The sequence below is a fragment of the Lathyrus oleraceus genome, chromosome 7 (genome assembly GCF_024323335.1).
Source record: "Lathyrus oleraceus cultivar Zhongwan6 chromosome 7, CAAS_Psat_ZW6_1.0, whole genome shotgun sequence".
Lineage (NCBI taxonomy): Eukaryota > Viridiplantae > Streptophyta > Magnoliopsida > Fabales > Fabaceae > Lathyrus > Lathyrus oleraceus.
The window spans coordinates 288290147-288362235 of NC_066585.1; the positions used below are offsets into that span (position 1 = coordinate 288290147).

General features: G+C 40.0%; 2 protein-coding genes across 2 annotated transcripts; both read left to right on the forward strand.

Moving 5' to 3' along the window:
* The first annotated feature begins 29291 nt into the window (after positions 1–29291).
* LOC127103479 (uncharacterized) lies at positions 29292–30984 on the forward strand. Its single transcript, XM_051040731.1, has 2 exons — positions 29292–30008; positions 30946–30984. The coding sequence occupies exons 1-2, from the start codon at positions 29292–29294 to the stop codon at positions 30982–30984; spliced, it is 756 nt and encodes a 251-aa protein (XP_050896688.1).
* Positions 30985–50072: 19088 nt separating this feature from the next.
* Positions 50073–51044, forward strand: LOC127103480 (uncharacterized). The gene has a single exon (XM_051040732.1). It carries the CDS (start codon positions 50091–50093, stop codon positions 51042–51044), a length of 954 nt encoding a protein of 317 aa, XP_050896689.1. The 5' UTR covers positions 50073–50090.
* Positions 51045–72089: the final 21045 nt, after the last annotated feature.

A 72089-nucleotide genomic window follows, 5' to 3' on the forward strand; every position in this document is an offset into this window, starting at 1 on the left:
GTCTAGTATTTTATGAGATTTTTCCCAGAAATTGTGCACGGTTGAAATTTAATTTTGCCTAGGGTTTGTGTATGCATGTGCTATCTTGTACCTTGCTTGCCATTTGCTTTGTGAAATGATGAATTATAATCCAATGCCTTTGAAACTTTGCATTCTGAAACTAGACATCTTTAGGGACCTTTTGGTGTTGACTTTGCACTTTTAGCATTTCTGGTTGTTGAGATATGGTCTGGTTAATGTAGGTGTGGCAATGTGTGTCACACCTTTGCTTGCTCAATTTGATGATTTTCTTTGCCATGCCAAATAAATGCCAATTGATGTGATGTTTTGCATGATGCTACTTCGGGATGTTAGGATTGATCATCAATTTTTGTGGAATTTTTGGATTCATTTCTGATTTGTTTGGTATTTGTCTTGCTGGTTGACCATTTGTGGACTTTTGGATAGTCATGAACTTCAATGATTTGGGAAATGATGGTTGTGTATCATATGAATTTGAAATTTTGCACATTGTTTCTAGGCATATTGAAGTTTATTGTGGCTTTGGTTTGAGGTCTTTATCATGTACCAATTGTGTTTTAGGATTGTGCTAAGTTGATGTACCAAATTGTGTCTCAATTGAGCTTGTTTGTGCTTACCTTGCCTTATGGAATTTGATTACCATGCTTATGCTTGTCCAAATGCCTTGATTTTTGGTGTGTTGATCATGTTATGTGTTCTGTTTAGCCATGATTTTTCTTGGGATTTATTGAACCATTTTTGAATTAATGAGGATTTGTTCATTCTGTTGTCTCAATGTGCTTCCAACTTGCATGCCTTGCCTTATTTGATTTGTGAAATGAATTTGGTTGATGCTATTGACATGAGACATTTTTGATTGTGTTCTCATTTGATTGGAGTTGATTCATGTCAATTTTCATGTTCTGTTTTGGATTATTTCTCCATCTTTGACCCTAGGCCTTGTCCTAGTGGTTTGTGCTTATGTTTGAGCTTTGTTTTCAGGATATGAAGCATATGGCCATGAGGGGATTGATTCACATTGCTTGAGTTGGATTATTTGGTTGATATTGACTAACCTTGACTTGTTTTGTAGGTTGGTGTTAGCTCATTTGAGTTGAGCTTGTGCATTGCACACTGTTGCATTGCTTGTTTGACAATGTCTATTGACTGTTAACCATTTAACTGTCTGTTTGACTTTTTAAGTTGTGTACTGACTGAGTTAGATTGTTTTCAGGTGCATTAGTTGCTTAAGTTCATTTTGAACTTGCTTTTGGTGTTGCTTGGTTGCTTAACCATTTGAGGTATAACTCACTGACTTCATGTAGTCTGGAAGACCTGTCCTGTTACTTGGGCAGGCACCTGTCTGAAGTCCTCCTTAAGAGGCAATGCTTGTGTTTGTTTATCTTTGTGCCAAGCAGGAAAAGACCTCTATGAGGCAATTGGCAGATAAAAGAGATGTGCAATCCATCTCCTGCTATTCAGTGTGTTATCCCTTTGCTCACACACCTTGTGTTGATGCATTGTGGATATTAACCCAAAATCCATGTTGAGTCAGTCACATGTGGAGAAGAGTTCCAGATTTCTGAACTCCCACACTTTCATTTGTCTGAAGCTCTCCCAGGCCAGGGACAAGAGCTGTGAAGTCTTATCTTCACTTCCCATTTCATCTGCTTCACCCTAACTCTCAATGTTAGGGTTAAGAGCTAACATCACCCTGTTACAGTGGCTTGTTTGTCGAGGTTGACATGACCCCTTGACTAAAGCTTAACCTTGTGTGAGCCCACTTTGCTTGTATATAGTGTGCGCTATTTGTGTGAATGATTGCTTTGCCTGTGCTGTTTAGGATAGCTTGCTCCCTGTACAAGTTAGATAGAAACTTCAACCTAGGACCATGGTGAATTTACATGATAACTATTAGGCTCGAGTTAGTCTCCCTTCTAGTTTGTCATTTCCCAGTCTCTGGTTAGGTTAGAAGTTCTTTCCCTACGTAGGGGAACTACGTCGCCCTGATCCTCATACCAGATGAGGTACGTAGGCAGGAGATGAGCTGATCTCTCCGGGCGCCCTTTTGCTTTTTATCTCTTTGTGTTGAGCTGGAGTCTGACATAAGTCCAGCGATTGGCAGTCGGTTTCCTGTGTTGTGTTTGTTCGTCGTGTGCTTGGAGTCCGATGTAAGCCCAGCGATTGGCATTTGGTTTCCAGTGTGTGTGTGTTTGGTTCGGAGTCTGATGTAAGTCCAGCGATTGGCATTCGGTTTCCATGTTTGCCTGTTTTGTGTGGAGTCTGACATAAGTCCAGCGATTGGCAGTCAGTTTCCTGTGTGGTTTTGTTTGGCGTGCGTTAGCCGGGCTACGAGTGCTCTGATTCTTCTTTAGTCCGAGAAGGTACGTATGCATAGGATGCGATACCCTAGCGAGCACGTTTTCCCCTGTCCCGAACTACGTCGACTCTGATGTCTGTGCCTGACAGACTACGTAGGCCCAGGATGCGATATCCTGCCGAGTTAGTTTCTTTTGTCGTTAGTTTCTTTTGTTTTCTGTGTCTCCTTTCAGCCAGTGTTTGATGTTTGTTTGAGCAGTTTTTAGCAACCTTTTTCCTTCCTTTTGTGCGTGGATCCCGTCGAGTACGACGGATGCGTAGGGGTGCTAATACCTTCCCTTCGCATAACCGACTCCCGATCCCATCTCTCTCTGGTCGCGAGACCATGTCTTTTCCAGGTTTACTTCGAGCGTTTCCTTTCCCTCTTTTTGGATAAATAACACACGGTGGCGCCTCTGTTGTTTCGTTTTCCCGCCGGTTTTTCGCGTAATGTGACACTCGCTAGGCGAACCATTCTGCTCGCCTAGCGATCATGACAACTCAGGAACAAACTTTTGCTTCTTCAAGATTAACATTTTGAATGATGAATAGACCCCATTTGAACATGTTGGAAGTATCTCAAGTCATTCCCTAGCCATTTGACCTTCAGTTGACCGACAATTGACTTTTGACTTCACAGTTGAATTTTGAACTGTACTGAGCCCATTAAGCTTGATCCTTTAAAGAAAACCTCTGAAAACGAAACCCTAACTCCCGATAGCTCTACACAACATCCATAAGACCTTCAAACCAAATAATGCGTCTCAATCCTTGAGGAATCCTACTTTGATTTTGATACCCAGATGAATACAAGCTTCTTGGAAGACAAACTCTTGGAGCTAATTCTGATTGGCATGATGAAATGCAATATGAAATGTTAAATGACCTAAAATGAATGCATGAAGGAGGAGGGAAAATTTGAGGTACTACAAGGTCAAGTGGTCCTGAGGCAATAGCAATTTCAAGGATATTCATATGAAATTCATGAATATTTTCATCTTCTTTCATCCTTAAATTTTCAAACTTGGTAGTGAACAACTGCAGTCTAGACATCTTTACTCTAGAGGTGCCTTCATGAGTGGTTTTGAGAATGTTCCAAGCATCTTTAGCCACCTCACAGTTGTTTACCAATCTGAAGATATTCTTATCTACTCCATTGAATATAGCATTCAATGCTTTAGAGTACCCAATGGCTAGATCATCCTCCTCCTTAGTCCATTGTTCCTCAGCCTTCTTATCAGTTGTAGCTTCTTCATCCTTAGTAATAACTGGATGTACCCAGCCTGTTAAAACAACCTTCCAAGCCTTATTATCCAAAGATTTTAGGAAGGCTACCATTCAAGGTTTCCAGTAGTCATAGTTCGATCCATCCAAAATAGGTGGTCTGTGAACAGATCCTCCATCTCTCTCCATAGTACCAGAAAGTAAAGTCCCTAGATCTCACCCAGTACCAGAGCAAGATGCCTGCTCTGATACCAAATGAAATTCTGGTATCTGATATGAGATGTCGAAGGTAATGTCACGACACTAATATCTGAACAATACAATCAGGATAAAAGATAAAGAATAATAATGCAAGAGACACAAGAAATTGTTAACCCAGTTCGGTGCAAACTCACCTACGTATGGGGGCTACCAAGCCAGGAAGGAAATCCACTAAACAGAATCAGTTCAAAGACTCTTAGTAAACAACTTCAAGTTACAGTCTTTTCACCTAACCTCTACCCGTGTGACTTCTATCTAAGAACTCTTAGATATGAGATCCTACTTGTCGCACCCCAAAATTTGACTTTGGCTTTGTTGACCACATCTTGATTAATCTCGTTCTTTCGTATTCATCTCAATTTCTTAAACTTCCCGTGACAACTGGTTTGATTAGGTTTTGTGTGTTTTCGTTGCTTACCGTGTTGTATTTCGTTGTTTTAGCAAAACCTGGCCGATATCGTTGCCTCGTATTTATCTCGCTTATCTCTGTTGTGCGTGGCATCGCTTCGATTAGGTTTTGTGCGTTTTTATCTATTTAATTGTTTGTTTGTCGGTATTTTGACTGTATTTCGAATATATTAGAGTTTTCGTATTGTCCGATTATTTGTGATTGTGTTTGTCAGCGTTTTCGTGATGTCGTGTTGTTTTTATTATTGCCTAGGGTTATTTATTTAATTACGTGTTGTGCCGTGTAATTTAATCGAGTCTGTTTGAGTCGTGTTGTTGATTTTACTGGTTTACCGGTTTACTGGTTTATTGGTTTTATCAATTTGTCTGTTTTGCTGTGCAAATTGTCATCGTTTTTATCGCGTTCGTGTCGCTCGATTTTATCGTATTTTAATCGTGTGCCGTTTAATATTATTTGTGCTTAATATTAATTGTGTTTAGTTGTTAATTAGTTTATTTAATTAGGATTAATATTATATTAGTTTATTATTATTATTATTATATAATATATAAATTATATTATTAATTTATGTTAGGTATTTTTTTAGGTTTCCTATTGTTTAAGTAATCTAAATATATATTATTAATTTATGTTAGATATTTTTTAGGTTTCCTATTGTTTAAGTAATCTAAATATATATTATTAATTTATGTTAGATATTTTTTAGGTTTCTTATTGTTTAAGTAATCTAAATATATATATATATATATAGATGTTGTTAGTAAGAAAAGGGGAGGGAGGTGGATCAGTAAAGAAAAAAACGTGTGGTGAGAGAAACAGAGAATTGAAAAGAAATATTTTTCCAAAAGCATTACCGTATTTCACTTGTTCTTCATTTTCGGTAACCCAAAATCGTCCCGATTATTCACCGAAACACAAAACCGATTTCATATCTTTGAAGTTCGTTGAGTCCAGATCACAAATATCCAAGGTTCATTTCATTCCGGCGTCGTTTCACCGATCAAAAGCGACGTTGAAGTCAGGTACTCACGAAGGCAGTCAGCACTGCGTCGGTGACGGTTTCCAGCTTTCGGTCGATCATTTGGACGATCAGAAGTTCATCCTCTTCACATAAGGTAATATTCTTCACTTATCTCTGAAATCGGCAAAGTTCCGGCTTGCCGACATGTGTTTTAATATATTATTTATCTAAATATATATATATATATATATATATATTATTTTTGTCTATTATATATTATTTGTCTAAATGTACATATATATTTTTTGTCTACTATATATTTATTGTCTAAAAATATATATATATATATATATATATATATATATATATATATATATATATATATATATATATATATATATATATATATATATATATATATATATATATATATATATATATATATATATATATATATATATATATATATATATTACTTTTGTTTACTAAATATTGTTTATCTTTTATTATTATTTTGCATATATGTTTTATTTAAATGTTAGTTAAATTAATTATTTGTTTAAATGTTTATTTTAATTAAATGTTTGTTTATATCAAATGTTTATTTTGTCTAAAGTAAATGTTTATATTGTTTTAAATGTTTGTTTATATCAAATGTTTATTTTGTCTAAAGTAAATGTTTATATTGTTTTTTATATTTGTTTATGTTGTTACTAACCGTTTCGTTTTAAGTTTCAGCTCGATTAACTCCACTAACTATTCGTAATACTAACTCTTCATAGCTAACTGTGTTGTAATAATTTACTTTCTCGCATTTTTTATGTTCTGTATTGTGTGTTTAATCGTATTGTTCACGTTTTATGTTAAAAAATCGAAAAATCCAAAAAAGAGAAACCCGATGCGATTCCAACGGTCGCCGTTTAAGAAACCCTTTTCACACACTCACAAGCTTACTCTTAGGCTTCCTTATAATGAGCCCATTTATTTATTGTTTCAGGGTTTAGGCTCATTCAAATCTTTTGTCAGCTTTGACTTTTCAGTTTAAAAACATTTTCAAAAGGACGTGTCAGTCTCGAAGCCTCCCGCCTAGGTCGAGCAAGAGATGGCAAGACACGCCAATCTAAAATCAACAAAACAGACTTTCCCCTTTTCTTTTGGGAGAACTACGTGGATTCTGATTTCTCCATTGCGCCTTGGAGATACGTAGGCATGAAATCTACGACTTTATCGAGTCCAAAAGCAATAAAATCAAGTTCTTTTCTCATCTCCCCAATCAAACGATCAAAGCGAAAAAAGCAAAACATTCACATAAACATAAGCAAAAAGGTTCCTGTGGAGTACCACAGATGTAGAGGGTGCTAATACCTTCCGTTTGCATAACCAACCCCCGAACCCGTAACTCTAAAGGGATTTATCGTTATTTTTCCCTTCCTCTTTTTGGATAAAATAAAAGACGGTGGCGACTCTTGCATTTAAAATATTTTTCAAACGGGTTAAGTTCAATCAATACTTAATCTCGTGAAAAATCCCGCCGCGACTGAATGGCGACTCTGCTGGGGACACAATGATTAAACTTATTTGAGGGTTTAGCCTATCTTTGCTTGTTTATATGTTTGCTTTGTGGATATTTGCTAAACTGTATTGTTTGTAATGTTTGTTATTTTGGGTTTTGGGGGATACTTGTGATAAATCCTATACCCGGATTTGTGGCACATTTGAGATAGGATGGATGATAATTCAGGTTGACTTGATAGGAGACAATCCTTACCGAGTTGACTTGAGCCTTTGTCCGCTTGGTGGAGGCCTCTTTGAGGGTGATAGTGCTAAACAAGTCATTTGTGAGGCATTGTTGTTTTCGACGGGCCCGTGAAGCCAAGGACCTTAGTTTACCTTTACCCCATCTTGGCCTTACTTAGGATGTGATGCGGTGACCACTTCGGACCAAAAGTCTGGTTTGGTTGATACGCGATATCACACTCAAGCGAGATTCTTTTGAGAATAATATTGGAAAGCGAGCAGTTGCTTAACCCGATATTATCCGAAGAAGGATCCATAACCTTGGGAACTTTTAGAACCCGTTTGGCAGGTGAACCTTAGAACTTATCTTGGGGCTGTCCTAAACTCCATGCTGGTGATGAACTTTGAGCCTTGTATTGTTTGACCATGTTTGTGTTTGTTGCATTCACGCATGACATGCATTCATTCCCATCATTTCAACCTTTTTCCAAGGAACTTAAAGTGAGGATTGCAAATATTGCAGGAAACATGGATTTTGGACGGAGAAGCGTGAAAAAGTACAATCTCATCAATCCAAAGATAGATGAACTAAAGAAACTGGTTTCTTCGATCGCAGATCCTATTGGTTTCAGAGACAGATATGGGGCACTTATATCTTTATTGACACTTAGGATGGAAGAAGGGTTATTGTAGACATTAGTACAGTTCTATGATCCAGTCTATCACTGTTTCACATTCCCAGACTATCAACTCATGCCTACATTGGAAGAGTATGCCCAATTGCTTCACATCCCAGTTGCTGATACAGTACCTTTCTCTGGTTCAGAAAAGTTACCCGAGCACAGTTCTCTTGCAAAAGTGTTGTACATGAAGAAGTCAGAATTCAAGAATAACTTCACCACCAAAGGAGGACTTCCAGGTTTCACTGCCATGTTCTTAATGGGGAAGGTTTCTTATTTTGCCAGTCAAGGCTGTGATATTATTGTGGAGCATCTGTTCGCCTTGTTGATCTACGGTTTGTTACTATTTCCTAATATTGAAGGTTTTGTGGATTCATATGCTATACGCATCTTCCTAAGTGGTAATCCTGTTCCAACTTTGCTCGGAGACACCTATCATTCCATCCATTACCGTACTTTGAAAGGAGGAGGAACCATAGTCTGCTGTATACCGTTACTCTACAAATGGTTTGTCTCTCATCTTCCTAAGTCAGCTACTTTTTGGGATCGCAAGTCAGGACTTCAGTGGTCACAGAGGATTATGTCTCTTACCCAGTCAGATATTGCATGGTATAGTAGAGTTTTAGACGATGTGAAGATCGTTGATAGTTGCGGGGAGTTCCCCAATGTGCCCCTCATGGGCACAAAGGGAATCATTTCTTATAATCCAGTACTTGCCAGGAGACAACTCGGTTACCCTATGAAGGACAAGCCTCCTAACATTCTTTTAGAAGGTATTTTCTTGAGGGATAACGAGGAGGACCCTACCATGAAAGAGAGAGTAGTAAGAGCTTGGCATCGTGTTTGTCGCAATGGGAGACTTGAATTGGGTAAGAAAGATTGTACCTCCTATGAGCCGTACCTCCAGTGGATCAGAGCCAGAGCTATACAGTTGAAAATGCCATACCCACATCATGATCCTATCAAACCCGCTCCGTTGAAGACCCCCTACCTTTCGCTAGATGACAAAGAAGAACTCCAAGCCACCTTGGAGAGGGTCGAGAAAGAGAGAGACGCTTGGAAGGATAAGGCCCAGGTGCTCGAAATGGAAAATGAAGAACTTCAGAGACAGTTAAAGGAGCAGAGTGGAGAAGATCGTGCAGGTAAACGTCCAAAAGTGCAAGAGGATTTATTTTCCTCAGGCACAACAGATTACTCCCAGATTCCACAGTCCTCAGGTGCATGGAAAGGTCTTGTAGACAGTTTGGTGAAGGAGAAAACTTTTATGCAGAAGGCCTATGAATAAAGAATTGAGAGACTTGAAGGACAACTCCTACTTGTTTATGCTCGTCCTGATGACACATGTCCTTAAAATGGTTTTATTGGTTGTATTTTGGGTTGATAACTTTGTATATTTTGATAAAAATGCTTTTTTGTTATCAAAACTGTTTGCAATTCTATCTTTTCCTTCACTTAGAGTTCTTGGAAAATCATTCATTTTGCATATCCATGCATCACGTGCATACAGGTTGTCTGTCTTGGTCCAGTCTTCTAACAGTTGCTTCCCGCCAGCAGATCCATTTCAAGCTGACGCATAAGTACAACACAAGAGCCAACTACAAAAGAAGAATGGAGATAACAGATAACGAGAACCGAGAATTGAAAGCTCAGGTTGACCGCCTTTCTGCTATGGTCGAGACATTGATAGCAAACCAAGCAGCCCAAGCTGCTCAACTTCAAACAGCACAAGCTCAGGTTGCCGAAGCACAAGATGCACAGATCCAGGCGCAAGCACAGGCAGCAGAGATGCGCAACCAAATGTTAACCGCCCGTCTACAAGCAGAGGAAGCCCAGGCTAGGGCTCAAGTTCATAATTCAGGACAGACTTCGGCACAGAATCAACCTCAAATTCAGAATCAGACAACAGCAGCACCCGTCACTACAGTCATCGCTTCAGAAATCAACGCTGTCCCAGTCACTTCTATTACCATCACAGCATCCCGTCCTTGGGAAATACCCAGGGATCTTAATCAAGATAGATATCAACAAGAGTTCGTTCCACCAAATGCTCCTGTCTTCACTAATGTGCCTCCCGTTGTTCACTATACTCCTCACCTAGGAGAACCTGTCTATCACGGCCCTACCCCAAGTGAGGATCCTGGTCTCAATGATAGAATGGATGAATTCCAGGATCAGTTTGCGGAATTACAAAAAGAGATAAAAGCTCTTCGTGGGAAAGAACTGTTTGGCAGAGATGTAAATGATATGTGTTTGGTTCCAGACGTAAGGATGCCAGCAAAATTTAAACTACCAGAATTTGAAAAGTACAAAGGAAGTTCTTGTCCACAGACCCATTTGGTTATGTACGTGCGAAAGATGTCAATGTACACCAACGACCAAAGGATGCTCATTCATTGTTTTCAAGACAACCTTACCGGTGCAGCTTTACGCTGGTATATGGGATTAGACAGTTCTCAGATCAAGACTTTCAACGATTTAGGCGAGGCCTTTATCAAACATTACAAATACAACCTTGATAATGTGCCAGACCGAGATCAGTTGAGGTCCATGCGACAAAGAGAAAAGGAGACATTCCGTGAATACGCGCAAAGGTGGCGCGAAATTGCAGCACAGGTTGTTCCACCTATGGAAGAAAAGGAGATGACGAAAGTGTTCTTAAAGACTCTTGATACTTTTTATTACGAGAGGATGATTGCAAGCGCTCCTACAGACTTTACTGACATGGTAAACATGGGAGTCCGTTTAGAGGAAGCAGTTCGAGAAGGGCGTCTAGTTAGAGAAGGAAGTTCATCTTCAAGCGGGGCAAAGAGGTACGGCGGTTTTATGAAAAAGAAGGAACAAGAAACTAATGCTGTGTCCTATAATCATCCAAGAAGGATCAATTATCCTTACCATTCCCAACACCAACATATAGCAGCCGTGACTCCAGTAATCACTTCCGCTCCAGTTCAAGTCCAATACCCTCAGCAGCATACCAACCGCTTCCAACAGAATACTCAATATCAGCAACAACATCAACCTCAACAACATCAACATCAATTACAACAACGTCCACCACAGCAACAAAGAAGAACCAATTTTGATCCAATTCCGATGTCATATGCAGAATTGTATCCAGCTTTGATCGCTAAAAACCTTGTGCAACCACGACCACGACCTCCTGTACCAGAAGTGCTACCTTGGTGGTACAAGCCAGAGGTATCTTGTCCCTTTCATCAGAATGCTCCAGGTCATGACTTAGATAACTGTTTTGCTTTAAAGTTGGAAGTACAGAAGTTGACAAGAGCAGGTATCCTGACCTTCAAGAACATGGGTCCCAATGTGAAGGACAATCCAATGCCAAGTCATGGTCCTTCATTAGTGAACAATATAGAAGTTTGTCTCAATGAACAACGTGTTACGAAGATAGAGGAGATTCGGCAGTCTTTGGTTGAAATTCATTCTGTTTTATGTGCTCATGGTCTATTCCAACATGACCACCAGATCTGTGGTACATGTTCAGTCAATTCAAGAGGTTGTAGAAAGATTCAAGATGATTTGCAAGGCGTCCTTGATCAGGGTTTGATTCAGATTTATAGACAAGTGAGTTCTCCAGAATCACAAGAACAAGAGGTGAATGTCATCATTCCTTGCTTCAACATTCCCGAGAAAGTAGAGATAGCTTATCATCCGAGGGAGCCAGTGGTGATTTGCCCTCCGGGCCCAATGCCTTACACTTCAGATAAAGCGGTCCCCTACCGCTATGCAGCAACTATTATTGAGAACGGTAAAGAGGTCGAGATTAAAACCTTAGCCTCAGTTACCAATATCGCAGCAAATAGCCGAATGACGCGCAGTGGCCGCGTGTTCGCTCCGCCGGTTATCCCAAGTAGAAATGTTGAGAAAGATCCAGTAGTCGTGGTACCAGTGACAAGAGAAGCAGAAGGGCAAACAAGCAATTCAACCCTTGACAAAGAAACAGATGAACTACTCAGAATTATCAAGCTCAGTGACTACAAAATGGTAGATCAGTTGCTACAGACACCATCAAAAATCTCGATCCTGTCCTTATTATTGAACTCAGCTGTCCACAGAGAAGCACTACTGAAGGTGCTTGATCAAGCCTTTGTAGAACAGGATATAACAGCAGAGCAGTTCAACAATGTTGTAGGCAGCATCACTTCGTCAATGGCTTAGGCTTTTGTGATGAAGAACTTCCAGAAGAAGGAAAGAATCACAACTTCGCTCTCCATATCTCAGCCAATTGTCAAGGGGATTCTTTGTCTAATATCCTAATTGACACCGGTTCATCTCTGAATGTCATGCCCAAGTCTACCTTGTTGAAGCTAAAGTACAAAGGGGGGCAAATGCGGCACAGTGGAATTATTGTGAAAGCGTTCGATGGATCAAGAAAAACAATCATTGGAGAAGTTGATTTGCCTATTGGTATTGGACCACACGTATTCCAGATCACTTTCCAGGTTATGGACATAGTGCCAGCTTATAGCTGTCTGCTCGGACGCCCATGGATTCACGAGGCGGGTGCCATTACATCCACGTTACACCAAAAGTTAAAGTTTGTCAAGAATGGGCAAATAGTGACGGTTAATGGGGAGCAGGCTATGCTGATTAGCCACCTTTCATCGTTTAGTGTGATAGAAGTAGACGAGACGGCTTGTTCAAACTCCATTTCAGGCCCTGACCATCGATGATTACAAGAAAAGTGAAGGTTCAATCGCGTCATTCAAAGATGCCCAGCAGATTGTCAAGACAGGTCCTACAGAAATGTGGGACAAGGTGATAGAGTTGCCAGAAAACGTTAACCATGCAGGATTAGGCTTTGTTGATGGAAAACAAGTGCAGACTTCAGTGGTGCGACCTTTCAAAGATATCTTTCACAGCGGTGGGTTTATCAACATGGTAGCAGTTGAGGAGGATACTTTTGAGGGAAAGACAGAAGACGAAGGCCCCAGATTTGTGACACCAGGAGTAGTTATGAAGAACTGGACCGCAGTTGACGTCCCACATTGTGTCCACATATCAAAGTAATTAAGCTTTTCAGTTTTCAAAAATCTTCCGCTTTAGCCCAAAGCACGAAGCATTAATTTTGTAAAATGGGCACTTTTGTCAAAAACGTACTATCCATGAAAAAGATCTTTTGTGTTCCTATACACTTGTGTCCTTTTATCTTTTCAGCTTTTTCGAAAAATGGTAACACAAAAAAAAACCTTAAAAAGAACACATTTTTGCATGTCATGGTCAGTCCTCTAAAAACAATTGTTTGTACAGGTTACTTAAACCCGTTGAACACAATGACATCATGCCCTCTCCCAACTTTGAACATTCTATATTCGAAGCTGAAGAGGAAGAGTGGGATGAGATTCCAGAAGAGGTCGCCCGCCAGCTTGAAAATGAAGAAGACACTATTCAGCCATACAAGGAGCCTTTGGAAACAATCAACTTGGGTTCGGAAGAAAATGTGAAAGAAGTCAAAATTGGAGCATTGTTATCCCCACAGGTCAAGGAGCAATTGATCAGCCTGTTGAAAGAGTATGTAGATGTGTTTGCTTGGTATTATCAAGATATGCCTGGTCTCGACACTGACATCGTAGAGCACAAGCTACCTTTGAAGCCGGAATGTCCACCGGTCAAACAGAAATTAAGAAGAACACATCCAGATATGGCCGTCAAAATTAAGGAAGAAGTTCTGAAGCAAATAGATGCTGATTTTCTTGCCACTTCAGTGTATCCAGAGTGGATAGCAAATATTGTGCCAGTTCCTAAGAAGGACGGGAAGGTACGAATGTGTGTCGACTATCGTGACTTAAATAGAGCAAGCCCAAAGGATGATTTCCCCCTGCCTCACATTGACATGTTGGTAGACAATACAGCAAAGTTTGACATATTCTCCTTCATGGACGGATTCTCCGGGTATAACCAGATCAAAATGGCTCCCGAAGACATGGAAAAAACTACATTCATAACACCATGGGGAACATTCTGTTATCAAGTGATGCCGTTTGGGTTAAAGAACGCAGGTGCTACCTACCAGCGAGCCATGACAACGCTCTTTCACGACATGATGCACAAAAAGATTGAGGTTTATGTGGATGACATGATCGCGAAGTCTCGTTCAGAAGAAGGTCACTTAGTGGATCTATTGAAGTTGTTTAAACGATTGAGGAAGTTCCGTCTTCGCCTCAATCCGAACAAATGCACATTTGGCGTCAGGTCAGGTAAACTCTTGGGCTTCATTGTCAGCCAAAAAGGCATTGAAGTTGATCCAGATAAAGTAAAAGCTATCCAAGAGATGCCCGCACCAAAAACAGAAAGGCAAGTGAGAGGTTTTCTAGGACGATTGAATTACATATCCCGGTTTATTTCTCACATGACTGCCACTTGTGAACCTATCTTCAAATTGCTGAGAAAGAGTCAGAATTGTGTTTGGACAGAGGATTGTCAGAAAGCATTTGACAGTATCAAAGAGTACCTCATGGAGCCTCCTATCTTGTTACCACCTGTTGCTGGAAGACCGTTGGTTATGTATTTGACAGTGCTTGAGAATTCTATGGGCTGTATTCTGGGTCAACAAGACGAAACTGGAAAGAAAGAGCATGCCATTTACTACTTAAGCAAGAAATTTACTGACTGTGAATCACGATACTCCTTACTCGAGAAGACATGTTGTGCATTAGCTTGGGCTGCTAAGAGATTGAGGCAGTATATGTTAAGTCACACCACTTGGTTGATATCCAAAATGGATCCAATCAAGTACATTTTTGAGAAGCCTGCACTCACTGGTAAGATTGCAAGATGGCAGATGCTATTATCAGAATACGACATTGAGTATCATACCCAGAAAGCTATCAAGAGCAGTGTGTTGGCTGAGTACCTTGCTCACCAACCCATTGAAGATCACGATGATAATGAGGATGAGTTTCCTGATGAAGATGTCATGTTCCTAAAATCCAGAGATTGTAAAGAGCCACTTCCTGAAGAAGGGCCTGAACCAGATTCTCAATGGGGTTTAGTATTTGATGGAGCTTCCAACGTTTATGGACATGGAGTAGGTGCAGTCATTATCACTCCAGAAGGTTCTCATATTCCTTTCACGGCAAGAATTTGCTTTGAATGTACAAACAACATTGCTGAATATGAAGCCTGTATCATGGGTCTTGAAGAAGCCATTGACCTCCGCATCAAAAATCTTACTGTTTATGGTGACTCAGCGTTAGTTATCAATCAGATCAAAGGAGAATGGGAAACACGCCACCCTGGCTTGATCCCATACAAAGACTATGCAAGAAGATTGTTGACTTTCTTCACCAAGGTTGAATTGCATCACATTCCTCGGGATGAGAATCATATGGCGGATGCTCTAGCTACGTTGTCTTCAATGTATCAAGTGGGTTTTCCAAATGAAGTACCCAGAATTGTGATCAAGCGACTTGGTAGACCAGCACATGTGTTTACAGCTGAGGCCAGTTTTGATGATAAACCATGGTACCACGATATCAAGCATTTCCTTCAGACTCAGGAGTATCCTCTTGGAGCAACAGAAAAAGATAAAAAGACTTTGAGAAGATTGTCAGGCAGTTTCTTCCTTAATCATAATGTGCTCTATAAGAGGAATTATGACATGGTCTTACTCAGATGTGTTGACAAAAAGGAAGCAGAAATGTTGATGAAAGAAGTTCACGAAGGGTCCTTTGGTACTCATGCAAACGGCCACTCTATGTCAAGAAAGATGTTGAGAGCTGGTTACTACTGGTTGACCATGGAATCAGATTGCTGCAAATTTGTAAAGAAGTGTCACAAATGTCAGATCTACGCTGATAAGGTTCATGTACCACCAACCTTTTTGAATGTGATTTCTGCTCCTTGGCCATTCTCAATGTGGGGCATTGACATGATCGGTATGATTGAACCCAAAGCTTCCAACGGACACCGTTTCATTCTCGTGGCAATTGATTACTTCACCAAATGGGTGGAAGCAGCTTCGTATGCAAAGGTGACAAAGCAAGTGGTGGTCAGATTCATCAAAAATAATCTCATTTGCCGATATGGCATTCCAAACAAGATCATCACTGACAATGGCTCCAATCTGAACAACAAAATGATGGATGAATTATGTGAAAGTTTCAGGATCGAGCATCACAACTCTTCTCCTTACCGTCCCAAGATGAATGGGGCAGTTGAAGCTGCAAATAAGAATATCAAGAAGATCATTCAAAAGATGGTTGTTACCTACAAAGATTGGCATGAAATGCTGCCTTTTGCACTACACGGATATAGAACATCAGTCCGTACTTCAATTGGGGCAAACCCATTTTCACTTGTATACGGTATGGAAGCTGTGTTACCGATAGAGGTTGAAATTCCATCAATGAGGATACTAATGGAAACTCAGTTGTCAGAGGCTGAATGGTGTCAAAGCAGATACGATCAGTTGAATTTGATTGAAGAAAAAAGAATGACTGCCTTGTGCCATGGACAGTTATATCAAAAGAGAATGAAGCAGGCATTTGATAGGAAGGTTAAGCCGAGAGAATTCAAAGAGGGTGACCTTGTGCTCAAGAAGATGATACTATTTCACAATGATTCTAGGGGCAAGTGGACTCCTAACTATGAAGGACCCTATGTTGTCAAGAAAGCCTTCTCAGGCAGTGCTTTAATTCTTACAAACATGGATGGTGAAGAGCTTCCACGTCCCGTGAATACAGATGCAGTCAAGAAATACTTCGCCTAAAAAATGAAAAGAACAGCTCGCTAAGTTGAAAACCCGAAAGGGCGGCTTAGGCAAAAATGAGCGTCTCGGTGGACTGAAAACCTGAAAGGGCGGTCCAGGCAAAAATTAGAGACATAAAAAACAAAGAAAATATTATCCCGGTAGATTGAAAACCCGAAAGGGCAATCTAGGCAAAAGTTAGGGATTTCAGGCAAGTAACTGCATAACGGAGACAAGATCATTGAAGTATCAGAATATTTTCAACAGTTCTCCAACTTTCTTAAGGCTGCAATACAGGTTTCAAAAATGGAAGAGAGAATGATGTCATTGTAGTTCAACGTACCCTTTTTCCACGAAATTACCATTTTCCAATTTGTAAAGATCTATGGAATCACGCTGTTGGCTGATTACCATCCTATCAAATCAATTTGAGCCTTTCTATATTTCTTGGCACTCTTAATTTTCATTTCAATTTACGAAAGTTCTTTTACTTTGACAGATATGTTTTGAAACAAAAGTTTTGAATTAAAAACAGTTTTTGAAAAATATTATTTATTTTGATTTATGGACATCAATAAAAGGATTGAGACATGTGGTCCCAGTAATTCTAAAATCATGTGATTCCAACTAGACATGTTCATGTTACTATCCTCATATGTATATGATGAAAAGATCTCCACAGGTGTCTTGGCAGTAATATTTCTCCAGCAGAGGTTTTGATTCTGGATATCCCCAGTTTTGCTTCCTAGTTTTCCTCAAGAGATCATGCAAGAAATATTTCAAGAAGATTGTTCCCTTCACTTGGGGCATGAAGACTCCCCGGTTAATTGATCATGAAGACTTTGATCCAGGTTTTAAGTTACAGATTTGGCCTATGGGATTACTACAGGTATTTCCCCAGTAATTTATTAAGGAGGGATCAACAATGTCCCCAGCAGAGGATGAGAAGGAAGCTTTGATTTCCCCGAGCGGGAGTAATACAGAGGTTTCCATCCCTCAGCGAGTGAAGAAAGTTGATATTCAGAAACTACAGGGAATCTCCTGTTGTTCTCTGTCCATTCAATAGAAGGATATGTCTCCTCCTCAGTAATGTTTTGTAGTAAAGAAGAGTGTTATGCATTTTAAGCAAATTCAAGAATTGCAGGATTTCTCCTAAATTCTCATTTATATGCAAAGGTCAGACATCACTGTTCCCTGGCAGAGTCTCCTAGAGGAAAGATCTCGTAACCAGATATCAGACACCATAATCCCCTGCAGAGTCTTCAGATACAGAAAGTCTCCATGATAATTAAAGCAAAAAAATCAAGGATAGATTTCCCTTATATTCTTATTCCCTGGAAAGATACCACCTATCCCCAGCGGACTTTATCCCCAACAGAGTCTTCCAGAAGAATAATCCCTTCTGCATTATCAGCAAATTCAAGAATTGCAGGACGTCTCTTACAATATCATCTTATTTCCAGAGGATAACACCTTGTATCCCCAGCGGAGTCCTCAGAAAGGTCCAATCCTCATATACCTCACAAATTCAAGAACCACAGGGAATCTCCTGCATTTTTGAAGTAGAAGGCATCTCCATTCTTCTACGGAATCCTCAGCAGAGACAGACTTTTAAAGAAACCTGGATATGGTGCTCTTGTACCAATTCCCCAGTAAGCCTTTGTACTACTCCCTAGCGAGTCTCAGTGCAAATCTCCAGCAAGTCCTTATGCAGCTGTTAACATTTTTAGTTATTCCTAGTTTTGTCTGTCCATCATGCATTCATTACTAAATATTCATGCATATCTATGACATATCATGCTTGCATTCATATGCACCTTGTTTCCTTGTTTATATTGTGGGTTGAGTCAATCTCTCCATATAGAGTATCCTCATAAGCAGCAAAATACCTTTTATTGGTCATGTTCCCCACAGAGATCTATGCCTCGTGGAAGATGGTTGTTTCAGTTGTAAATCCTGATGAGTTCATTCCTCTTCAGTTGAAGTCTTGTTTGACCGTTTCATTTTAGTTCTATCCTAGTTTGAACCTCGTGTCTCCAGATAAAGCTCAGAAATTTCCAGTAAAAGAAGGCAACAATATAGTCTTTGTGACTCTCATTCAGTAAAACAGACATGACAGATATTGTGTCCAAATCCTTTCTACCTTCATCTTTGAGTTGGTACCCGTTACAAACTTGAGTTACCTACATCCATGAGTGGTAACCTTTGTTATCCCTCGGATAAATTAATTACTATCTCCATCTATGAGTTGATAACATCCTCACAGAAAGTTCCATGGTTCTACCTGCAACTTTGAGCTGGTAGCGTGCTTTCGTCTTTGAGTTTAGCACAGATTCCTTTTGATTCCACCTTCGTCTTTGAGTTGGTGAAGTACCTGCAACTTTGAGCTGGTAATATGCATTCATCTTTGAGTTCGCACATTTTCCTATGATTCCATCTTCGTCTTTGAGTTGATGGAGTACCTTCATCTATGAGTAGGGTATGTTTGATCCTTGTTGAATTGATAGTGTGCTTTCATCTTTGAGTCTGCATAGATAACTTCTGATTCCATCTTCGTCTTTGAGTTGATGGAGTACCTTCATCTATGAGTTAGGTACATTTTGTCCTTCCACCGTCATCTTTGAGTCGGTAATGATAAACATCTCCAGGAAAATATGTTCTAAATTCTTTTAAACACCTTTGTCAATGAATCGGTGGTTGCCTTCAACTTTGAGTCGGCATTTCTCTGTCTACCTCATCAATGAGTTGGTAGTGTGCATTCAACTGTAAGTCTGCACAATGATCCTTAGATCTGATTCTTCATCTACACCATCATCAATGAGTTGGAATTTGATTTCCCTAGCAGTGTTATTATCAATCTTTTGAAGCTTGCCTTCAACTTTGAGTTGGCATGTCCTGTTTACCTCATCAATGAGTGGGTAGTGAGCTGTCAACCATGAGTTAACGCAATTCGATTCTTATTATGCCCTTGTTATACCTTCATCCTTGAGTTGGTATTCATCTTTTCTGTTACCTCCATCATTGAGTTGGTAATGTACTGTCACATCAGTACTCTTGTTATATTGATCTTTTCCCACTTTCATCTATGAGATAGTGATGTATCGTCAACATTGAGTCGATATCTCTTTTCCTCCTATTTTCCATCTATGAATAGGTAGTGAATCTTCCCCAGCTGAGTATTCTCAGTGTTTACCTTCATACATTGAGTCGGTGTATGTCCTTCCCCAGTAGAGTTTGCACTCCTGTGTGTCTGTGTCTGTCTGTCTTTTGCATCATGCATACATGCATTTGCGGTCAAATTTTGTGGCGTCTGTCATATTTAATTACCTTACACCATTCGATAGCCTCCGGCTATCTGGCCTAAGTTAATTAAATAGGGGCATCTGTCGCACCCCAAAATTTGACTTTGGCTTTGTTGACCACATCTTGATTAATCTCGTTGTCTCGTATTCATCTCAATTTCTTAAACTTCGCGTGACAACTGGTTTGATTAGGTTTTGTGTGTTTTCATTGCTTACCGTGTTGTATTTCGTTGTTTTAGCAAAACCTGGCCGATATCGTTGCCTCGTATTTATCTCGCTTATCTCTGTTGTGCGTGGCATCGCTTCGATTAGGTTTTGTGCGTTTTTATCTATTTAATTGTTTGTTTGTCGGTATTTTGACTGTATTTCGAATATATTAGAGTTTTCGTATTGTCCGATTATTTGTGATTGTGTTTGTCAGCGTTTTCGTGATGTCGTGTTGATTTTATTATTGCCTAGGGTTATTTATTTAATTACGTGTTGTGCCGTGTGATTTAATCGAGTCTGTTTGAGTCGTGTTGTTGATTTTACTGGTTTACCGGTTTACTGGTTTATTGGTTTTATCAATTTGTCTGTTTTGCTGTGCAAATTGTCATCGTTTTTATCGCGTTCGTGTCGCTCGATTTTATCGTATTTTAATCGTGTGCCGTTTAATATTATTTGTGCTTAATATTAATTGTGTTTAGTTGTTAATTAGTTTATTTAATTAGGATTAATATTATATTAGTTTATTATTATTATTATTATATAATATATAAATTATATTATTAATTTATGTTAGATATTTTTTTAGGTTTCCTATTGTTTAAGTAATCTAAATATATATTATTAATTTATGTTAGATATTTTTTAGGTTTCCTATTGTTTAAGTAATCTAAATATATATTATTAATTTATGTTATATATTTTTTAGGTTTCTTATTGTTTAAGTAATCTAAATATATATATATATAGATGTTGTTAGTAAGAAAAGGGGAGGGAGGTGGATCAGTAAAGAAAAAAACGTGTGGTGAGAGAAACAGAGAATTGAAAAGAAATATTTTTCCAAAAGCATTACCGTATTTCACTTGTTCTTCATTTTCGGTAACCCAAAATCGTCCCGATTATTCACCGAAACACAAAACCGATTTCATATATTTGAAGTTCGTTGAGTCCAGATCACAAATATCTAAGGTTCATTTCATTCCGGCTTCGTTTCACCGATCAAAAGCAACGTTGAAGTCAGGTACTCACGAAGGCAGTCAGCACTGCGTCGGTGACGGTTTCCAGCTTTCGGTCGATCATTTGGACGATCAGAAGTTCATCCTCTTCACACAAGGTAATATTCTTCACTTATCTCTGAAATCGGCAAAGTTCCGGCTTGCCGACATGTGTTTTAATATATTATTTATCTAAATATATATATATATATATATATATATATATATATATATATATATATATATATTATTTGTCTAAATGTACATATATATTATTTTTGTCTACTATATATTTATTGTCTAAATATATATATATATATATATATATATATATATATATATATATATATATATATATATATATATATATATATATATATATATATATATATATATATATATATATATATATATATTACTTTTGTTTACTAAATATTGTTTATCTTTTATTATTATTTTGCATATATGTTTTATTTAAATGTTAGTTAAATTAATTATTTGTTTAAATGTTTATTTTAATTAAATGTTTGTTTATATCAAATGTTTATTTTGTCTAAAGTAAATGTTTATATTGTTTTTTATATTTGTTTATGTTGTTACTAACCGTTTTGTTTCAGTTTCAGCTCGATTAACTCCACTAACTATTCGTAATACTAACTATTCATAGCTAACTGTGTTGTAATAGTTTACTTTCTCGCATTTTTTATGTTCTGTATTGTGTGTTTAATCGTATTGTTCACGTTTTATGTTAAAAAATCGAAAAATCCAAAAAAGAGAAACCCGATGCGATTCCAACGGTCGCCGTTTAAGAAACCCTTTTCACACACTCACAAGCTTACTCTTAGGCTTCCTTATAATGAGCCCATTTATTTATTGTTTCAGGGTTTAGGCTCATTCAAATCTTTTGTCAGCTTTGACTTTTCAGTTTAAAAACATTTTCAAAAGGACGTGTCAGTCTCGAAGCCTCCCGCCTAGGTCGAGCAAGAGATGGCAAGACACGCCAATCTAAAATCAACAAAACAGACTTTCCCCTTTTCTTTTGGGAGAACTACGTGGATTCTGATTTCTCCATTGCGCCTTGGAGATACGTAGGCATGAAGTCTACGACTTTATCGAGTCCAAAAGCAATAAAATCAAGTTCTTTTCTCATCTCCCCAATCAAACGATCAAAGCGAAAAAAGCAAAGCATTCACATAAACATAAGCAAAAAGGTTCCTGTGGAGTACCACAGATGTAGAGGGTGCTAATACCTTCCCTTTGCATAACCAACCCCCAAACCCGTAACTCTAAAGGGATTTATCGTTATTTTTCCCTTCCTCTTTTTGGATAAAATAAAAGACGGTGGCGACTCTTGCATTTAAAATATTTTTCAAACGGGTTAAGTTCAATCAATACTTAATCTCGTGAAAAATCCCGCCGCGACACTACTCACTCCCCCTCAATCACATCAGTGATATAAAACAAGAATTACAATGAAAAGAAGACACTCTTCAAAGACACATACTTGATCTTACTTAAAAGCTTTAATCAAGTAAACACTCACCCATGCTTCAAAGCTTAGAGTGGACAAATTACAACTCCAAAATCAGACCAATTCAATCATCTATGTATGAATTGAATGGCTTATAATTCACACGACCACACAAGACTAAAACCCTTATTCTCTCTCAATATTTCGTTCGTTATTTCTTGTGTGTAAAATCAGGTTTTCCATGTCCTTTTTGTAGAAGCATTTGGCTGGGCTTGGACATCATAAAACCCTAAAACTATTTTCCATTCATATCTTCTCATGACAGTTGATTATATCTCTTTGGAAAATAGGTCTATCTAGTTGTAATTACTGATTGATAGCGTGTTCAATCATCTCATCAATCATACACAGATTTGCATTAAAAATGCAATCACATAATACATAACATTCAGACTGAATGTTCTGTATACAAATGTCATGACATCGGGTCTGACATCTCAGTAAAATCCTGCATAATCACATTTTAAACATCATGCAGGTACATGATATTTTATGTCAAGACAACATATGTGACAACTTGTGAACACTCTAGGTTTTACCAAAATTGCTGCCAACACAAGAACCAACAAACTCCCCCTTTGGCAAATTTTGGCTAAAACATATATCAGTCCATTTGTTCACAAGAGTATAAAAACATATCAACAGTTAAGCAGCAACAGAAGTTATAACCACACAATTACTAGCTATAATAGCAACTAGTAAACACACATTAAGCACATATGTGCTTCTTCTCCCCCTAAGTCTATTCAACACAGATATCTCCTTCAACAACACTTGTAACATTCAGAATCACCCCATCTGACATCTCCTTCAACATCACTTGTACAACACAGAACATTATTTTGTTCAACATCAGCTATCATCTGTTTAGCCTAGCTACTTCAGCATATATTAACATCAGCTCTCCATATATTAACTGCAGTTCTCCATATATTAACTTCTCCCCCTTTTTAGTCAAAATAGACCAAAGAGACCAATGAGACAAAATAAATGTCTATTAGTCCAACAGAGAATGTCACAAGGAATGTTATAACATATAAAATATTAAAACAAATTGTCAGGTGTTACAGAACCATAATTATACACATCTATATCAGCTGAGATAAAAAGAAATCCAGAGAAATCACAAAGAACCCAAAAATTACATCATGGCATCAAACAAGACTGCCAAAAACAACAACAATCATCAAACAGCAAACATCAGTGCATCTAGAACAACATCATAATAGGGGGACCATATTCACCACAACTCAGTCTGAGGAGGTAGCAACTTCATCACGTTCAGATCCAGAATTGCCACTAGATTTATCTTGAGATTCAGACCTCTCACTTGAGGTGTGGGCATCTGCTTCCTTGGCTTCACCAACATTATCCATATCTCCTTGCTCCAAGTTATTAATTAGAACCTCTAAAGCTTCTTTCCTAGCCTTAACCACCCTTGTCCCAGTCTCCAATTCCCTACAGGTCTCTTTCAATTCAGCAATCAGGCGATCTTGAGAGGTTAGCTTCTTCATAGCAGATGTCATGACAATGTCATTGACATGACTTCCTTCAAATAACTTGTAATGAACTGACAATGGAGGTTTTATTCTACTAGGGATATCACTTGTGCTCAAAATACCAGGTTGTTGGCTTAGGATTATCCCACAAATTATTGAGGGAAAAGCAATTGGCAGCTTCACTGCATTTGTGGAAGCATGTTTGACAATTTGCTCAAACATGAACCTTCCATAATCAAAGTTAAGCTTGGTTCTAATAGCAAATATGATCCTTCCAAGAGCATTAGATATTGTTGAGATGTGGTTTGTTGGTACCCAATTGGCTGACCCTATCTTATGCAAGATAGCATATTTTACAGTTAATTTGCCAATAGAGAGATGCTTTTTGCTTGGCCATTCCTTGACCTGACCAGCAATTATCTTCGTACAAACCTCATTGTTTATGGCCTCTAATTCAAAAGCACCTTCTGTTCCTCTTCCTAGGAACTTATTGATCATAGTAGGAGATAACCTTACACACCTTCCTCTAACAAACACCTTGCAAAACTCTTTGTTGTTCTTGTCAGCAATATCCTCAGGGATGTTCACCACAAACTCCTTAACAAGACCTTCAAAACATTGGGGTAACCCACTAACTGTTTTCATTAAACCAACAGACTTGATCAAATCCATAACCTCCTTAACTTCCACAACATCCTTTCCCAGTTCCCTTTCCACAGCTACTCTCCTCTGTATTACAAATTTCCACTTAGCTGCACCATCTTCCAGATGGAAGGAAATGATATCCAAATGTACAACAACAACTTTAACAGGAGATTTTCTAACTGTTTGCTTTTTGACAGGAGACATGTCTGGGACATCGTCTTCAACATCATCCTCTGAATCAGAACTTTGTCTTATCTTTCTCTTCTTTACCTCCACTTTACTCCATGACTTTGAAGGACCCACAGTAGTACCCTCCTTACTAGTTCTGGTTGTCATCATCTCAGCCACATACCTGCCCTTCCTGGTCTTCATTCTCTTAGCAACCCTTGGCTCCAAGTGATGAAGCAAGGTGTCATCTTCATCATCTGAGATTTCTTCTTCCAAGTCAATCACCTTCTTACCAGAGGCACGCTTCTGAGAAGCATCTACAGATTTCTTACTAGGCAAGGTTTTCCCTAAAGAACACAGTCCCTCAGCAGCAATATCTTTCTCATACCTAGATGAATCATCATCTTTCTCATTGTGAGGTTCCACCTCAGGTGAGGGGTCCCTACTAGATAGAGGAGTCGAAACTCCCTTGACTGAGTGTCCTTTACTTAGGATCCTCGTGACCAAATTTCTAATGACACGATCAGTATGATGCATGTCATCTTTAGAGGTAGGGTTATTAGAGTTGTTACCTTGAGTATGCCCTGCAGTGGAGGATGGACCAGGGGCGTCGCTTGGGATGACTGAAAGGGGAATAACTTCCAAAATGTCTTCATGAAGAAAATCCATGGATGGTGTTCTTGCTTTGTGCGCAGGTTTTGAACTAGAAGATGAAGGATGTTGTGACATCTTGTTGAGCTTGTGAAAGAATTTTTGTTGCCCTAGCAGAGATGGTCGATACAGTTTGATGAAGATGGAAGTGGTTGAGCTGAGGTTGCGTGTAAAAATGCTATAGATGGTAGTTCCAATACTAGGTAATGATTTACCATAAATGGGGCACTTTCTTTTAAGTGGGCAGACAATATTTTTATTACCTTTTCCACTCCAAATTAACTGCTATAAATTCTCATGGATACAAATCCCTAATTTCCCTCGTAAACATTCAAATTGATTAGCATCCAAAGCCTTTGTAAATATATCAGCTAATTGCATTTCAGTAGTAACATGCTCCAGGGCTATGATTTTCTCTTCCACTAGTTCTCTAATAAAGTGATGACAAATATCAATGTGCTTTGTCCTGTTGTGCTGAATAGGATTCTTAGAAATATTTATAGCACTCAGGTTGTCACAGTACAATGTCATGACATCTTGTGTGACATTGTATTCAATCAACATTTGTTTCATCCAAACCAGTTGAGAACAACTACTCCCAGTTGCTATGTATTCAGCTTCAGCAGTGGATATGGACACACAATTTTGTTTCATGCTAAACCATGATATTAAGTTGTTCCCTAAGAAGAAACATCCTCCTGATGTGCTTTTCCTATCATCAGCACTTCCAACCCAATCAGCATCACAATATCCAGTCAGCATAGATCCAGAACCATGAGTATACAACATCACATAGTCATTGGTGCCTTTGACATATTTCAGTATCCTCTTCACTTGGTTTATGTGACTGACTTTTGGTTCAGCTTGATATCTAGCACAAACACCTACAGCAAAGGCAATGTCAGGTCTACTTGCTGTGAGATATAACAGACTTCCTATCATGCTTCTGTATATACTTTGATCTACATTAACACCATTTTCATCTTTGGAGACTTTCAGATGTGTAGGAGCAGGTGTCCTTTTATGACTTGCATTCTCCATGCCAAACTTCTTAACAATGTTTTTGGAATATTTGCTTTGAGATGGAAAGATAGAATCTTCCATTTGCTTGACTTGTAGCCCAAGGAAATAGGTTAGTTCTCCAACAAGGCTCATCTCAAATTCAGACTGCATTTGTTTAACAAAATGTTTGACCATCTGATCTGACATCCAACCAAACACAATATCATCCACATATATTTGAGCCACCATGAGTTTTCCTCCTTCAGTCTTAACAAATAGGGTCTTGTCAATACCTCCCTTCCTGTATCCATTGTTAATGAGGAACACTGTGAGTCTATCATACCAAGCCCTAGGAGCTTGTTTCAAACCATAGAGGGCTTTCCTCAACTTGTACACATGCTTTGGAAGATTTGGATCTATGAATCCTTTAGGCTGTTCAACATATACTTCCTCATTTAAGTATCCATTCAAGAAGACACTTTTTACATCCATTTGGAACAGTTTGAACTTCATAATGCATGCCACTCCAAGCAATAGTCTAATGGACTCAAGGCGAGCTACAGGAGCAAATGTTTCATCAAAATCCACTCCTTCAACTTGAGTATATCCTTGTGCTACTAATCTTGCTTTGTTTTTAGTAACCACCCCTTGCTCATCAGATTTATTCTTATACACCCACTTTATACCTATGACATTTATTCCTTCAGGTCTTGGAACCAGTTCACATACTTCATTCCTCTTGAATTGACCTAACTCCTCCTGCATGGCATTGATCCGGAACTCATCAGTCAAGGCTTCCTTGACATTCCTAGGCTCAATCTTGGACACAAAGCAACCATGTGAGATCACTTCCCTTGATCTAGTTGTGACCCCTTTATTTCGGTCTCCTATAATGAGATCTTTGGGATGATCCTTCTGAATTCTGATGGAGGGTCCTTTGTTGATTTTGTCATCTTCATGTTCAGCTTGAGGAGGTTCACTCTCATTATTTTTGTCTGAGAAATCAGCTGGGGGATCATTTGGAGATGTCTCAACATCGTCTGTGACATCAGTCTGTTGATCATTAACCATAACATTGATAGATTCCATCATTACTTTTGTTCGGGAATTAAAGACTCTATATGCTCTGCTATTTGTTGAGTAGCCCAGAAATATTCCTTCATCACTTTTGGGATCCATCTTCCTTCTTTGTTCATGATCAGTCAAAATATAACATTTACTACCAAACACATGGAAGTATTTGACTGTAGGTCATCTCCCTGCCCAGACTTCATATAGGTAGTAGGAGTCCCTTTCTTCAAGGTTACTCTGTTGTGAACATAACAGGTTGTGTTCATAGCTTCAACCCAGAAGTGGTAGGGCAATTTCTTAGCATGAATCATAGCTCTGATTGATTCTTGAAGAGTTCTATTTTTCCTTTCTACCACACCATTTTGATGGGGAGTAATGGGGGATGAGAACTCATGACTAATTCCTTCTGATGCACAAAATTCATCAAATTTGTTGTTTTCAAATTCCTTCCCATGATCACTTCCGATTTTAATAACTTGACTTTCCTTTTCTCTTTGAAGTCTTAGACAAAGATCTTTGAAGATTTCAAATACATCAGATTTTTCTCTTATAAAATTGACCCGGGTGTATCTGGAGAAGTCATCCACCAATACATAAGCATACTTCTTCCCACCAAGGCTTTCCACTTGCATGGGTCCCATCAAATCCATATGGAGGAGTTCCAGCACTCTGGAAGTGGTGTCATGTCTAAGCTTCTGGTGTGACATCTTTGTCTGTTTTCCAATCTGACATTCCCCACAAACTCTTCCTTCATCAAGCTTCAAGTTGGGAATTCCTCTAATAGCTTCAATAGATATAATCCTCTTCATACCTTTAAGATGCAGATGGCCCAATATTTGATGCCATATCTTCACTTCTTCTTCTTTAGCTAGAGTACACATTGAAGAATAACCAGTTTCTTGAGAACTCCACATGTAGCAGTTGTCCTTAGACCTAACTCCTTTCATGATCACTTCATTTTCTTTATTAGTAATCAGACATTCAGTTTTAGTGAAGTTTACATTTAGACCTTGGTCACACAGTTGACTGATGCTTATTAGGTTTGCAGTCAGTCCCTTAACAAGTAGGACATTGTCAAGATTAGGGACTCCAGGGCAGTTAAGCTTGCCAATTCCCTTGATTTCACCCTTTTCTCCATCACCAAAGGTTATATAGCTGGTGGTGTCATACCCCGATTTTGGTCCTAAATTTTTTATGTTTGTTTGGCATGCTTGGTCTAACCTTACTTTGGTTTTATATGAGGATTGGTTTTTGATCCAAAGTCATGGTGTTGTGATTGTGGATACATCTATGGTCTGGGTCATCTAAAAAAAACCAAGTTTCTTGTGTTTCTAGCTACTTGCCAGTCATATTATTGGTTCATGGATACTATGTCAAAACCCTAACCTTATGGTCTCATTTCATGGCCTTGTTCATGTGCATTATCAGTCAAGATTTTTCAAAAGTCAAACATTCAAGTCATAAGACAAAACAATTTGGAAACCAACTTCAAACCATTTGTTAATCCATTTCAATCCATTTCATGTCATTGTAAACCATTACATGTGAGTCCATACAAGAAAATACAAAATTTGGCATTTTTGACCAACTGTTGACTTTGGTCAACAGTTGACTTTTTGGTCAACCTTGACCAAAGTCAACCCAAAAATTCACCCATAATTGTCCATTGAATTCCATTTACAAGAAAGATACAAAAAAATGAACTTTGACCAATTGTTGACTTTGGTCAACTTTGACCAAAGTCAACACAACCTCTTTGCATCCTAAAATCCTAAGTCTTCCATCATGAACCTTAATCCATCACTCCATTGTTCATGTTTGCTTGCTTCCATCATGAGTGCTTCATTTGCAAGTTATCCTTGGCCAACCATGTTTATGTTCATGCCATGCCTATAAGAGTAGTCAAGTTATACAAAAAAACAGCAGGTCATAACCACTTCAACCCAACCAAAGACAATGATTCATTGCTACACACCCAACTCTGGATAGATCCTAAGGAGAAGTTTATGCAGTATGTTCATACTGGGGACCCTGTAGATTTGACTTTCAGTGTAAAAGAACTGAAGGCATTTCTTTCATTTTGCGAGGGCTGTGAAACTGATATCCATTTACATTTTGAGAAAACTGGCGAACCAATTCTCATGGCACCTAAATTTGGTTTGGAAGATGGGTCCAATTCGAATTTTGATGCTACCCTTTTACTGGCAACCATGTTAACATCTCAGCTTCATGAAGGTGCAGCATCAGAACCTCCAGTGGTGCCTAACAATACACATGCTCGAACTGAAGAAAGAAATGAATCTCCATTGCAGCAAGAGAACTGCAGATTGAATGCATCAGAGCTTCCGTCTGACCACACCCGTATTTGGTCAGACCTTTCAGCAGCTGCAGTTAAGAATACTAGTGCCATGGAAGAAAGGCAGGCCCAAGAAAGAACAACTTTGAATGATAACGAACAAAGAGAAATTCAAAAGATTAGTGCAGTGCAAATTTCAAGAGGAAAATTAGCCGCAGGAAATAATCCCAGGGATTCCAATTTCTGCCTACCAACTGAAAATGATCATGTACAAGAGCCTCAAGATATGTTGCTAAATCATGGTCAACAATACCTATTGCAAGTCCATGTGTGCTCCCTTGCTTAATTCAAATGCAAGTTTCCATTCATGTCCATGAGTGAACCTACAAAACCAAAGCCAAGTCATGTGCCAAAACTGCAGCAAGACCATGAATGTCTGCAACTGTCTCAAGCCATAGGCCATACCTGCTGAACCTCATGCCATAAACCAAATAAACTCTGCAGCAAGCAGTGCATCAAGGCACACAACTTGGAACAAACCAACATCACCACACGAAACTGCAACCTGCAACAAGAAACACATCCTTATTTTCAAGTCAAACCATAAGTGCTGCATTAGGCCAAAAGCGTGGTTAATCCGACGGGCCATGGAACCAAGTCACAACCCAATCATAACAGGGGCAATGCACCACCTAAGCCATTGATCAAGGTTCAAAGGACCACTTACCTTCACAAAGTCAAATTGAGCCTGCTGCAAGCTTCATGACAAACCTGCAGGCCAAGCTATGGGCGATGGAAATGCCTACATTTATCACATCTATATGTTACAATGGAAATGTATCCACCAAGTGCAAACTCACATTGGGATTAGCCACTGAATGCAAGCTCTTGGTTTGCAGCACAATGCAAAATCAAGGAATACCTTGCCTGCTGCCGCAACATTGACCAGATTGGACTTAGGGACAGAATATCCTTCACCTGTCGCAACTGGCCTATGATCCAATCCTGCAACAACCTACAAGAATCGGTTAGCACAATACCAAATAGAATAAGGCCAACTGCAGACCTTAGTCACCCTGCTACACCAAGCGTAACATCAAGCCCTGACCTATAACAAACCTGCTCCAAGAACACCGACATCCTTCCCAACAATCCAAAACAGTTCAGTGAAAAAAGCATACATTTGAAGGGTCAAGCCAAAATAATTAACAAAAATCATGTCACAATACTTAAACATCACACATGCCATAACACAACATCATCATAGCCAGTCTAGAAGCTAACATGAAGCCATAACAACCAGATTCATAAGCAATCCTGCATCCACAAAGTCAGAGAGCCAATGTAAAGTCATGCTGCCAAACTGTCCAAGTCAGGGGATGTGAACAATAGCATAGTGGACAGTAGGACAAGGACAATATAGACAACCCCTTAAACTAGTGTGAAGTGCAATGGTTATGATTGCAGAATTCATCCACTTCCAAGCTACTTGCAGTTTGAGTCCAATGATATAACCACCATGACTACAATATCCTGCAGGTCATCAAATACCAAGCATACAGTGATCACAAAGAGTATACTAACAGTTCACTACTAACACCAATTAACAAAGATAACATGCCATGAGTATGGTTCGGTGACTGTGCTCAATACCTGCAGTACACACAACACGTTGCCAAGCCAGTTGCCTTGTTGTGCCTTGCTGCAATGCCAGACCTGCACAAGCTCAAAACCAGAAACAAGAACAAATCAGTGCATAAATTATGCAGGTTTAGTGCAAACACATATCCTATCAATCCACACCATGAGATGTGCCTCAATATGGATGTAATCATGATTTTCACAACAACAATAACACTATGAACCTATACACCACACCAGTGCCTAGTCCAACCACAAACCTTGAAATTCAAAGAGGTCCAGGATAGGTCTTTGGCTCAACCATCCAACCTGCATCGAGAGCATCATTAGCCAAGGAAATGCAAAACCATCTTCATACCTGTAGCTGGCATCACCAATACACCATATCAGTTCAAGCATGGCAATGGGTTCTAAACAGATAGCAGTGTAAACCCCACAAGTCAAACATTTATCCTATAGCAGACAACTAATTCACATCAGGAACACAACATACAACAACCTAACCTAAACCATTTCAAACCAACTGGAGCATTTCCAAAAAAAAGGAATACAACTAAGCCTAAAACAGACCTAACCACAAACCTAGCAAATGCAACACAAAACCTACTGCATATCATTGCCTTTCCTTGAGCCAACCAAGAATTGTGATATAACCTGCAGCAAACAACAACAATCATGTTCATCATGCAAACAACCTTACAAAACCAAACCACGATGGTACTTATCTGTAGAAGCACAACATCATACAACAGTCCAGTTGCAAAAGCCATATTCAAGACATTCTGCATCATCATCCTACTGTCAGCAAACCATTAACAAGCTGAAGAACCAAAATTGAAATTCATCAGACACCATTTTCACTGCAGTAAAAAGGTAAAGTTAATTAGCCAACAGTCAAAGTGCAAAAGTCAGAAATATCCCAATTTGGCATAGAGACAAAAATGAAGAAGAAAGGTTGAGTTCAGAATACCGTTTTCGGTTTTAGCATTAAACAAGCCCATTCAAACTGAGAACATCAAAGAGGATTTTGCAGAGATACGCTTTTGAACACAAGGGCACCAATTCGAAACCCTAAGCTGAGAGCATAAAAAGGAGAAAGAGAAATCAGTAAAAGGGGGGCACAACAGAGAACTTGGAGGCGGAAAAGAGACTATAAACCCTAATCCAAAAAAAAAAGAGGAACTAACAACAGGGAGGTGGAGGCGAAAATCTGAGAAAAAACCCTAAAAACCCCAAAATCGTTTACCTGGAGGCCAGCTTCTGCGCATCCTTCACCACCACCGCAGTGACACTTTGTAAGAACCTCTCTTTCTTTCTCTTTATCCTTCCCATATGCTTGTTGATTGAAAATATTTGTGAGAGTTGAGAGAGTTTGATTCGCTGAGTTTGAGAGCGTGAGAGGGTTTCGTTGATGAGTGATGTCATAAGAGGGACGAGAGGGGCGAGTTCGTGAGATTGCCATTGTTGGGGAAGGTTGAGTTCGTGAGGTGGGGGAGAAGTGAGGAAGACGAGTTCCTGTTTCGTCGTCTCCATTTCGTTATTTTTTTCTTTTTTAATCTTTTTTTTAATTTATTTAATTTAATTTGTTTTAATAGAAATAAACAAAAACATAAAAAGGTTTTATATGTTAGTATTTTCTGTTATTGTCCTTAATTTTTATTTTATTTTTTATTTTTTATCTCGGTTTATATATTTAACATAGTATCACAGTAGCAGATGATCATAAGTAGTCTGGTGGAGAAGGGCAGTGTGTATATTCTTGAGTGGGGTGGGTTCAATACTCATGTGTGGCATTTTTTGGCATTTTATTTCTTTTAGCTATATTATTTTTTCTTTTAGCATTTTCGTTTCTTTTTATGTTTATGCCTTTATTACACTCATATGTTCATTTTGTTAATAATGTAAAGTTGTTGTATTTTAATTTAATTCAAAACCATTTTTAAACTATAAAAATCATATTTTTCTCGATTTAATATCGAGCCCATTTTTTTACACCCTTGTAAGTCGATTGCTTTTTAAGCATCGCCATCGACCTCACATAGCTTACTCTTGGGCTTTCTTACAATGAGCCGATTCCTTTGCACTTACACTCATACATTGTTTAATGCTTCATTATTTCATTCTTTGATTATTTGATTCGATTATATACTTGTTTATATCTTACTTGTTTGATTAACTGTGGCCTTTGTATGGTGTTTGAGGCATGTAGTATTATTGTTTGTTTGCCATGAACAATCCCCATTCATAACAAATGTATCCCTCTCCCATGAAATGTATAATATTCTTTCATTCTTCATTCATCTGTTAATACAAGAAATAAAAATGAACATCCGATAACCATTTCAAAACAAGATCAAAACCTCGATCCAACGTCGAGTAATCATTTTTTCAAAACCTAACAGAACCAACACGTATTCATCCACCCTTTTGTAAGTCGATTGCTTTATGCATCGCCATCAACTTTGTAAGTCGATTGCTTTATGCATCGCCATCAACCTTGTAAGTCGATTGCTTCATGCATCGCCATCTACCTTTATCCCTAACACTTCTCCTTGCTCCATTCGTCGATTCTTGTTTCGATTAGGTAGCACCCATTAGATAGAACCTTTTGTATGATAACATAGGTAGGATTCCCATATCCTTTTGTATGATAACATAGGTAGGATTCCCTTATTCTTTTGTATGATAACATAGGTAGGATTCCCATATCCTTTTGTATGATAACATAGGTAGGATTCCCTTATTCTTTTGTATGATAACATAGGTAGAATTCCCATATTCTTTGCATGCTAACATTAGGTAGATATTCCCATTTGTAAATCCTAAACACTTAAGTACATATTGCATGACAACTCTAGGGCAGAGCTTCCCCACTTCTAGACCTTTCTGAGCGTCTCCGATCTTGTGGCATGTAGTCCGTTCTATTGCAAAGAGGTAACTGCCTAAGACTCGATTCAGCGAGCTGCGACACCTACTGCTAGGACGTGAACACATTGCCCACTCTCCTTTGACACAACTGGTGTCCTCCTTTGTAAGTCCATATTCAGATGGCAATCCCTATAAAGAGGAACTACGTTGCTCTGATCCTCATACCAGATGAGGTACGTAGGCAGGAGGTCGTGCGAGATCTCTCCGGGCACTCTTTTCCTTTTCTTTGTGTGTGTTTGCTTGACAGCTAGCAGGCTCGAGTACCAGACTCCCTGCTAGCTTGTTTGTTCAACTTTGTTGTTGCTTCTGACGATTCAGCGTCCGGTTAAACCCTTTGTGTGTGTAGGAGTCTGACATAAGTCCAGCGATTGGCAGTTGGTTTCCTGTGTGTGTTTGTTGGTTCGGAGTCCGATGTAAGTCCAGCGATTGGCATTCGGTTTCCATGTTTGCCTGTTTGTGTGGAGTCTGACATAAGTCCAGCGATTGGCAATCGGTTTCCTGCGTATGTTTTGTTTGGCGTCCCTATGTAGCCGAACTACGGCAACTCTGATTCTCATGTTCAGATGAGATACGTAGGCACAAGACGCGATGTCTTGCCGAGTTTGACTAACGACTAACAACTAATCCTTGTTTTCTTTCGCCCTTATTGCGATCTTTTCTCTCGCCCTCGTTGCGATCGAGACCTTCCCTTTCTCTTGCCCTAGTTGCAATCGAGACCTTTGTTCCTGTAGTCAGCCGAACTACATTATGCTCTGATTCTCATTCCCGATGAGATATGTAGGCATAAGACGTGATGTCTTAGCGAGCACACATCTCTTTCACCCATAGGTAGCCGAGCTACGAAGACTCTGATTCTCATTCCAGATGAGATACGTATGCAATGAATGCGACATCCGTGCAAGTCATTTTTCTCTTGACCCTTTTAGTAAATAGTACATTAGATAAACACACACCCTTTAGACAAGAAACAACAAGAGTGGATCCCGTAGAGTACTACGGATGCGTAGGGGTGCTAATACCTTCCCTTCGCATAATCGACTCCCGAACCCAAGATTTGGTTGCGAGACCTTGTCTTTTCCTTTCCTCTCTCCAGGTTTACTTCGAGCGTTTCCTTTCCCTCCTTTGGGATAAATAACGCACGGTGGCGACTCTTCTGTCATTTTCTTTCGCCGGTTGTTTTTTCGCACCACTGTATTTTTTCAGGCTGCGACAGCTGGCGACTCTGCTGGGGACCCGGTTTCCCTAAGCGAGTCCCTCCTAGCTTTTGTAGGTTTCTTGTTTGTTGGGTGTTTATTCTTTTGTACAATTATTTATTTTCAGCATTTACCTGCTTTACCTTATTGCATTCATGTACATATGTTTGCTGTATCTGTGGGTTGTTTGTTTGTTGGGTTGGGACTGTTCTATGAGAGATAAGCCCACTACCCAGGCTTGAGTGTACACATAGGTGTTAGAGTGGATAGTCATGAGGCTTGCGTGGTATGTTGCTACGTTAAGTTGTTCATGAGACCCACATTCCAGACGAGGTTTCTGTTGGATATATTCTGTCCTATGGGTGTTCCATAACGACAGATATTCCTTTAGAAATCATCGACTCTGGTGACCATTTCCCGAGAACTCAGTCGAGGCCTCTCCTCCGAGACGCGTTTATGTTAGCTCTGGTGGGCGCATTCTCGCTGCTCAATCCGAGGACCCCGAGACTGGGAACTTGCTTTAGGATATCCTGTTGAGGGGAGTCAGCAGAGGTCTTTTATCCCGTAATAATGCCAAACCTTTAGTGGTAAACGTATTATTCTCGACTGAAGGGCTGAAGTTGAGAAACTTCTGTTCTTAGAACCTACCAGTGAGGGGCGGGCTAAATTCAGGAAACCTTAACCTCCAACCAACCCGGTTTTCTGGAGCAGAGTTTTGATCTTATATTATATTCTTCAGTGGGTTTTCTCTTCAGACAGTGCAACCCGACAGTTGCTCAAGCGGATACAGCAGTCCTGATTTCCATCTCACTGCATTGCATCGCATCATTCTGCATTCATATCATTTAACACATGTTTATCCATTTCTAGGGGGTTTACATCTTCTTCTTGATTCCGGTCGGGGTTCTCTGGGTTTTTCTACGATGGACATTGGCAGAAAGAGACATGTCGCCTACAAGTTTCCAGTGGTCTGTCTGGAGCCTATTCAACAACTGATGAAGTTAATGGATCACGATTCTCTAGAAGGATTCCGGAAGGATTCCGGAAGGATTACGGTTTGATTCTAAGCTTCGTCACGGTTCTCCCCAAAGATCAACACGATGCTCTTTTTACACTGCTGCAGTTCTATGACCCTCCATTGAGGTGTTTCACATTCCCGGATTATATTTTGGTCCCTACTTTGGAGGAGATTGCCAGTTTTCTCAGAGTTCCTATCAAGTCACAGTTGTTGTTCTACAGTTCTGAGTTTCTGCCCGATCTCAGCATGGTTTCTTCGGCCACATGTTTGGGGAAATCAATCTTGAAGGCTAATATGTGTCAGAAGGGAGGAGTCAGTGGTTTTCATTTGAGTTTCTTGCTAGGGGAAGCAAAGAAGAAACTTGAAGATGGTGACCAGAGGGGTTTCAATGTTGTGTTGGCTCTTTGTGTGTATGGGATTGTCCTGTTCCCTAATGTTGCCAAATTTGTGGACATGGACGCAATACACCTCTTCGTGTTGGGAAATCCAGTGCCGACCTTGCTAGGAGATTTCTTTCATTCGGTGCACCACAAGAATGAGAACAGAAAAGGAGGATTGGTGAATTGTTATGCGCCTGTGTTGTATAAGTGGTTCGTTTCTCACCTACCCAAATCAGGAGCGTTCATTGATGTCGAGGACTCATTGAGTTGGTCGAAGAGATTGATGGGGTTGAGAGCTGAAGATATTTCTTGGTGGTCTGACCGGAGCCTGCTTCGGGCGGATATTATTCACAGTTGTGGGAACTTCCCAAATGTACCGTTGGTAGGAAGAAGAGGAGGAATCAACTATAATCCTTCTCTAGCAGTCAGACAGTTTGGATATGCTTTAAGAACTCCGCCTTTGGAAAAGGATGTGGAAGAATCTCTGTTTTTCCATTCTTCGCCTGATTTGACTGTATCCCGTAAGGCAGCTGAGGCCTGGCTCAAGGTGATCAAGAGAGGAAGAACTGTGCTTGGAAAAGGAGATTGTAGAACTTACCCTCAGTATGGAGAGTGGCTTCAAGGAAGAGTCGAAGAGTTGGGTCTGCCGTTTCCTATAGAAGAACCTCTGTATCCACCTACTCCTGCGCAGTCGACAATGGTGAGCCGAGAGGAGTATGACAAATTGAAGAAAGCCATGGAGGAGCTTCAAATTGAAAACTCGGAGTTAAGTGTGAAGTTGCAAGACTATATGCATCAATTCCATGAGGCAGAATATCAGAAGGGGAAAGCCGTCAGATTGCAAGAGGAAGCAGAGAGGAAATTAGCTGTGGAGGTGGAATTCTTCAGGAAGACAGACAAGGCCTTGGGATCATCCAGTTCTGAGTTGAAGCGAGTCAAGCAACAATTAATGGACGCTCATGGTAAATTGGCAGGGTGGCAAGAGCGATGGGATGCATTTTCAACTTCTCGGAAGGAAAAGGAGGAGGAGATGGTGATCGAACTGACTGGTCAGATGGAGAAATTAAAGACTTCGCTAAAGGAAAAGAACAATGAGCTCCTGTGCGCCCGTTCTACCAATGGTTACATCACCGATCAACTCAATGAGGCTCGAGGACAGATTGAAGAACTTAAGGTGTTAGCAGGTTTGAAGAAATCCAGACTTGAAGAGGTATTCGGAGAAGATGATGGGAATTACTACAGAGAGCACATCAACGAGTTGGATGGAGTTATTCACCAAAGGAATCTACTTATCCGGCGTTTGATAGAATTCCCAGATCATCCTGACACGATAGCATTGCTGGCTGAAGTGAGGAGCAGTCCTTATGATTTGTACACAGGAGGCTGAGTCCTGATTTTTTGTTCCTCCTTTTACTTATTGCTTTATTGCTGTGTAATGATGATCCACAGGCTTGTTGTGGAGATCCTCTTTTGGTGTACTATTGGCTAAGGCCGTTCTCTTTGAATTTATCTGTATGAAGACCTTCTCTCTATTGCATCTTGATCTCCGAAGTTTATCTATAGCTCGATCTTCTCGTGAGACCGGAATCAAGGGGGTAGAATACCTTTTTGGAAGTGATAAATATGTCATTGCATTAACATATTCATTTGCATATTCTTGCATAACAGGTGTCGCCGCGGTGTTCTCATATTATTTGGTGTTCCACTTTCAGGATAGCTGATTCAGGAATCCACCGGTACGGTACCCGCAGAAACCAGTAGAAAGCTATGGAGGGTCTACAAGCAGAACTTGCTGAGATGAGGGTCCGCATGAACCAGTTCATGGACGTGGTTCAGGGAGTAGCGCAAGGACAGCAAGAGATTAGACAAATGATACAAAGGAATCCCGCAACTACTCAACCAGAGGTCGTGACTGATCCTCCAAATGCAGAGGTTAATGGACCGGGGCCTGTCCCGATCCCACATAACAACCTTGATCAACAACCCATCCACGATGATCAAGATGATCAGTTCTTGCTGCCAGAAGACTTTGGCATGGGCCATGGCATGGATCCCATGTTCAGGAGATTAGAGGAGAGGTTAAAGGCGGTGGAAGGACAAAACCCCCTGGGGGTAGATGTTTCTGACTTGGGATTGGTCCCAGGCGTGAGGGTTCCACCAAAGTTCAAAGTCCCAATCTTCGACAAGTACAATGGTAGCTCTTGCCCGAAGACCCATGTGCAAGCTTACTTCCGAAAGATGGTTGCATACTCTGATGATGAGAAGCTACTCATGTACTTCTTCCAGGACAGCCTAGATGGGGCATCCCTGGAATGGTACATGAGGTTGGATAGAGCCCACATCCGTTGCTGGAGGGATTTGGCGGAAGCTTTTGTGAAACAATATCAATATAATGCAGACATGGCCCCAGACAGAACTCAACTCCAGAATCTGTCTCTAAAAAGCAATGAGTGCTTCAGGGAGTACGCTCAACGCTGGAGGGAGACAACTTGCCGTGTTCAACCTCCCATGTTGGAAAAGGAAATGGCCAACATGTTCATGAATACGTTGCCTGGACCTTACCTGGAGCGTCTGGTGGGGTGCAATGCCTCCAACTTTGCGGATGTGGTCTCTACTGGAGAGAGGGTAGAGAATTACCTGAAGACCTACAAGAGCCACAATGGAGGTGGATCTTCATCAGGAGTAAAGAAGCCATTTTTGGGAGGACAGGAGCAGAGGGAAGGGGGTGTGAATGCCGTGTCTTCATATCAAAACAGGAGGAATAATTTTCAAAACTATCATCAACAACCGTATGTTGCGGCTGTGACCATTCCAGCTGCAGCACCACTACAACAACAACAACCACAACGTCAACAAACTCAGTATCAACAACAACCACAACGTCAGCCAGCTCAGTATCAACAACAACAACAACCAGGTAACAGACCCGCCTATCAGCAGAGGCAGAGGATGATGGACCGGCGTTTCGACACTCTTCCAATGTCGTGCGCTCAACTGCTTGCTAGTCTTCAACAGCTACAACTTGTGCAGTTACGCACTCTGGCTCCTCCTGTTGGTAGACTTCCGGTGGGTTACGATGCCAATGCTAGGTGTAGTTTCCACTCTGGGGCACCTGGCCACAATATCGAGAACTGCAAAGCTTTTAAGCACGTAGTTCAGGACCTCATTGATTCAAAGGCTATCAGCCTTGCACCGGTTCCTAATGTCGTCAACAATCCCATGCCACAGCATGGTGGTGCAAACGTGAATATGCTGGAAGAAGAAGCCAAGTCCGTTAAGGATGTGTTGAAGTTGAAGACTCCGTTGTTGGAAATTAAGGAATGCTTGCTGAAGGCCGATGTTTTCCCCGATTGTGGGAAAGGTTGTTCATAATGCGCTACACAGGGTAAGGGTTTCTTGAAGCTGCAGCAGGGTATCCAGGTCTTGCTTGACAATGGTACCCTCCAAGTTGAAGACTTGTCTGTCAAAGAGTTTGCTGAAGGGGTAGTTGAAGAGGTATTTGAAGATGCTGTTAAAGAATTCACAGATGTTGTTCCTGCTGATTGTGTATTTCCCATTGATGTATTTAATTTTTCAAATGTTATGGCTGATATACCAAACATTGTGTATGATCTTGATGTAACTGAACTTGATTCCGGTGTTCCGAATGTTTTTGTTTCAATGAATGAAATTCCCGAGTATGACTATGATGTCGCTACTATCACCATCTTTTACCCGACTAATCAGATCAGTGTGCCAGAAGCGCAACCAGTGCCACCAGTGCGACCGGCCGCTATGACAATCACAACCCCTGGTCCTTTACCTTTCACCAGTGAAAGGGCCATTCCGTGGCATTATGGGGGGAGTGTATACACACACGATCATGGGGTGGAACGACCTTTGAAGGTAGAAGAGGGTCAAAAGTCTGAACTCGAAGTTGAAGGTCCCGCAGTGGACAATGTTGGTGGAATCGGGCGATTCACCAGGAGTGGTAGATTATTCTCACCACCCGTTACCCAAAGTGAGAGTGCTGATGCCGCGGCTAAGGCCAAAGGCAAACAAGTTGTAAATGAGGGTACCTCTGCACCCCAAGCTGGCTCTGAGCCCACTTTTGCGAAGGATGTGGACGAGCTTCTGAGAATCATAAAGAAAAGCGATTACAAGGTAGTCGATCAGTTGATTCAGACGCCGTCTAAGATATCCATTCTCTCACTCCTGTTGTGTTCAGAGGCACACATGGAGGCACTTCTGAAGGTCCTTAATGCTGCATATGTGCCTCAGGAGATCTCAGTAAACCAACTAGAAGGGATCATTGCAAATGTTCATGCAAGCAACGGGTTGGGTTTTACTGATTCTGACCTAACACCAGCTGGACGCAATCACAACAAGGCTTTGCATTTCTCAATGGAATGCAAAGACACCGTGTTATCTCACGTTCTGGTGGATACAGGTTCCTCTCTCAATATGCTACCCAAGAGAGCCCTGTCAAGGTTAGAAGTAGAAGGTTTGATCTTGAAACCTTCCGATCTCATGGTGAGAGCCTTCGATGGTTCTAAGAGGTTGGTGTTTGGAGAGGTAGAATTGCCAATTCAGATTGGATCACAAACCTTCAACACCGTATTCTATGTGATGGATATCAGTCCCTCGTACAATTGCCTTCTGGGTCGTCATTGGATCCACAATGCTGGGGCAGTCTCCTCAACACTGCATCAGAAGATCGAGTTCCCAGTCAATGGAAGAATTGTCACCGTCTGTGGTGAGGAGGACATATTGGTAAGTAACATGTCTACCTTCAAGTACATAGAGGTAGAAGGTGAAATTCATGAGACTCTCTGTCAGGCCTTTGAGTCAGTTCAGATCAAGGATGCAGCTCCGGTGGAAAGGGTTAAAGCAGGAGCCCCTATCTCATCTTTCAAGCAGGCGCAAGCCTTGGTGGATTCAGGTGTTGCTCCTGGTTGGGGGCGTCTGTTGGAGTTACCAATGAAGGACGACAAGTTCGGGATTGGGTATCAACCAGCGCTGACTTCTACAACTTCAGCATTTCAGACTCGTCAGGGGCCGATTACTTTCTCCAGTGCTGGCGTCATCCAATATGGCCAGATCTCTACGATCAACGATGAAAATGGGGATAGTGATTGCGACATCGACAACTGGGTGCGTCCGAGGATCCCGGGTGAAGTCATCAACAATTGGTCTTCCGAGGAAATTGTCCAAGTCACTCTTCTAGAGGAGTAATTTTTCTTTGTTTATTCATGCATGTCCAAGTCTTACGTTCCGCCCAGGGCGTGATGACTCATTGTAGGGCTCATCTATGTGAATACCTGCATTGTTTATCATAAATGAAGGACGTCTTTTGCATTCAAACATTTTGTTCACTGTCTTTCAATTTTTGCAGTTTTCAAAATTTCAAAAGAATAAAAATATTTGGCAATGTTTTGTTTAGTTTTCACTCACTGTTCACACTCATAAGCACATACCATCACTCATGCAGATGCACATCATCGGATCCTATTGATAACAGTTCTGCTATGGCTCGCTTCGACTTCGAAAATCCAATCTTCCAAGCTGAAGAAGAGGGTGATGAAGACTGTGAACTCCCTGAAGAACTTGCCAGGCTGCTAAAACAGGAGGAAAGGGTCATTCAACCGCATCAAGAGTCTACTGAAGTGATTAATCTTGCCACCGAGGACGTCAAGAAAGAAATAAAGATAGGGGCTGCTTTGGAAGACGATGTAAAGAAGGGGTTGATTGAATTGTTGCAAGAGTATGTTGACGTCTTCGCTTGGTCTTATCAGGATATGCCAGGGCTTGACACAGACATTGTGGTACACCGTTTACCTCTCAAAGAAGGTTGTCCTCCGGTCAAGCAGAAGCTCAGAAGAACAAGACCAGAGATGGCTGTCAAGATAAAGGAAGAAGTGAAGAAACAGTTGGATGCAGGGTTCCTAGCGGTTACCAATTATCCGCCATGGGTCGCAAACATCGTTCCAGTACCTAAGAAGGATGGAAAGGTACGGATGTGTGTCGACTACCGGGATCTGAACAGAGCTAGCCCTAAAGATGATTTCCCATTACCTCACATCGACGTTTTGGTGGATAACACGGCTCAGTTCTCGGTATTCTCCTTCATGGATGGCTTTTCTGGCTATAACCAAATCAAGATGGCACCAGAAGACATGGAGAAGACAACTTTCATAACCCCATGGGGGACCTTCTGCTACAAGGTGATGCCGTTTGGTCTGAAAAACGCTGGGGCAACATATCAACGGGCTATGGTGACTCTATTCCATGATATGATTCATCATGAAATCGAGGTTTATGTGGACGATATGATTGCCAAATCTCAGACAGAAGAAGAACATTTGGTGAATCTGCAGAAGCTGTTTGAGCATTTAAGGAAATTCGAGCTGAGGCTTAATCCGAACAAGTGCACTTTCGGGGTGAGATCTAGAAAATTGCTGGGTTTTATTGTTAGCGGAAAAGGGATTGAGGTGGATCCTGACAAAGTGAAAGCAATACAGGAAATGCCTGAGCCAAGAACAGAGAAGCAAGTCCGTGGTTTCTTAGGGAGGTTGAACTACATTGCAAGGTTCATCTCTCATCTAACAGCCACGTGTGAGCCAATTTTCAAATTGTTGAGGAAAGATCAGGCTATTAGGTGGAACGACGATTGTCAAAGGGCTTTTGAAAAGATAAAAGAGTATTTGCAGAATCCCCCTATCCTCATGCCTCCAGTCCCAGGGAGACCGCTGATTATGTACTTGACAGTACTCGACAATTCTATGGGTTGTGTTCTTGGTCAACACGACGAGACAGGTAGGAAAGAACATGCCATCTACTACTTGAGTAAGAAGTTCACAGATTGCGAGTCGAGATACTCAATGCTTGAGAAGACATGTTGTGCACTTGCATGGGCTGCTAAGCGATTGAGACAATATATGCTGACTCACACAACCTTATTGATCTCCAAGACGGATCCAGTCAAGTATATATTCGAGAAGCCAGCTCTCACCGGAAGGGTTGCTCGTTGGCAAATGGTACTGACAGAGTATGATATCCAGTATACATCCCAGAAAGCCATCAAGGGGAGTATTCTGTCAGACTATCTTGCTCAACAACCGATTGAAGACTATGAGCCGATGAAGTTTGATTTTCCAGATGAAGACATCATGTTCCTCAAGATGAAAGACTGTGAAGAGCCAGTTGTTGGGGAGGGACCTGATCCAGATGAAAAGTGGATTTTAACGTTTGATGGGGCCGTCAACGCCAAAGGAAGTGGAATCGGCGCTGTCATTACTACTCCGAAAGGTGCCCACATGCCTTTCACCGCTCGTCTGACCTTCGAGTGCACCAATAATGAAGCTGAGTACGAGGCCTGTATCTTGGGTATTGAGCAAGCCATTGATTTGAGAATCAAGACTCTGGACATCTTCGGAGATTCAGCCCTAGTGATCAATCAAGTAAATGGTAATTGGAACACTCTCCAGCCTACTCTGGTCCCCTACAGAGATTACACGAGAAGACTGTTGACTTTCTTCACAACAGTAAAGCTGTATCATATACCTCGTGATGAGAACCAGATGGCAGATGCTCTTGCTACTCTATCCTCCATGATCAAGGTGGTTCGGTGGAACCATGCTCCTAGGATCGATGTTATGCGCCTTGATAGGGCTGCGTATGTGTTTGCTGCTGAACTGGTAGTCGATGACAAGCCCTGGTATCACGATATCAAGTGCTTTCTAAAGAATCAAGAGTACCCTGCAGGGGCATCCAACAATGACAGAAAAACTTTGAGAAGATTGGCAGGCAGTTTCTTCTTGAACAAAGACGATGTGCTGTATAAGAGGAACTTTGACATGGTTCTGCTCAGATGCGTGGACAGACACGAGGCGGACATGTTAATGCAGGAAGTTCATGAAGGTTCCTTCGGTACTCATGCCGGCGGACATGCAATGGCTAAGAAATTGTTGAGGGCGGGTTATTATTGGATGACCATGGAATCAGATTGTTTCAAGTATGCTCGGAAGTGTCATAAATGCCATATTTATGCTGATAAGGTGCATGTACCGCCGAATCCTCTGAATGTGATGTCTTCGCCGTGGCCGTTTGCTATGTGGGGCATTGACATGATTGGAAAGATTGAGCCGACTGCTTCCAATGGGCATCGCTTCATCCTTGTTGCCATCGACTATTTCACCAAGTGGGTCGAAGCAGCGTCATTCGCGAATGTCACCAGACATGTGGTTGCCCGTTTCATTAAGAAGGAAATCATTTGTCGCTATGGGATTCCCGAAAGAATCATTACTGATAATGGTTCTAATCTCAACAACAAAATGATGAAGGAGTTGTGCCAGAACTTCAACATTCAGCATCACAATTCTTCCCCCTATCGTCCTAAGATGAACGGTGCTGTTGAGGCAGCGAATAAGAACATAAAGAAGATTGTGCAGAAGATGGTCGTTACGTACAGAGATTGGCATGAGATGCTACCCTTCGCCTTGCATGGGTACCGCACTTCAGTACGTACATCGACCGGGGCAACCCCTTACTCCCTTGTGTATGGTATGGAAGCAGTCCTACCTGTTGAAGTGGAGATTCCTTCTCTAAGAGTCCTGTTGGATGTCAAGCTAGATGAAGCTGAATGGATTTGGACAAGGTTCAATGAGTTGAGTCTTATCGAAGAGAAGCGAATGGCAGCCATTTGTCATGGGCAATTGTATCAGAGTCGGATGAAGAGAGCCTTTGACCAGAAAGTGCGCCCTCGATGTTTCCAAGTCGGAGATTTGGTGTTGAAAAGGATCCTTCCTCCTCAGACGGATCACAGGGGCAAGTGGACTCCTAACTATGAGGGACCGTATATCGTCACCAAGGTTTTCGATGGTGGGGCCTTAATGCTTGCAACGATGGATGGTGAAGACTTCACTTCCCCTGTGAACTCAGACGCAGTTAAAAAATACTTCGCATAAAATAGACCCGCTGGACGGTAAAAAGAATAGTCCAGGCAAAAATGGGCATCCTGACGAACCAAGAAAATGAAAAGGTTCGGGCAAAAGTTAAGGATTAAAAATGAAAAGATCGTACACCCAGTAAGTTGAAAACCTGAAAAGGCAACTTAGGCAAAAATGGGTATCCCGGTGGATTGAAAACCCGAAAAGGGCGATCCAGGCAAAAATTAGGGATTAAGCGAATGACTGCGTTCTGAGTAGTTCTGAATCTCATCTCATGTCGGTGACTGGAAACTTTCAAAAGGGGTAGGAAACAGTCCAATCACCTTTTCAGAAGGCTGATCATCTGGAAGATCGTGAAGACGAGCGAGTCATAGCAGAATTGGAACCCAATAGAAATCCATTTCACATTGCCATTAGATTAATTCTTGTTTTGCGATTACCTCTTTCCAGGGATTGCTTCCTGATGTAAATGCCTATTCAGAGGCTATTCAATCAATAAAATCATGTTACTTTGTATATCTCTGTTTTCATTTTCATTTTGCTGTTTTGTTTGCAAAAATGACGTCCGAATTTTTGATAAACATTGCATCATGAAACATAAGAGCTTTACAGGTACATGCTCAATGAATATTTAAAATTGCTGTAAATTTTAAGTACTTTGAATCATCTATTCAGAACAGATACCCTCGGGGCATTTCCTTAAAATCCCCTGCAGAGCTGATCAGAGTGTTGGATTCTTCAATCCCTAGCAGGTTCTCACCACTGTACTCCCCAAGCGTTTGTTTCAGACTATACACTCCCTAGTAGAGTTAACAGTGCCAGACTGTATATCCCCAGCGGAGTTGACAGTGCCAGACTGTATATCCCCAGCGGAGTTGACAGTGCCAGACTGTATCTTCCCAGCAGAAGCAGCTGCTCCTCGGAGTTCGATGCCAGATCGATGTTTTCAATCCCAGATCGATGATCTCTTTCCTGGAAGCATAACCTCGGTACCGTATCGGTGTTTGCCTCCCCCTGCTGAGTCATCTCTCGTAGATTTTGGTTTCCAGAACCACTATCGCTTCCCCCAACAACAGGTTTCCAGCGCCGTTCTCTCCCCAGTCAGAGTCTCGGTATCTCGCCATTGCCAGAACACCGCGCGGCCGGTCATTTCCCCACATAGTTCATTGTGCTGTGCATCTCCAACAGTAGTGCCCGGGTCCGGAAGATTATAATCATTTCCCCAACGGGATTCCTTGCTTCAGCTTGGCATTTTCCCCAGCATTTCGCATCCCTGCATGTAGAATCATATTGCATTGCATCTTCCCAAATCGCGTAGCATTTCCATTCTCATGGAGCATTACGCCATTGAAAAATTCAAACATACGCATGTAAGCATAAAACATTCTCGGCATCCCAAGTGACAAGCCAAAAGTTTGTTTCCAGTGCTCAGACTGAAGGTTGTTCATGACCTATTATCCCCAGCATGGGTCGTTGGCCCACGTGCCGCCTCAATTATCATTTTCCCTATTTCTGCCGATGCTGACAGGCATGAAGTTTTCCGGTATTCAGACCGAAGTGGCATTCAGGCCAGTTTTTTCCGGTATTCAGACCGAAGTGGCATTCAGGCCAGTTTTTCCGGTATCCAGACCGAAGTGGCATTCAGGCCAGTTTTCCGATATTCAGACCGAAGTGGCATTCAGGCCAATTTTCCGGTATTCAGACCGAAGTGGCGTTCAGGCCAATTTTCCGGTATTCAGACCGAAGTGGCATTCAGGCCAGTTTTTTCCGGTATTCAGACCGAAGTGGCATTCAGGCCAGTTTTTCCGGTATCCAGACCGAAGTGGCATTCAGGCCAGTTTTTCCGGTATCCAGACCGAAGTGGCATTCAGGCCAGTTTTTCGATATTCAGATCGAAGAAGTTTCCGACATTCAGGTCGATGCAACTTGTGGCATTCAGGCCAGTTTTTTCGGGTATTCAGACCGAAGTGGCATTCAGGCCAATTTTCCGGTATTCAGACCGAAGTGGCGTTCAGGCCAATTTTCCGGTATTCAGACCGAAGTGGCATTCAGGCCAGTTTTTTCCGGTATTCAGACCGAAGTGGCATTCAGGCCAGTTTTTCCGGTATCCAGACCGAAGTGGCATTCAGGCCAGTTTTCCGATATTCAGATCGAAGAAGTTTCCGACATTCAGGTCGATGCAACTTGTGGCATTCAGGCCAGTTTTTTCGGGTATTCAGACCGAAGTGGCATTCAGGCCAATTTTCCGGTATTCAGACCGAAGTGGCGTTCAGGCCAATTTTCCGGTATTCAGACCGAAGTGGCATTCAGGCCAGTTTTTTCCGGTATTCAGACCGAAGTGGCATTCAGGCCAGTTTTTCCGGTATCCAGACCGAAGTGGCATTCAGGCCAGTTTTTCCGGTATCCAGACCGAAGTGGCATTCAGGCCAGTTTTTTCCGGTATTCAGACCGAAGTGGCATTCAGGCCCATTTCCCGGTATTCAGACCGAAGTGGCATTCAGGCCAATTTTCCGGTATTCAGACCGAAGTGGCATTCAGGCCAATTTTCCGGTATTCAGACAGAAGTGGCATTCAGGCCAATTTTCCGGTATTCAGACCGAAGTGGCATTCAGGCCAGTTTTTTCCGGTATTCAGACCGAAGTGGCATTCAGGCCAGTTTTTCCGGTATCCAGACCGAAGTGGCATTCAGGCCAGTTTTTCGATATTCAGATCGAAGAAGTTTCCGACATTCAGGTCGATGCAACTTGTGGCATTCAGGCCAGTTTTTTCGGGTATTCAGACCGAAGTGGCATTCAGGCCAATTTTCCGGTATTCAGACCGAAGTGGCGTTCAGGCCAATTTTCCGGTATTCAGACCGAAGTGGCATTCAGGCCAGTTTTTTCCGGTATTCAGACCGAAGTGGCATTCAGGCCAGTTTTTCCGGTATCCAGACCGAAGTGGCATTCAGGCCAGTTTTTCCGGTATCCAGACCGAAGTGGCATTCAGGCCAGTTTTTTCCGGTATTCAGACCGAAGTGGCATTCAGGCCAATTTCCCGGTATTCAGACAGAAGTGGCATTCAGACCAATTTTCCGGTATTCAGACCGAAGTGGCATTCAGGCCAGTTTTTCCGATATTCAGATCGAAGAAGTTTCCGACATTCAGGTCGATGCAACTTGTGGCATTCAGGCCAGTTTTCGGTATCCATACCGAAGTGGCGTTCAGGCCAGTTTCCGATTTTCAGATCGAAGAAGTTTTCGACAATCAGGTCGAGGCAACTTGTGGCATTCAGGCCAGTTTCCGGTATCCAGACCGAAGTGGCATTCAGGCCAGATTTCCGGTGATCAGACCAACATTTGATACTCTCATATTCCGATGCTTAGTGTTCAGACTAATGTGCGGCGTTCAGGCCATGGGTATTCCTGTATTACCATTTATTTTGGTATCCAGGTCAACTTTTTGTTTCGGTACTCAGGCCGATTTTCACCGTACCAGACGGATTCTTCTTTTGAGATTGCTTCTTTGCCGATTCTGACAGGCATTGTTAATTATTTCATGGGGATTCAGGGTCAAAATCCGGGTCTTCTTAGTATTTAACCATCTCCCACAATGATCATATGAAGAACGTCCTGCTTCATATTCTCTAGTTGAAGATGTTTAAATAGGGGCAGCTGTCATACCCCGATTTTGGTCCTAAATTCTTTATGTTTGTTTGGCATGCTTGGTCTAACCTTACTTTGGTTTTATATGAGGATTGGTTTTTGATCCAAAGTCATGGTGTTGTGATTGTGGATACATCTATGGTCTGGGTCATTTGAAAAAAACCATGTTTCTTGTGTTTCTAGCCACTTGCCAGTCATATTATTGGTTCATGGATACTATGTCAAAACCCTAACCTTATGGTCTCATTTCATGGCCTTGTTCATGTGCATTATCAGTCAAGATTTTTCAAAAGTCAAACATTCAAGTCATAAGACAAAACAATTTGGAAACCAACTTCAAACCATTTGTTAATCCATTTCAATCCATTTCATGTCATTGTAAACCATTACATGTGAGTCCATACAAGAAAATACAAAATTTGGCATTTTTGACCAACTGTTGACTTTGGTCAACAGTTGACTTTTTGGTCAACCTTGACCAAAGTCAACCCAAAAATTCACCCATAATTGTCCATTGAATTCCATTTACAAGAAAGATACAAAAAAATGAACTTTGACCAATTGTTGACTTTGGTCAACTTTGACCAAAGTCAACACAACCTCTTTGCATCCTAAAATCCTAAGTCTTCCATCATGAACCTTAATCCATCACTCCATTGTTCATGTTTGCTTGCTTCCATCATGAGTGCTTCATTTGCAAGTTATCCTTGGCCAACCATGTTTATGTTCATGCCATGCCTACAAGAGCAGTCAAGTTATACAAAAAAACAGCAGGTCATAACCACTTCAACCCAACCAAAGACAATGATTCATTGCTACACACCCAACTCTGGATAGATCCTAAGGAGGAGTTTATGCAGTATGTTCATACTGGGGACCCTGTAGATTTGACTTTCAGTGTAAAAGAACTGAAGGCATTTCTTTCATTTTGCGAGGGCTGTGAAACTGATATCCATTTACATTTTGAGAAAACTGGCGAACCAATTCTCATGGCACCTAAATTTGGTTTGGAAGATGGGTCCAATTCGAATTTTGATGCTACCCTTTTACTGGCAACCATGTTAACATCTCAGCTTCATGAAGGCGCAGCATCAGAACCTCCAGTGGTGCCTAACAATACACATGCTCGAACTGAAGAAAGAAATGAATCTCCATTGCAGCAAGAGAACTGCAGATTGAATGCATCAGAGCTTCCGTCTGACCACACCCGTATTTGGTCAGACCTTTCAGCAGCTGCAGTTAAGAATACTAGTGCCATGGAAGAAAGGCAGGCCCAAGAAAGAACAACTTTGAATGATAACGAACAAAGAGAAATTCAAAAGATTAGTGCAGTGCAAATTTCAAGAGGAAAATTAGCCGCAGGAAATAATCCCAGGGATTCCAATTTCTGCCTACCAACTGAAAATGATCATGTACAAGAGCCTCAAGATATGTTGCCAAATCATGGTCAACAATACCTATTGCAAGTCCATGTGTGCTCCCTTGCTTACTTCAAATGCAAGTTTCCATTCATGTCCATGAGTGAACCTACAAAACCAAAGCCAAGTCATGTGCCAAAACTGCAGCAAGACCATGAATGTCTGCAACTGTCTCAAGCCATAGGCCATACCTGCTGAACCTCATGCCATAAACCAAATAAACTCTGCAGCAAGCAGTGCATCAAGACACACAACTTGCAACAAACCAACATCACCACACGAAACTGCAACCTGCAACAAGAAACACATCCTTATTTTCAAGTCAAACCATAAGTGCTGCATTAGGCCAAAAGCGTGGTTAATCCAACGGGCCATGGAACCAAGTCACAACCCAAACATAACAGGGGCAATGCACCACCTAAGCCATTGATCAAGGTTCAAAGGACCACTTACCTTCACAAAGTCAAATTGAGCCTGCTGCAAGCTTCATGACAAACCTGCAGGCCAAGCTATGGGCGATGGAAATGCCTACATTTATCACATCTATATGTTACAATGGAAATGTATCCACCAAGTGCAAACTCACATTGGGATTAGCCACTGAATGCAAGCTCTTGGTTTGCAGCACAATGCAAAATCAAGGAATACCTTGCCTGCTGCCGCAACATTGACCAGATTGGACTTAGGGACAGCATATCCTTCACCTGTCGCAACTGGCCTATGATCCAATCCTGCAACAACCTACAAGAATCGGTTAGCACAATACCAAATAGAATAAGGCCAACTGCAGACCTTAGTCACCCTGCTACACCAAGCGTAACATCAAGCCCTGACCTATAACAAACCTGCTCCAAGAACACCGACATCCTTCCCAACAATCCAAAACAGTTCAGTGAAAAAAGCATACAGTTGAAGGGTCAAGCCAAAATAATTAACCAAAATCATGTCACAATACTTAAACATCACACATGCCATAACACAACCTCATCATAGCCAGTCTAGAAGCTAACATGAAGCCATAACAACCAGATTCATAAGCAATCCTGCATCCACAAAGTCAGAGAGCCAATGTAAAGTCATGCTGCCAAACTGTCCAAGTCAGGGGATGTGAACAATAGCATAGTGGACAGCAGGACAAGGACAGTATAGACAACCCCTTAAACTAGTGTGAAGTGCAATGGTTGTGATTGCAGAATTCATCCACTTCCAAGCTACTTGCAGTTTGAGTCCAATGATATAACCACCATGACTACAATATCCTGCAGGTCATCAAATACCAAGCATACAATGATCACAAAGAGTATACTAACAGTTCACTACTAACACCAATTAACAAAGATAACATGCCATGAGTATGGTTCGGTGATTGTGCTCAATACCTGCAGTACACACAACACGTTGCCAAGCCAGTTGCCATGTTGTGCCTTGCTGCAATGCCAGACCTGCACAAGCTCAAAACCAGAAACAAGAACAAATCAGTGCATAAATTATGCAGGTTTAGTGCAAACACATATCCTATCAATCCACACCATGAGATGTGCCTCAATATGGATGTAATCATGATTTTCACAACAACAATACCACTATGAACCTATAAACCACACTAGTGCCTAGTCCAACCACAAACCTTGAAATTCAAAGAGGTCCAGGATAGGTCTTTGGCTCAACCATCCAACCTGCATCGAGAGCATCATTAGCCAAGGAAATGCAAAACCATCTTCATACCTGTAGCTGGCATCACCAATACACCATATCAGTTCAAGCATGGCAATGGGTTCTAAACAGATAGTAGTGTAAACCCCATATGCTTGTTGATTGAAAATATTTGTGAGAGTTGAGAGAGTTTGATTCGCTGAGTTTGAGAGCGTGAGAGGGTTTCGTTGATGAGTGATGTCATAAGAGGGACGATAGGGGCGAGTTCGTGAGATTGCCATTGTTGGGGAAGGTTGAGTTCGTGAGGTGGGGGAGAAGTGAGGAAGACGAGTTCCTGTTTCGTCGTCTCCATTTCGTTATTTTTTTCTTTTTTAATCTTTTTTTTAATTTATTTAATTTAATTTGTTTTAATAGAAATAAACAAAAACATAAAAAGGTTTTATATGTTAGTATTTTCTGTTATTGTCCTTAATTTTTTTATTTTTTTATTTATTTTTTATCTCGGTTTATATATTTAACATAGTATCACAGTAGCAGATGATCATAAGTGGTCTGGTGGAGAAGGGCAGTGTGTATATTCTTGAGTGGGGTGGGTTCAATACTCATGTGTGGCATTTTTTGGCATTTTATTTCTTTTAGCTATATTATTTTTTCTTTTAGCATTTTCGTTTCTTTTTATGTTTATGCCTTTATTACACTCATATGTTCATTTTGTTAATAATGTAAAGTTTTTATATTTTAATTTAATTCAAAACCACTTTTAAACTATAAAAATCATATTTTTCTCGATTTAATATCGAGCCCATTTTTTTACACCCTTGTAAGTCGATTGCTTTTTAAGCATCGCCATCGACCTCACATAGCTTACTCTTGGGCTTTCTTACAATGAGCCGGTTCCTTTGCACTTACACTCATACATTATTTAATGCTTCATTATTTCATTCTTTGATTATTTGATTCGATTATATACTTGTTTATATCTTACTTGTTTGATTAACTGTGGCCTTTGTATGGTGTTTGAGGCATGTATTATTATTGTTTGTTTGCCATGAACAATCCCCATTCATAACAAATGTATCCCTCTCCCATGAAATGTATAATATTCTTTCATTCTTTATTCATCTGTTAATACAAGAAATAAAAATGAACATCCGATAACCATTTCAAAACAAGATCAAAACCTCGATCCAACGTCGAGTAATCATTTTTTCAAAACCTAACAGAACCAGCACGTATTCATCCACCCTTTTGTAAGTCGATTGCTTTATGCATCGCCATCAACTTTGTAAGTCGATTGCTTTATGCATCGCCATCAACCTTGTAAGTCGATTGCTTCATGCATCGCCATCTACCTTTATCCCTAACACTTCTCCTTGCTCCATTCGTCGATTCTTGTTCCGATTAGGTAGCACCCATTAGATAGAACCTTTTGTATGATAACATAGGTAGGATTCCCATATCCTTTTGTATGATAACATAGGTAGGATTCCCTTATTCTTTTGTATGATAACATAGGTAGGATTCCCATATCCTTTTGTATGATAACATAGGTAGGATTCCCTTATTCTTTTGTATGATAACATAGGTAGAATTCCCATATTCTTTGCATGCTAACATTAGGTAGATATTCCCATTTGTAAATCCTAAACACTTAAGTACATATTGCATGACAACTCTAGGGCAGAGCTTCCCCACTTCTAGACCTTTCCGAGCGTCTCCGATCTTGTGGCATGTAGTCCGTTCTATTGCAAAGAGGTAACTGCCTAAGACTCGATTCAGCGAGCTGCGACACCTACTGCTAGGACGTGAACACATTGCCCACTCTCCTTTGACACAACTGGTGTCCTCCTTTGTAAGTCCATATTCAGATGGCAATCCCTATAAAGGGGAACTACGTTGCTCTGATCCTCATGCCAGATGAGGTACGTAGGCAGGAGGTCGTGCGAGATCTCTCCGGGCACTCTTTTCCTTTTCTTTGTGTGTGTTTGCTTGACAGCTAGCAGGCTCGAGTACCAGACTCCCTGCTAGCTTGTTTGTTCAACTTTGTTGTTGCTTCTGACGATTCAGCGTCCGGTTAAACCCTTTGTGTGTGTAGGAGTCTGACATAAGTCCAGCGATTGGCAGTTGGTTTCCTGTGTGTGTTTGTTGGTTCGGAGTCCGATGTAAGTCCAGCGATTGGCATTCGGTTTCCATGTTTGCCTGTTTGTGTGGAGTCTGACATAAGTCCAGCGATTGGCAGTCGGTTTCCTGCGTATGTTTTGTTTGGCGTCCCTATGTAGCCGAACTACGGCAACTCTGATTCTCATGTTCAGATGAGATACGTAGGCACAAGACGCGATGTCTTGCCGAGTTTGACTAACGACTAACAACTAATCCTTGTTTTCTTTCGCCCTTATTGCGATCTTTTCTCTCGCCCTCGTTGCGATCGAGACCTTCCCTTTCTCTTGCCCTAGTTGCAATCGAGACCTTTGTTCCTGTAGTCAGCCGAACTACATTATGCTCTGATTCTCATTCCCGATGAGATATGTAGGCATAAGACACGATGTCTTAGCGAGCACACATCTCTTTCACCCATAGGTAGCCGAGCTACGAAGACTCTGATTCTCATTCCAGATGAGATACGTATGCAATGGATGCGACATCCGTGCGAGTCATTTTTCTCTTGACCCTTTTAGTAAATAGTACATTAGATAAACACACACCCTTTAGACAAGAAACAACAAGAGTGGATCCCGTAGAGTACTACGGATGCGTAGGGGTGCTAATACCTTCCCTTCGCATAATCGACTCCCGAACCCAAGATTTGGTTGCGAGACCTTGTCTTTTCCTTTCCTCTCTCCAGGTTTACTTCGAGCGTTTCCTTTCCCTCCTTTGGGATAAATAACGCACGGTGGCGAGTCTTCTGTCATTTTCTTTCGCCGGTTGTTTTTTCGCATCACTGTATTTTTTCAGGCTGCGACAGGTGGCATGAGGATGAAGATCAGTTAGCAGGTTTTTGTTTCTAGTCATGTGTCTGGAGCACCCACTGTCAAAATACCAATCTTCTTTGGCTGAAACTCTAAAAGAAGTGTGAGCTATCAGACTTGTAACATCAGTCCTGGGAACCCATTGTTTTTTGTTGACAGGTCTGTGATGTTTGGGTCTAGGTTGATGATGAGAAAGACTAGGATAACTATACAACTTATAGCAGAATGGTTTTATGTGGCCAAATTTTCCACAATAATGACATCTCCATCTTTGGTGTTTCCCTTTCTATTGTCTTCCTTTATGATGTTGTGACATATGATGTGACATCTCTGGTTTGCTACCAGTATGAATGCACTTAGGTTTGGATTTAAGTTTGCTACCAGTGTGACTGCACTCAGGTTTAGATTCATTGAACCCAATGCCAGACTTGTCTCCTGCCATTTGTCCAGTTTGGAGAATTTTGTCTAAGGTGTCAGTTCCATTGTTTAGCATTCTGACATACTTTGTCATCTCATCAAGTTTAGAATTCAAGAATATTGCTTCAGTTTTTAACTTAGAGATGGTTTCCAAATATTCTGCCTTCTCATTCTCCAGTTGTGCTATCACCTTCTTCTGACTTTCAACTTGTTGACGCACTTCTTCACTTCTGTGACACAACTTTCTGTAGGTAGTGGCTAACTCATCAAAGGCCACTTCATCATCACTTGGGTCTTCATCAGACCCCTATCTTCCAATCAAGGCAGCCACAAGATTTGCAGACTCTTCTGTTTCACTTTCATCAGAGCAGCAAGACTTTTCTTCTGTTTCTTGAGGTATGTCCCACATTCAGTTCTAATGTGTCCATACCCATCACATTCATGGCACTGAACTCCTTTTCCTTCTTTGGGCTTTTCATCTGATCTTGTTCTTCTTCCAACATTGTTGGATTTACTGATGTCAGATGAGACGGTCTTGACATTTGCCTTAGATCTTACATCCATCTTTTTCAGAAGTCTGTTGAATTGTCTTCCCAAAAATGCTACATCATTTTCCAGATCTTCATCAATATCTTGACCACTTTCCTCCTCTTTCTCCTCAGTGTTTAACATGAAGGCTATGCGTTTGAATTTCTTTTCAGGTCCATCACACATTCCCATATCAAATGTTTGGAGGGATCCAATTATCTCATTAACTCTCATATTGGAAATATCTTGAGACTCCTCTATGGCTGTCACTTTCATGGAAAATCTCTTAGGGAGTGACCTGAGTATTTTCCTCACTAGTTTTTCATCTGAGATCTTGTCACTCAGGGCTCCTGAGGCATTAGCAATTTCAAGGATATTCATATGAAATTCATGAATATTTTCATCTTCTTTCATGCTTAAATTTTCAAACTTGGTAGAGAGAAGCTGCAGTCTAGACATCTTGACTCTAGAGGTGCCTTCATGAGTGGTTTTGAGAATGTTACAAGTATCTTTAGCCACCTCACATTTGTTTACCAATCTGAAGATATTCTTATCTACTCCATTGAATATAGAATTCAATGCTTTAGAGTTCCCAAGGGCTAGATCGGCCTCCTCCTTGGTCCATTGTTCCTCAGCCTTCTTATCAGTTGTAGCCTCTTCATCCTTAGTAATAACTGGATATTCCCAGGCTGTTAAAACAACCTTCCAAGCCTTATTATCCAAAGATTTTAGGAAGGCTACCATTCGAGGTTTCCAGTAGTCATAGTTCGATCCATCTAAAATAGGTGGTCTGTGAACAGATCCTTCATCTCTCTCCATAGTACCAGAAAGTAACGTCCCTAGATCTCACCCAGAACTAGAGCAGGATGCCTGCTCTAATACCAATTGAAATTCTGGTATCAGATATGAGATGTCAAAGGTAATGTCACGACACTAATATCTGAACAATACAAACAAGATAAAAGATAAAGAACAGTAATGCAAGAGACACACGCAATTGTTAAACCAGTTCGGTGCAAACTCACCTACGTCTGGGGGATACCAAGACAGGAAGGAAATCCACTAAACAGAATCAGTTCAAAGACTCTCAGTAAACAACTTCAAGTTACAGTCTTTTCACCTAATCTCTACCCGTGTGACTTCTACCTAAGAACTCTTAGATATGAGATCCTACTCACTCCCCCTCAATCACAGCAATGATATAAAAAAAGAAGTACAATGAAAAGAAGACACTCTTCAAAGACACATACTTGATCTTACTTAAAAGCTTCAATCAAGTAAACACACACTCATGCTTGAAAGCTTAGAGTGGACAAATTACAACTCAAAAATCTGACCAATTCAATCATCTATGGATGAATTGAATGACTTACAATTCACACGACCACACAAGACTAAAACCCTTATTCTTTCTCAATATTTCGTTCGTTATTTCTTGTGTGTAAAATCAGGTTTTCCATGTCCTTTTTATAGAAGCATTTGACTGGGCTTGGACATCATAAAACCCTAAAACTATTTTCCCTTCATATCTTCTCATGACAATTAATTATATCTCTTTGGAAAATAGGTCAATCTAGTTGTAATTACTGATTGATAGCATGTTCAATCATCTCATCAATCATACACAGATTTGCATTAAAAACGCAATCACATAATACATAACATTTAGACTGAATGTTTTGTATATAGATGTCATGACATCGGGTCTGACATCTCAGTAAATTCCTGCGTAATCACATTTTAAACATCCTGCAGGTACATGATATCTTATGTCAAGACAACACATGTGACAACTTGTGAACACTCTAGGTTTTACCAAAATTACTGCCAACACAAGAACCAACAAAAAATACTTTTAAGTTTCCAAAAATTCTGAAATTTTTTCTCCAAGGTCCTTTGACCTTGTTTGGCCTATGATAAATCTCATGGCCGTTTCTTTGGTGTTTTGATGAGGTTTTAGGAAATTGACCAACCATAATTTAATTTAATGCATATTTTTATTATTTTTAATTTTATTAAATGCCAAATAAATTCTGTAGATCCATTTTAATTGACTTTGTGAGTTTGACTTGTGATGTTGGGCCTTGGTCAAGGTTAATTTGACTTTGATAGGTTAAGATCATTGGATTTAGGGGATTGATGGAATGTACATTCCATCTCTCAAAATGAATTAATGATCTTAATATGGTAAAAGTCCTCCTTTGACCAATTTGTGTTTGATCCATTCCTCCCCCCCCCTCCCCCCCTCCCCCCCCTCTTCATCTCATTCCCCTTCTTTATTCATTCATGTCGTGGACCTATAATATCTCTATATCCTAAGGCTAGTTGATTGCAAAATCAACATAAGTATGGATGAGATTAGGTCCACCACTTTGCATATTCTTTTTTTGTGTGGTATGTTTCATGAGCATACTCCATTATACTATGTCTCTAACATGTATTAACACCAAAATTATATTGCCTGACCTCAAATAGTAGTGACTTCTACATAAGTCCAATTACGATTGCTTAACATAGCGCTAAATTTTGACACAAAAGGCATAGCATTCTAGTTAGTGAGATTGTAAGTCTCCCCCCTTTCATGGTATTATGTGGAAACTTGGTTTTTTTTCCTTCCTTTGGAAGATGTCTTGGATCAAGGATCCATGCTTGTGATAAGTGGGTTGAGTGTACTCCAAAGAATGACTTAAACAAAAACAAAAGCAAAAGCAATACTAACTTCTAATCAACTAACAACTAACATTTAATTTCAAGTCATTTACTTTTAATGCACTTTAATTTTAAGCCTTATTCATTTCCCATTATTCATACCATTCAAGTTGTTTACTTTAATCTCATTTTCCCTCTGTCCACTTGGACCATACTTTGTGATATATTGTGTTTATATATATTTGTTTTCTTGTGTGGTCTTTTTGACCTTAATGTACATAATAAGAATAAAATCCCTAAAAACATTTTGTGTGGACTGTTGATGTGATATGAGACAATTAGACTTAGTATTTAGGCAACACTCCCTATGCAAAGCACTTGGCCAATGCCAAATTTCATGAAACCAAATTCTTGTGAAGTGAACCTTCATCTGATACAATATTGAAGATTCATTTGAGTTCATCTGCAACATGATTATAGTGAAGTTGTTATTTTGAACATGTGCCTAATGCCATCTTTGAAGTCATCTGATACATGGAAAATTTTGAAGAAGATCCTGGAGTTACTAAGCTTGGATGTGCCTATCTTTATTTTACGCCTTGCTCTTCAACTTGTTATTTGTATATTTATTGTTGCTTGACTCTAAAGTCCGAGGGAATTTTGGGTTTCTATATGACATTCTTGTCTATTGGATTGCAGCCCATTGGTAAGATCTTTTCAACTCTTAACTTTTAGATTTTTTCTTAGGATTAGTCTCTTCATCTCTTCCCCATTTCTTTAATTTCAAATCTCTCCCTCCTTTTAAAATCTTCTTTGCTTGTGTTTGTTCTTTCTAAACTTTGACCATATTGCAAATTAGAGACTTTGGCCTTATGCAATTGCATTTTCAAAACTCTTTTCTTAATCAAATTTGTAAATAAACTTAAATATACTTGACTTAAAATTTCAAAAGACAAAAAGAACTAACACTCATTCAAACCATTTCTAGGCCTCTTGTGCCTTTGTTAAACTTTAAAATTTTGGTAAAAGCAATGCACTCACTTTGAAAATTGATACCACGAACTACGAGGTTTTGATCCCTCACTTTTATGTTGGTACGTAGGCACAAGTCCGAAGGTCTTGTCAAACACAAAAATATAATTAATGAATTCTTTTCTCATCCCTCCACTCTATTTATTGCAAACATCTTTTGAACAAAAACACATATGCACACAAAAAAGGGCTCCCTAGGAGTACCTAGGACACTTTTGGTGATAACACCTTCCCTCCGTGTAACCAACCCCCTTACCTGTAATCTCTGTTCTTTTATTAGTTTTGATTTGAAAACTTCTTATCTTTTGGATTTTGTTCGTACTTTTCCCTTTTCCCTTGGAAACAATAAAAACGCGGTGGCCACTCTGGTTTAATTGTGTCTATCTTATCCATAGCTTGATGATTATGAATTTACCGCTACACCATGATCTTCACATTTCATTTTGATCAAGAAATCACCAAGAGTTTGAAGCTTGTTTTCCTTTGAAGCCCTAATTCATCTAGGTATCTTGTGTGACTTCTTCAACAAGTTTCTTCAAAAATTGATCAAATACTTCAAGCTATACTTCACATTTCATCATCTTATGCATATATGATCCACAATGAGTCCCAAAAGTCAAGAGAATGTCAAGCTATCAAGTTGGTTCATGATGGTTGATTAGAGAAAGTCAACTGGTCAAAAATGGGGTTCCCTAAACCCTATCACCTACAATTTTTGTCATATGAAAATGATTCAAAGAGAAACGTTACTATAAATGTCATTCCAAACAACTTTCATGTTAAGGTATAGAGCTAATTTTGCTTGGAAAGTCATTTTTTCTGGTGAAAGATTATATGTCATTTTGTCTAAACCCTAGTTTGGAGGTCAACTTCCCAAGGCCATAACTTGCTCAATTTTTATGATATGAAATCCATTCAAGTTGAATTATCAAATTAAATATGTCTACTTCAACTTTTATTTTTGGAGGAAGTGCAAATTCAACTTGCAAATGCATGTTCCAAGAGGAAACATTATAGGTCATTTTGGGCCAATACCATTGAACAAGTGATTTTCCTCAACTTCTAAAATTCTTAACTCCTTCATGCCAATTCCAAATGAGGTCACATTTATGACCAAATTGAATAGGTTTGGAAGAGATACCACTTTGATGAAGGAACTTTTCTTATTTGAAGTCCATGGAAAGAGTTATTCAAGGTGGAAGAAGTGAACATTTGACTTGGGACTTAGAAACTTTTCAAATATGTTTGATTTCGCAAACTTCCACCTCAAAATTCATCATGATCCAAGCTTCAAGCTAAAGAGTGTTCAACATGAAAGTTATTACCCTTGATCTAACCTTTCCAAAACATCCAGGATCATCTCATTTTGATCAAAATTGAGGGACTTGCGCATGGGTGTAAGTTAAGGTATCATTTGGATAATTTCAAGTTCCACTTTTCATATACATTTGCATGAGCTTCTAACATGATTTCAGCATGAAGTACATTGGATTATGGATCGGAATACATCATTTCATGGGCCTAATTCACGCCCATGCATCCATGCAAGGGAGAATTTGAAATTTTGCCACATTTGGAAGTGTGAAAATATCATTCACATTGCCTATAAATAGAACCCTTGGTGATCAAAAATGGGATCCCTCTTGCCCAAGCTTCGATGCTCTCCTCCCCAAACCCCATTGAAAGGATAATCTTTAAGGTTTCTTGAGAAATCGAGTTTCAATTCTCCTTCTGTTTTAGGATTGAAACTCCATGAGTCCAAGCCTTTTAACCATTCAAATCATCTTCTACAAGCTCCTAGAGTCAAGCCAAGTCAAATTGGAAGCCAAATCAAGCAATTCCGAAGCTCCTCAAAGGTGAGATTTCAGCAACTTCTTCTCTTCGATTCTCTCTCAATTCTCCACTATTCTTGTTGATTTTTGGTTTGCTGAAGTCCTACCAATGTAGGCAACAAGATTGAGTTGTTTTGAGGTCAAATCGAAGCAACTCAGTTCATGATCCTCAAAATTCAACTCCCTGTATCTTTTCATATACTTGGAATTGGACAAAATTGAGGCCAAATTCGAGCTCCTGAGCTTTTTTCTTTAAATCCATGTTTTGCTTTTTCATTTTGGTGATGGTTAAAGGTGGACCAGTCTAGTGAGGTCCACCGGAGAAGAAGACTGGATCTCTGGCTCTGGTGATGAGGTGTGTTGCTTCCCAACCCCATGACCCTTTCAATTTGTTTTAATCTCGTGCATTGTTTCTGATTACCACGCGTGCATCTCAGTTGACCAAGGCATATGTGGAACGCGTGCTGATCAACATCTAATCTGCCACCTCAATTAATGAAGGAGATCAGGTGGTCCACGTTTTTTTTTAATTTATGAATATTCCATTTAATTGCTTGTTTTTAATCAATTCATATTAATTTTATTATTGATCCAAAAAATATGGGACTTTCACTAAAAAAATTTAAATATTTTTCTCTTTCATTTTCTGAATTAAAATTATTTTTTGGATTAATATTGATATTTTTCATGATTTAATTGTTTTTTTTTGCATATTTTTAATTGTTTAAAAATACTTATGACTTTTCAAAAATAATGAAATTTTTTCTCCAAGGTCCTTTGACCTTGTTTGACCCATGATAACTCTATTGGCCATTTATTTGGTGTTTTGAAGAGGTTTTAGGTTTTTGATCAAACATAATTTAATTTAATGCATTTTAATTTGATTTTTAATTGTTTAATTGTGTATAAATTATGTTGAGCCAGTTTTATTGACTTGTGAAGTTTGACTATATGCTTGGGCCTTGGTCAAGGTTGATTTGACTTTTGTTAGATTAAAATCATTGGAATTAGGGGATTGATGAAATGTACATTTCATCTCCCAAAATGAATGAATGATTTTAATTTGATAAAATTCCTTCCATGACCAATTTGTGTTTGTCTCATTTCCCCTCCCTCTTCATCTTCAATCCCATTCTATCTCCTCCCTCTCATTGACCAATGACATCTCAATATCCTAAGGCTAATTTGTTCATCAATAACTTTGTGTTAGATGAACCAATACAAGTATGGATGAGACTAGGTCCATCCTTTGATCATTTTCTTTTTGTGTGTGGTATGTTTTAGGAGTATGGTTCATTATACCATATCTCTAACATGCATTAACAACAAAAAATTTATTGCCCGACCTCAGATAGTTGTGACTTCTACATAAGTCCAATTACGGTTGCTTAACATAGCGCTAAATTTTGACCCAAAGGCATAGCATTCTAGTAAGTGAGATTGTAAGTCTCCCCCCTTTCATGGTATTGTATGGAAACTTGGCATTTTTTCCTTCCTTTGGAAGATGTCTTGGTTCAAGGATCCATGCTTGTGAATAGAGGGTTGAGTGTTCTCCAAAGAATGACTTAAACAATTGAAAAGCAAAACTCCACTAACATCTAATCAACTATCCTTTAACTCTTATTATTAATTGCTTTTAATTTTAAGTCATTTACTTTATGCCATTTAAATTCAAACCATTTATCATTTGCCATTATACATATCATTTAACTTGTTTATTTTAATGTCATTTCCCCTTTGCTCATTTAAGCCATATATTGTGATTGTATATATTTGTTTGTATTATTTTATTTGTGCTTGTGGTCTTAAGACCTTAAAATACTTAATAAACAACAAAAAATCCTAAATAATGTTTGTGCGGAGTGTTGGATTTGATCTGAGGTTTGGACTTAGAATTAGGCAACATTCCCTATGCAAAAGGACTTGGCCAATGTCAACATTTCTGAAACCCAATTCTTGTGATTTGAATTTTCATTTGATGCAAGTAATGAGATCCACTTGAGTTCATCTGCTACATGGCCTTGATGCAAATGTTACTTTGAACCTATGTCTAGTGCCTTATTCTGAGCCATTCAAGGAGTATGTCATCTGATACATGGGGAAGATTATGAAGAAGACTATGAAGTTTCTAGCTTGGATGTGGCTATCTTTATTTGATGTCTTTCTCTTCATTGTGCTACGTGCTTATAGATATTGCTTGATTTAAAGTCCAAAGGAAAAATGAGTTTCTATATGACATTCTTCTCTATTCGATTGCATCCCATTGGTCAGATCTTTTTAACTCTTATCTTTTAAAAAAATTCTTAGGATTAGTCTCTTCATCTCCTACCACTTCTTAAATTTCAAATCTCTCCCCCTTTTCAAAACCTTATTTGCTTGTGATTTCAAACTTAGACCTTATTGCAAATTAGAAACTTTGGCGTTATGCCATTGCATTTTTCAAACACTTTTTCTTAATCAAACTTGTAAATGAATCTAACTATATTAGACTTAAATTTCAAAAGACAAAAAAAACTAACACTCATTCAAACTATTTTAGGCCTTTTGTGCCTCTTTTAAACTTAAATTTTTGTTAAAAGCAATTCACTCACTTTGAAAATGATACCACGAACTACGAGGTTTTAATCCCTCATTTTTATGTTGGTACGTAGGCACAAGTTCGAAGGTCTTGTTAAACACAAAAATATAATTAATAACTTCTTTTCTCATCCCCACACTCTATTTATTGCAAACATCTTTTATACCAAAACACATACACACATAAAAAAAGGGCTCCTTAGGAGTACCTAGGACACTTTGGGTGCTAACACCTTCCCTCTGTGTAACCAACCCGCTTACCTGTAATATCTGGAAGTTTTGATTTGAAAACTTCTTATCTTTGGGTTTTGTTCGTACTTTTCCCTTTTCCTTTGGAAACAATAAAAGTGTGGTGGCGACTCTGGTTTTATCGACCTTAAGTTTATCCATAGCTTAATGATCATGAATTTACCGCTACATCATCCTAGGACCATTAGGGCATCCTAGGAGTTCAGCTATTTCTCTATGGATGTAGCGGTAGTCATTATCTAACAACCTAAAGGTAATAAGGCCTTAGTTAAATCCCATACCATGGTTTGGAAGGTAAACTAGGGAGCTTAGGAATTCTAAGGTTAACCTACAGTAGAAACTAAATTTTCTTTTTGATAGCAAAGGTATCCCAGCGTAGTTGGTTAATTAGGAACATAACACTGTCTCTTATACCTAACTTGGTCATAGTACGTCCATATTGGTATATGGTTAGTGTCATTTCTCTCTGAGCTAGAGCCTCAAAATGTCTCCTTTGAGCTTTGCCTCTGAAGACTATATCCATGTAATCTACTTGTTGCATTGTGATGGTCAGTGGCTAGATAAATTTAAGTAGATACTGGCATTAAGTCAGTAATGGTTAATAATAAACAAAAATACCGATTGACTTTATGAAAGAGAAGAAAGAAGAAAAAAAATGGATAGATAAAAAATGAGATTAATAAAACAGGAAATATTCGTTATGTTTTACGTCGATAGCACAACGACTCAGGAGTGTAAGTACTCATGGTGGTTCTTTCGAGGATGAATCCTCGATCAAACTTTTAATTATCCTCGATTTCCATGGCCACTAATCAATCCATATCTCATATCTGTCACCTTTTCTTCTTTTTCTTCTGCGAGGTAGTTTATCCGTCACCGGTTAGGATGAACATATCCAGGATAGACTCAGGAAGGGGAAAGAAAGATATCCGTCACCAGTTAGGATGAACATATCAAGGATATACTTCCTGGGGAATAGACCCACTGGGGACTCTATTGAAAAAAAAATAAGGTTACTTTTGCCGGGTACTGGGCAAGAAGTAACAAACTACAAACTAAGAAGAACATTATCGGTTACTGGGTAATAGACTCTTAGGGGACCAAAGTATCTATCTAGGTAAGACCTAGAAAAAAAACGATCAATCAAGACTCAACTCAAGGGGAGTAATTTCGTCCATAAAATCCACTATAGAGGAAACTGAAATAACAACCATCCACGAGGAAACAAACTCAGTGGGGAAATGGAGAAAGGTTAAAGTCTTTCTGCTTAAGGTGCTGACACTCTACAATTGTAGGAGGACAAACACCAGATTTGGTATGTGGACAAAATACCGCCATAACAGAGAATAAGAATCTCAAACGAATCAAATATGAGGATGCAAGATATGCAAATTATACAATTATATGAATGTATATGTATATGTATATATGATGATTATGTTGACAAAACGATCACAAATGATACAAAGGCGTCGCAAAGAATTTGAACCACCGGTTCAATCCTTGGTCAATCCACAAAATATAGAGACAACTGCTGGAGAACAAAGCGATCGACATCCCAAAGGATCAAACCTAACTGGGGAAGGAGGAGATCTGCTGAGGACAGAACATCCAATCTGTGGGGAATTTTAGGTCAATACCATAAAAGTGGGAGACAACCCTACAGAGAAAAAATCACAAAAAGCTGCTTAGAAACCAGGAGGAAACTCTGACTGGGAGCAAGTTGAGTGGAGATTGGTGGGGAAACCAAAGCGATCTACTGGGGGGAATATCAACCATCTATGAAGATCAGCCCTGCTGAGGGAATACGAACTTTGTTGGGGAAGGTGAAAACTTTGTCGGGGAAAACAACATGCCGTAGGGTATCTGAATCAACCAACTCAGCTGGGGACAAGGAAAGAAATTCCACTGGGGATCAAACACTCCGCCGAGGAACTGAATCAACACAAATGTCTAGGGATACCCGAAGGGTTAATTGCTTGGGGAACCTCTGATGTTTCGCACTTAAGGACTTGCTATCCACCGAAATGTTGTTGATATTCATTTTAATTACTTTGAAAAATTCTTGCTTTATATATTTTTTTAAAACATGATTTTTATCAAAACAAATTATTTCAAAATGATCATAATAAAATTTAAAACTATTGGCTGAAGTAAATAAGAGTAGAAATAATTGGATAAAAGCTCAACTTTATTTGATGGAATGGTAGTCTGTAAATGACGAGACTCCATAGATTTTTTACAAAGTTGAAAATGGTAATTAACATGGAAAAGGGTTACATTGAATACAAATGATCCTTAATCCTTCTAACATCTCTTGATATCCGATGTGCTCTTGACCGCTACCGAGGATGAACTGATGTCAACCCTTGTGCTCAGATCAGCAGAATGCAGTTACTTGCCATAATCCCTAATTTTTTCATAAGTTGCCCCAAGGTGGGGTACTCAACTTATCGGGAAATTCTTTCTGTTTTATGTCTCTAATTTTTGCATGGATCGCCCTTTCGGGTTTTCAATCCACCGAGACGCTCATTTTTGCCTAAGTCGCCCTTTCGGGTTTTCAACTTAGTGAGCTGTTCTTTTCTTTTTTAGGCGAAGTATTTCTTGACTGCATCTGCGTTCACAGGAAGAGTGAACTCTTCACCATCCATAGTTGTAAGAATCAATGCGCCGCCTGAAAAGGCTCTCTTAACAACATATGGGCCTTCATAATTAGGAGTCCACTTTCCTCTGGAATCTGGCTTGAACGTCAAAATCTTATTTAGCACAAGGTCACCTTCTCTGAACACTCGAGGTCTGACCTTCTTATCGAAAGCTTTCTTCATTCTCTGCTGATATAACTGACCATGACACATGGCAGTTAATCTCTTCTCTTCAATCAAATTCAGCTAATCAAACCTGGTCTGACACCATTCAGCTTCAGTCAACTTGGCTTCTATGAGCTCACGAAATGAAGGAATATCAACCTCTACGCGGAGTACTGCTTCCATACCATAAACAAGAGAGAAAGGGGTTGCCCATGTTAAAGTGCGGATGGATGTACGATACCCGTGCAAAGCAAAAGGGAGCATCTCATGCCAATCCTTATATCTGACAACCATCTTCTGGATAATCTTCTTGATGTTCTTATTCACAGCTTCAACAACCCCATTCATCTTGGGTCTGTAGGGAGAAGAATTATGATGTGCAATCTTGAAGTCTTTGCAAAGAGCTTCCACCATATTGTTATTCAAGTTCGATCCATTATCAGTAATGATCTTACTTGGCGCACCATAACGGCATATGATCTGATTCTTGATAAACCTTACAACAACTTGCTTGGTCACATTTGCATACGATTTCGCTTCAACCCATTTTGTGAAGTAGTCAATTGCCACTAAAATGAAACGATGTCCATTCGAAGCTTTGGGCTCAATCATCCCAATCATATTAATTCCCAACATGGAGAAGGGCCATGGGGAAGAGATAACATTCAATAGTGTCGGAGGAACATGAATCTTATCAGCATAAATTTGACACTTGTGGCACTTCTTCACAAATTTGCAACGCTCAGATTCCATTTTCAGCCAATAGTAACCTTCTCGCAACATCTTCTTCGCCATTGCATGTCCATTGGAATGAGTACCAAAGGAACCTTCATGCACTTCAGTCACCAACAAGTCTGCTTCGTGTCTATCCATGTATCTGAGCAAAACCATGTCGAAGTTTCTTTTGTACAGTATATCACCATTTAAGTAGAAATTGCCGACTAATCTTCTCAAAGTCTTCTTATCTTTCAAAGATGCCCCAGGTGGGTAAATCTGACTTTGGAGGAAACATTTGATGTTCTAATACCATGGCTTCTCGTCTTTAATCTCTTCAACATCAAACACATGAGCTGGCCTATCAAGACGCATCACAAATAAATTGAGAACTTCATTCCAATATTTTACTACAATCATTGACGCCAACGTTGCAAGAGCATCTGCCATCCGGTTCTCATCTTGAGGGATATGATGAAATTCAACCTTTGTAAATAAAGTTGAAATCCTTCTCTCATAATATCTATATGGTACTAAACCGGATTAATTTGTTTCCCATTCTCCTTTGATCTGATTCACAACCAAAGCCGAATCACCGAAGACATCCAAATACTTGATTTTGAGATTCATGGCCTCTTCAAGCCCCATAATGCAAGCTTCATATTCTGCCATGTTGTTTGTACACTTGAAAGTCAATCTAGATGTAAATAGTAGATGCGTGCCTTGAGGATTAATGGTCACTGCCCTAATGCGATTTCCATATTGATTAACAGCTCCATCAAATACCATGCCCCAACGGGAACTAGGTTCTGGCCCTTCTTCAAGCAATGGTTCATCACAATCTTTCATTCTCAAGTACAAAATCTCTTCGTCAAGAAAATCATACTACACTGACTGATAATCTTCAATTGGTTGGTGAGCCAAATGGTCAACCAAGATATTGCCTTTGATCGCTTTCTGAGATTGGTATTCGATATCATACTCTGACAAAAACATCTGACAACGGGCAATCCTCCCAGTTAAAGCAGGCTTCCCAACTATATACTTGATTGGATCCATTTTGGATATCAACCAAGTGGTATGATTCAACATATACTGGCGTAGATGCTTAGTATCCCAAGCCAATGCGCAATAAGTTTTCTCATGCATAGAATATCGAGTCTCACAATCGGTGAACTTCTTACTGAGATAGTAAATTGCAAATTCTTTCTTTCCAGTCTCATCTTGTTGACCAAGAACACAACCAATACTATCTTCGAGTATAGTCAAATACATGATCAACGGTCTTCCTTCAACAGGTGAAGACAAAATCGATGGTTAAAGTAAATATTCTTTAATAATGTCAAAAGCTTTCTGGCAGTCTTCGGTCCAATCATAAGACTGATCTTTCCGAAGAAGCTTGAATATAGGCGCACACGTGTCAGTCATGTGGGAAATGAATCTGGAAATATAATTCAAGCGGCCGAGAAAACCTCTGACTTGCTTCTCAGTTTTGGGCGCAGACATCTTTTGTATTGCTTTGACCTTGGCAGGATCAACTTTAATACCCTTCTCGCCGACAATAAAGCCCAATAACTTACAAGAATGAACACCAAAAGTACACTTATTGGTATTCAAGCGGAGTTTATACTTCCTCAAGCGATGGAATAGCTTCAACAAATGTTCAACATGTTCCTCTTCATCAATTGATTTAGCAATCATGTCATCGACATAAACTTCAATCTCTTTATGGATCATATCATGAAAAAGAGTAGTCATTGCTCTCCGGTAAGTCGCACCAGCATTCTTTAGACCGAAAGGCATCACTCTATAACAGAATGTTCCCCAGGGTGTAATGAATATGGTATTCTCCATATCTTCAGGTACCATCTTGATCTGATTATATCCGGAAAATCCATCCATAAACGAAAAGACTTCGAATTTAGTAGTATTGTCTACCAACATATCAATGTGTGGCAGAGGGAAATCATCTTTCGGACTGGCTTTATTCAAATATCGATAGTCGACACACATGCTGACTTTTCCATCTTTCTTCGCTATAGGCACAATATTGGCCACCCATTGTGGATACTCAACGATCACAAGGAATCTGGCATCAATCTGCTTTGGCACTTCCTCTTTGATCTTCACAACCATATCAGGATGTGTTCTTCTCAACTTCTGCTTGATTGGCGGGCATTCTGGCTTCAACGGCAATCTATGCTCCATAATCTCATAATCCAAACCAGGTATGTCTTGATAAGACCAAGCAAACACATCTGAATACTCTCGAAGAAGATCAATCAACCCCTTCTTGACACCTGGATACAGTCGAGACCCAATCTTGACTTCCTTCACATCATCTTCGAAACCCAAGTTGACTAGCTCAATCTGCTCTTCAAACGGTTGAATAATCTTCTCATCTTGCTCAAGAAGACGAGTCAATTCATCACTCACTTCTACATCACTTTCCTCTTCGACCTCGAGCACAGGGAATTCAAAATTTCGAGAAGGAGAAGGATCATTGTATTCAATGGGGTTAGAAACCAACCTGCATAATGATTTGATATTTTGATTTTAGAGAAGTGAATTTGTGACCAAATATTATGCAGATGGACAATTATATTGTTTTTTTTATGATTACCATTTTCGAAATAAAGAAAAAAGTAAAACAAACATCAAAGATGTGGATGAATAGAATTAATTTTATTAATGATCAATTTAAAATGCCCAAACAATGTTCACTTCTCCCTAAGGCATAGGAGAAGGATTTTAAAATATAAAAGCAATTACTTAGATCGATGCAAAATAACAGGAATATCAACATCAGTCCAATTGTTACACGTCTTTCCATGCATCACAAAATTGGTTCAGTCTTCCTTTTCGCTATCCTCTAGTACAACAGCTAAGTGTTGTTCATTGCCATGAATGAACCCTCCGCTACGGAAGTTGAGTTGCATATCTTTAGATCTTGCAATTGATGAGCCTTTCTGGAACCCCAAACCGGTTCTGCCCTTGTTGTCGGAGACCTCTACCATGTGCCCCCACTGATCAACAGTACCTTCTTCAACAATCTTCTGAGCATCTTTCAACAAGGACATAGGTGCCCCAACTCTGTTTTCAGCAGCAATAGATAAGGCTTGGAACGAATTTTCAACCTCATCCTCAGCTTCAACATAAGAGAAAGATGACAGGTGGCTAACCAACAACTCCTTCTCTCCTCCAACAATCACTAGCTTCCCATTCTTGATGCAGAGTGGAGGTAACCGCTCCTGCCTCATGAATCCATGGCCTTCCCAATAAACAGCTGTAGGCCGGGTGGATATACATTACTTGAAAAGTAATCTGAAAATCACTCTGACCTATCTTGACTGGAAGGTCCACTTCACCAATTATTGTCTTACGCGAACCATCAAAGGCTTTGACAATTACACCGCTATACCTCATAGGCGCTCCTTGGTAAGATAGCTTTGACAAAGTTTACTTCGGAAGCACATTCAGTGATGACCCGGTGTCAACAAGCACATTTGACAAAGCATCTTCCTTGCAGTTCATTGAAATATGCAAAACCAGGTTATGATTTCTTCCCTCCTCAGGGAGTTCTTCGTCGTAGAAGCTCAAATTATTGCATGAAGTGATGTTAGCCACAATATGATCAAACGGATCCACATTAACATCATGCTCTATGTACGCTTGTTCAAGAACTCTCTGCAGTGCTTCTCTATGCGCTTCAGAATTCATGAGCAGAGACAACACTGAGATTTTTGAGCGGGTTTGGAGCAGCTGCTCAACCACATTAAACTCGTTCCTCTTTATCAATCGGAGTACCTCATCATCATC

What these genes read in the sequence shown, in the direction of transcription:
- LOC127103479 (XM_051040731.1), top strand. Translation starts at nt 29,292, where the DNA reads ATGCCTATAAGAGTAGTCAAGTTATACAAAAAAACAGCAGGTCATAAC. An exon ending in TGTTGCTAAATCATGGTCAA is followed by an intron (nt 30,009 to 30,945) that starts CAATACCTATTG and finishes AACATCACACAT; the next exon opens with GCCATAACACAACATCATCA.
- LOC127103480 (XM_051040732.1), top strand. Translation starts at nt 50,091, where the DNA reads ATGTTTGCTTGCTTCCATCATGAGTGCTTCATTTGCAAGTTATCCTTG.